Source organism: Rhinoraja longicauda, chromosome 1 (assembly GCF_053455715.1).
Source record: "Rhinoraja longicauda isolate Sanriku21f chromosome 1, sRhiLon1.1, whole genome shotgun sequence".
Classification (NCBI taxonomy): domain Eukaryota; kingdom Metazoa; phylum Chordata; class Chondrichthyes; order Rajiformes; family Arhynchobatidae; genus Rhinoraja; species Rhinoraja longicauda.
The window spans coordinates 125,903,268-125,964,215 of record NC_135953.1 but is presented as its reverse complement, the minus strand read 5'-3'; the positions used below and the strand labels follow the sequence as shown (position 1 = coordinate 125,964,215).

The window sequence follows — 60,948 nt, the reverse complement described above, 5'->3', positions numbered from 1 at the left end:
AGTGTTAATGTGCGGGGATCACTGGTCGGGGTAGACTCAGTGGGCCGAAGGGCCTGTTTCCACAACAGCCGCATCTCTAAGCCAAACTAGACATAAGATACAGTAAATTTTCAATATAATTTTATTACAAAGTCTTAAATTCAATATGAAACACTTTGAAAAAAACTAAGATGTTATATAAATGTAAACTTAACCAATAAAGAATAACCTACATACACTTCATGTGTATTTATTCCACTGTACAAATTAGCAAAGGTACTCGGACCTAGAACTGTCACTTTTAAAGGTCATTTGTGAATCAATGCTGGATCTCGAGCACAGTAATAGTCTTCGCGATTCAGTATCACGATGAGTCCACAGTTTATTTGCTCTCCAGTGTGGCTCTGGCTTAAAGGACACTCTTTCAAATTGTATGTAGGAATCTTTAATGAGCTCTTGTTCTGCCGGTTCTTTCTTTTTGCAATGGGCTTTAATGGCCACAGAACACAGTGCAAAAATGACACCTATTCCAGAAACACAGCCTACACCAATAACAATAATGATCAGTAGTGATCGGTGGCTACCTGTGCTGATTTCTCCTTCTGTTGAGAAAATTATACATTGTTCTTTTTCAGGTTGGGTTGCCTTTGGACACACGCATACTGTGTACTTTGTGCTGTGTGTCAGTCCTCCAATGGAGATTTTGCTTGTGCTAGGTTCTACATTAATTTTCCTCACATGTTTGTCACCATATTTTGAGTAGAGTACATTCAAGGCTGGACTGCTTAAATAATCTGAAGCTTTCCAGGTGACAAGGACTTTCTGATCCGTCTCACTGATTACTCGCAGATTTTTAATGATAACATTCTGTTCGGTTGTTACCGTGGTATTCACAAATACACTTTCTTTCTTGTTTTCACTGACTTGCTGGGTTACCTTGTTTGAATTTCCCTCCACTTGCTCCTTAGTCAGCTTCTTTTCATCCGCCATAGCCTTGGCTTGGTCCACGGGTGGGATCTTTCTATTATCCCCAGCGGTCGTGGGGGTGGATGATGGAGCTTCAGTCGTCAAGGTTCCCATCTTTCTCTCCACATTCACTTGAATTGAATTATTTTTCCCCAAAGTAAGTTTGTTTATAAGGTTCCTCCTTTGAGGGAGAGCTGTGGTGACGGTTCCTACAACAGTAAGAGTGATCGATGCTTCCGAAGCTCCTGCCAGGTTTTTAGCTTTACATCTGTATTCACCGGCATCCTTATAGGAAATGCCCATCAAACTTATTATCGACCATCGCGTCCCATCTGCTGGCGATTCTTGTATGACTGAAGGGAAGAATATTTTAAACATAGTGTAAAAAATTATTAATGCAATAAAATATTACCCAGTGGATACATTTTTTAATTGGGATTTTCCAAGCAAGGACTTTAGTAGTTCTACATTTAAATGCTACCAAACCAAAGTAAACTCTAAACCAAACTAAATTAAACTAAGTGAAATGTACCCTTAATAATAAACAAATTCTTCGATTTGACTTCTGCCAAATCATGTTATTTCATTTAAGATAGGCATTGTTGTCTACTGCCGGACCCTGACGTGAGAGGACGCTGGCGTTGTTTATTCGCCGCTTTTCTGTTAGGATAGTTTGTCTGTTTGTTTTTATGTTGATTGTTTTTGTAAAGCGCTTTGAGCACCCGATAAGGCGCTATATAAAATAAATGTTTATTATTATTATTATATATAAAATACTGGAGTAACTCAGCGGGTAAGGCAGCATCTCGGGAGAAAAAGGATGGGTGACGTTTTGGATCTGGACCCTTCTAGGATGATGGTCTGATAAAGGGTCTCAACCTGAAAGTCACCCATACATTTTCTCCAGAGATGCTGCCTGACCATTAAGTTAATCCAGCATTTTGTGTCTATCTTCAATATAAGCTAGCAACTGCAGTTCCTTTCTACAACATATTCTTTCACTTACTAAATTTGCAATTTAAAAACAATTCTAAGTCAGTGGCAATACAATAAGGAAAGAATAAAATAATTTTAAGCAATTTGGTTAATAAATTTATTATCACAATTATATGATTGCAAAGGCATATGCAGCATTCAAGGTCATGTACTTCAAGGTTTTGAGAGTCATTTAATTCAATAGCAATAATAACTTTGACCTTGCAGACCAAATCTAGCTCCTTTCACAATTTTAAACATCTATAGCATAGTTCTTCACAGGAGCTGCTCCTCTGGCTAAATGCAACCTAATCCTGTACATTAAACTTAGCCGCAGAGATGTTGATCAGAGGTGAAAGCTTTAACAATTAAAAGTCACTCCACCCTGAAAACAGAAACACCTGGTCTATTGGTAACCATCAGTGAGTATGGTTAGTGTTTCTCAGAGGGAAATGTGCTAGGCATTTATCTTTCTCCTAAACCCTGCTAGTCAACATCTCTTTCTGGAATCCAGCATATATTGGGTGGCACGGTGGCGCAGCGTTAGAGTTGCTGCCTTTACAGCGTTTGCAGTGACAGAGACCCGGGTTCAATCCCAACTGTGGATGCTGTCTGTATGGAGTTTATGTTTTCCCCTTGACCGCGTGGGTTTTTCTCCGAGATGTTCGGTTTCCTCCCACAGTCCAAAGACATACAGGTTTGTAGGTTAATTGGCTTGGTATAAATGTAAATTGTCCCTCGTGTGTGTAGGGTTGTGTTAATGTGCGGGGATCGCTGTTCGGGGTGGACAGTTTTTATTATAAACACTTTGTGTGTTGTTATTGTTGATAACTGAACTCTTACTGTTGTAATTAGACATTAATGTAAAGCCTTATAATGATAAGCAACATGAAAAGTGTATTTTAATCATATATTTGTTGCAGACTATTACCCATCCCTGTTTTATATGGTGGGATAATTTCACTTTCAGTCTTGCACACTCCTTTTGTGGAGATTTAGATTCTGATTGTGAAAAACACCATAACTCAGAGGGTGGTGAGTGCGTGGAAGCTATCAGAGGAAGTATTTGAGAGAGATATAATAACAACATTTAAAAGACATTTGGAAAGGTACATGGATAGGAAAGGTTTGGAGGGATGTGGGTCAAATGCAAACAAATCGGACTAGCAAGAAGTTGCAGTTCATTGTGGACGCAGCCCAGACCATCACACAAACCAACCTCCCTTTTATTGACTCCGCTAAACTGAACTAGATGGGCGTTTTGGCTAGCATGGACGAGATGAGCCAAAGGGCCTGTGATTCACTGATCTTCTATGAAGTTTTCAATCACATAATCAATGTGTTTTACAGTTTAAAAACTGCTGAAAATTTCTTGCTAATAAATAATTGTGCAGCTTTGAGCCTGAGGGCAGCAATCCTCCATGAATGGTGGCGGAGAAATTAAATACAAAGTGGGTGCAAATTGATCCCAGGATGTAATGAGCTAACATGAGTAAAATTAATTTACAACCATCTGATTTTCTTTCCATTGGCTAGAAAAGATGGTGCAGCAGCAGATTTGTTGCCTTACAACACTTGCAGCGCCGGAGACCTGGGTTGGATCCCGACTACGGGTGCTGTCTGTACGGAATTTGTACGTTTTGCCCGTGACCATGTGGGTTTTCTCCGAGATCTTCAGTTTCCTCCCATACTCCAAAGACGTACAGGTTTGTAGGTAAATTGGCCTTGTATCATCCCTAGTGTGGAAGATACTGTTAATGAGCGGGGATCGTTCATTGATGGATTCAGTGGGCCAAAGGGTCTGTTTCTGCGCTGTATTTCTAAACTAAACTAAATCATCATCAGCATGATCTAATTCAGGTAAAATTTTATGTGCAATCTGCATATGTATCACTATTAACAAATCAAATCTAATGGATCCATTGTTAATAGATATTAATTGATCAAATGTTAATGGATCAAATTTCTGGTCGAAGGTGCTTATTGCAACAATTTTTTACTTTAATATGTCTAATATGTCCACCATCAAACATCAAAAGGGTAGCCAGATGAGTTTTTTAAAACTGAATTTAAACAACAATGATCAAAATAATTGACCCTGCTTCACTGTCTATTTTGGGGGTTGCTATTGTTTCATTTACCAATTGTCTTCTGTAAACCATGGGAAATCAGAAGAATCAGCACCCATAACCTTAAAGTAAATATACCCCTTTAAATTCACAACAATCTCCCTGATTATCTTTAGTATAACGTATTCCCAATTGAAACAATGCCTTGCATCATCCAGAACCTAAGATCACAAGAACACTCAAAAGTAAAGCCAGAAATATGTTATTTGACTCCATCGTGGTCCCTTATGCCTGTTCCACTGCTCAATAACACCATGGCTACTCCTTTACCTCAGCAACACTGTCCTGCACTAATCCCACATCTGGTGATTCCCTTAGGCAAAAAATTATCAATGTCTTAGATAGAGAATTCCAAAGACTCAAACCTGGGAGTAATTTATCTTCATCTTGGTACTGAATAGCCGATCCTTACTTTGAGATAATAAACCATGGTTCTAGAATCCCAGGCCAAAGCAAATATCAACTCTGTTTCTACCATGTCAAGCTCTGTGAGAATTCAGTGCGTTTCAATGAAATCACCTCTCATTGTTATAAATTCTGGACAGTCTAGGCATAGTCTCTTTATACTCTCTAATGACCACCATCTCAAGAATCAATCCAGTGAATATTAGCTGCACACCTCAAACCTAAATCCTTAGGTAGGGTCACCAGAGCTGTGCACAATACTCCAAGTGCAGTCGTACCAGGGATCTAGATAATTGGTAAAAGTCATCCATGCACTTCTACTCAAACACTTTGTGCAACAAAAGCAATATTTATTTCCTAATTGTTTGCTTTGCCCGCATGTTAACTTCCATGTCCGCGGTCTCTTTGAATACAAACAACTTTCGGTCCCTATAGAAAATGGATGGTTGATGTTTGGGTTGAGACCCTGCATCAGGATTATCCTGCTCTATTACTTTGAATCTTTCAACATTTTAAAAAATAATCTGATTTTCTATTTTCTTCCACCATATTGGATGACTTCATATTTTACCTGTTCTATTCCATCTATCTTGTCCTTGCCTATCCACCTAATCAGTCTCTATCATCCCCAAAGTCTGTATCCGCCTCACAGTGCACATTGCCTGTTACTTCTATAAGCTTTGGAATTCCCATCAAAACATATCTTTCCATTGCTTTATATTCATGAGAATCTCTTAGAATTCATCCCTTATGTGAAAGCAAAGTGCTGGATCTGTGGCTGGAATAGATAAGCAATGTTTTGGGTCAAGACACTTCTACAGACCTCGATCCACAGGTGCTAGCTGACCTACTGAGTTGTGTTCTGCTCAAGATACCAGCAGCAACAGTTTCTTGTACCTTCCTCCTATGCGGTTTAATGTCAGGTTGCCATGGAGAGCTTCGTGATTTTTACCATTTGGCAAGCTTTATATAACTATAACGACAGTAGATTGATAACCACCAGGAAAGGGAGTAGAAAGAGAATGTTAGATTCCCCTCGACGACAGATATGCCAGTTTAGACTGTTGAAGGGGAGGGAGAGGGGGAGGGGGAGGGGGAGGGGGAGGGGGAGGGGGAGGGGGAGGGGGAGGGGGAGGGGGAGGGGGAGGGGGAGGGGGGAGGGGGAGGGGGGAGGGGGGAGGGGGGAGGGGGGAGGGGGAGGGGGAGGGGGAGGGGGAGGGGGGAGGGGGAGGGGAAGGGGGAGGGGGAGGACCGGTCGGGGAGAGCCAGCAGCGGTTAGGTTGGCGACATTGACCCTGGCTCTGAGGCACAGCGGGGAAGAGTGGTCAGGCAGACCAATAGTGATAGGAGACCTGTTAGTTAGTGGGACAGACAGGAGATTCTGTGGCAGCAAACAAGACTCCAGGATGGTGTGTTGCTTCCCTGGTGCCACGGTCCAGAATGTCTCTGAGCGGCTGCAGAACACTCTCAATGGAGAGGGTGAGCAGCCAGAAATCATTGTGCTCGTTGGAAGGAAAAGGATTGAGGTCCTGTGCGGTGAATATAGGGAGTTAGCCAGAAGATTAAAAAAAGTCCCTGAGGGTAGTAATCTCTGGATTACTCCTTTTCCCAGAGAGATTGTGTGGAGAGATTACTGAAGGTTGCCAGATCAACAGGGTTGTCTTAATGGGTGACTTTTACTTCTCCAATATTGGCAGGGACTTGCTCAATGCCCAAGGCTTAGGCGGGTCAGTATTTGTGGGGTGTATCCAAGAGGGTTTCTTGAAACAGTATGTGTTACAGTGTACTATGTTTCCATATTCTGTTGTGCTCTGTAAGTAAGAATTTCATTGTTCTATCTGGGACATATGACAATAAAATACGCTTGACTCTTGACTCTCTCTCTCTCTTGGATTGTTCAACCTGAGAAGGGGACCTAATGAACCCTGAGATGGGAAATGTACCTGGTCAGGTGACTTTTGTGAAAGCAGAAGAGCATTTTGGGGATAGTGATGACAGTTCCATACGTTTTAAGATTGTTTTGAATAGGGAGAAGGCTGGACCTTGCAGGAAGGTACTAACTGGAGCAAGGCAAACAACAACATCATTAAGCAGAATCTCAGGAGGATACACCGGGAGTACTTGTTATTGGACAGGTCCACAGCTGACATGTGGGAGTCATTCAAAGGCCAGTTGACCGAAGCTCCAGTAAGGAGGGTGGATAAGGAGGGCAGAGCAAGGGAAACTTGGATGACCAAAGAGGTTTTAAATTTGGTCAACAGGAGAAAGGAAGCGCATGCAAGGTTTAAGAGCATGGAAATAGGCAGGGTCTTTGTGGAATATAAAGAGAGGAGGAATTAACTCAAGCAGGTGATTAGAAGGGCCACCAGGGGCCACAAAATGGCTTTGGAGAGTTGGATTAGAGAAATTCCCAAACCTTTTAATAACTGCATTAAACAAGAGGGTAACCAGGGAAAAGGTAGGACCGCTCAAGGATAAAGGAGGGATTTTGTGCGTGGGATGAGTCTGGGAATGTAGGTGAGGTACAATGAGTACTTTGCATCTGTTTTTACCAAGGAGAAGAACATGGAGAACAGTTAGATCAGTATGGAGAATACTATAGTGGAATACTATGGTGAGAATAGTGGGCGGCACGGTGGCACAGTGGTAGAATTGCTGCCTTACAGCGCTTGTAGCACCGGAGACCTGGGTTCGATCCCGAATGCAGGTGCTGTCTGTACGGAGTTTGTACGTTCCCCCCATGACCGCATGGGTTTTCTCTGATATCTTTGGTTTCCTCCCACACTCCAAAGATTTACAAGTTTCATATCATATCATATATATACAGCCGGAAACAGGCCTTTTCGGCCCTCCAAGTCCGTGCCGCCCAGTGATCCCCGTACATTAACACTATCCTACACCCACTAGGGACAATTTTTACATTTACCCAGCCAATTAACCTACATACCCGTACGTCTTTGGAGTGTGGGAGGAAACCGAAGATCTCGGAGAAAACCCACGCAGGTGACGGGGAGAACATACAAACTCCTTACAGTGCAGCACCCGTAGTCAGGATCGAACCTGAGTCTCTGGCGCTGCATTCGCTGTAAAGCAGCAACTCTACCGCTGCGCTACCGTGCAGTTTGTCGGTTAATTGGCTTGGTGTATGTGTAAATTGTCCCTAGTGTGTGTAGGATAGCGTTAATGTGCGGGGATTGCTGATCGGTGCGAACTCAGTGGGCCAAAGGGCCTGTTTCTGCGCTGTATCTCTAAACTAAACTAAACTGAACTAATATGCAAGGGAAGTTTGAGATTAACAAAGGAGGTGGTGTTGAGGCTCTTGAAGAACATTAAGGTGAATAAATCGCCAGGACCTAATGGGATCTATCCCAGGTTACTAAGAGAGGCAAGAGATGGGATTGCAGGAACCTTGACAAAGATCTTTGTGTCTTCTCTTGCCACAGGTGAGGTTCCAGAGGACTGGAGAGTAATGTTGTTACTTTGCTTTACTTTTTAGGAAAGATAACGAGAATCCAGGGAATTTTTGGCAGGTGAGCCTCAGTGTTAGTAAAGCTTTGGGGATGATTCTTCAGGATAGGATTTACTTCCATTTGGAAGAGAATCGGTTGATTAGAGACAGTCAGCATGGCTTTATAACATGGCAGGTCATGTCTTACTAACGATTGAGTTTTCAGAGGAAGCGATGAAGATGATCGATGAGGATAGGGTGATGGATGTTTTCTACATGGACTTTAGTCAAGCATTTAATAAAGTCCCCCATGGTAGGTTGATCCAGAAGATTAAGATGCCCGGGATTAACATATGGATTCAGAACTAGCTTAGTGATAGAAGACAAAACCTTGTGGTGGAAGGATAATTTTCAGGTTGGAGGTCTGTGACCAGTGAAGTTCCACATAGTTCATTGTTGGGATCTCTGCCATTTGTGATATATATTTGTGATAAATTATAAGAAGCACAGATCGAATAGACAGAACACTTTAGAAACATAGAAAATAGGTGCAGGAGTAGGCCATTTGGCCTTTCGAGCCTGCACCGCCATTCAATATGATTATGGCTGATCATCCAGCTCAGTAACCTGTACCTGCCTTCTCTCCATACCCCCTGATCCCTTTAGCAAAAAGGGCCACATCTAACTCCCTCTTAAATATAGCCAATGAACTGGCCTCAACTACCTTCTGTGGCAGAGAATTCCACAGACTCACCACTCTCTGTGTGAAGAAATTTTTTCTCATCTCGGTCCTAAAAGACTTCCCCCTTATTCTTAAGCTGTGACCCCTGGTTCTGGACTCCCCCAACATCGGGAACAATCTTCCCGCATCTAGCCTCTCCAACCCCTTAAGAATTTTATATGTTTCTATAAGATCCCCCCTCAGTCTTCTAAATTCCAGCGAGTACAAGCCTAGTCTATCCAGTCTTTCTTCATATGAAAGTCCCGCCATCCCAGGGATCAATCTAGTGAACCTTCTCTGTACGTCTAGTGAACCTTCTCTGTACTTTGTCCCTGTGTGGAAATGTCAATATATATATATATATATATATATATATATATATATATATATATATATACATAAATGACTTGGACATAAATGTAGACGGGTTGGTTAGTAAGTTTTCAAATGATGCCAAGACTGGTGGAGTTAAGAACTGCGAGGAAGGCTGTCAAAGTACACAACATGATATTGATCAGCAGCAGAAAGGGCGAAGATATGGCAGATGGAGTTTAATCCGAGCAAGTGTGAGGTGTTTACACTTTGGGAGGTCAAGCGCAAGGGGAGAATGTACAATTAAAAAGTGCAGGACACTTAACAGCAATTGGTGCACAGAGGGATATTGCGGTCCAAGTCCACAACTCTCTGAAAGTGGCAACGTGAGTAGATAGAGTGGTAAAGACGGCCCACGGTATGCATGCCTTCATAGGTCGGGAACATTGAGTATAAGAATCTGGAAGCCCGATGCGGATTTGTAGGACTTTAGTTAGGCCACATTTGGAGTATTGCGTGCAGTTCTGGTCGTCCCACTATAGGAAGGATGTGGTCGCTTTGGAAAGGCTGCAGAAGAGGTTTACCAGAATAATACCTGGGATTGGGAAGCTACAGGGAGAGAGGTTGGATGGATTTGGATTGTTTTCCCTGGAATGCAGAGGTTCCAGGGAGCCATGAGAGTAGTTTGTTAAATTATAAGAAGCACAGATAGAATAGACAGAACACTTTGTCCCAGTGTGGAAATGTCAAAGATTGGAGGAAAGAGCTTGAAGGTAAAAGGGGTGAAGTTTAAAGGAAATATGCAGTGCAACTTTTTTTTACACAGATGGTGGTGAGTGCCGGGAATGTGCTGTTTGGGTTGGTGGTGAAGGCAGATACAATAGTGGCATTTAAGAAACTTTTGGATAGGCAGGGAATAGATTTGCAGGGAATAGAGGGATCGGGAGTATGTGCAAGCAAACTTGGCATCATGTTTGGCACAGACATTGTGGGCCAAAAGGCCTGTTCTTGTGCTGCGTTGTTCTATATTCTATAAGCTGAATGTATTACCTGTATTGTTGACTGGTAGGCCGTCCACTCTGAACCAGATCAGTGCCGGGGTGGGGTATCCAGTTGAATCGCAGCGGAGTAAGACATTGCTTCCAAGTGGTGAAGTCAGTTTGGTCGCTGAAGTCATGACCGATGGTTTGAGGCACCGGTCGAGCTCAACCCTCAGCAATAAAACACCTGCAACATCATCAGGCCCATTGCACGTCATCAATGGGTCCATGAGAATGACTGATGGTTCCTCCCACTTTGAAAGTTCAATTAACTTTGATATCCTGCAGTCACAGAACCATGGATTGTCTTGGAAACCTAAAAGAAAAGAATGAGTTTTAGGCCATTATTCTTTTTAAGAAGTAAGCCCGAGTGGACCCGTTGGGTCCAAGCCTCTCCTGAATGCCATTCTGCCTCCTTCCTAGAAACATAGAAAATAGGTGCAGGAGGATGCCATTTGGCCCTTCAAGCTAGCACCCCCATTTATTGTGATCATGGCTGATCATTCACAATCAGTAACCTGTCCCGCCTCTTCCTCAGTGGCCATCGCCCCCGTCACTCGCCGCCTCCCCTCCTTCCGGTCCCGCCTCTTCTGCTCTTCTCACTCCCCACCTCATTGGCCGCCACCCCCGTCACTCGGGCGGGTCCCGCCCCCGGCGGCCATCTTGGGCACGGCAAATGGAAAGGTATTTATGAAAGTTTAAAACGTCATTTTTAAAGTTTAAAAACTAATTAACCTTTAAAATATAACAACCATTTGAACTGCAGGCCAATGGTGAGTAAGGTAGGTCTAAAATTGTTGCACTATTGTGTACCGTTTTGGCTGTATTTTGGGAACAAATCTATCCACAAACCCACAAATATACAAAATGAGAGTTTTAGTAATATATAGATGAACATGTGGGTTTGCTCTAATGTGAATAAAATCCTCCTCTTGTTACACCTTTCCAAAAAACTTCACTCAAAGCCAAACCTATAACACTGTAAATATCCTTTAATAAGCATGAACGATGTTTTATCATTGCAGATTATTTTATCCTACCCAAGTAATGTGTGTTTTGTTTTCCTGTTGCCAAGACATACTTAAATTATTGGATGGCCTTCAAAAAGCTGTAGCTGAGATGTGTAGAGGACATCCAAAACTGAGGAAAAGTGATATTTACTTTCATTGTTTTCAATGTTTTGCAGAGTCAGTGTATCAGGGCTGGCTTGTTGTTGTGGGTGGAAAATACCTTTGTTATTGTCTTTTCCATGGCCAACAATGGACCACTGTGGGCTCCACCATTCCTTGATCATCGGTGCTGGCTATGATTTGTTCTTTTCATATCTTTCATTCATTTGTTCTTTGCATCTTTTCATACCTCTAGTTTCCCTCTCCCCTGACCCAGTCTGAGGAAGAGTCTCGACCCGAAGCGTCACCTATTCCTTTTCTCCAGAGATGCTGCCTGACCTGCTGAGTTACTCCAGCATTTTGTGTCTGTCTTTGAACTACATAAATTCTACATAAACATTCCAAAAACAAATTAACCAAGCTGTTAAATCAGCTCTGTTGAGGATTTTACTTTAGGAACTGTCCTCAACGCTCTGCATATCATTTTTCCAGGCAAGAGACATGAATGCTAGTTTAACCCCAAACTGCAAAAGGCAACATGACCTGGGACAGTATATAAAGGAGGCGAGCGTTTTAATCCAATTGCTCACACTCATCTCATACATACATACACACACGTGTTGATGTGTTGGCACATATACACATGCACATGTACACGCATAGCTAATCAATAATTCAGTTTTTAATAAGAAAAGTACTCAGAAACAAACTATCTCAATAGGCAAGTAACTGCTTGTGTTAATTAGAAGCATTTGTTTTAACTTTGCAGCTAGACAGGCAAGTATTCCATTTAAGACCCAATCATATTGTTGAATATGTGGGTGTGCTATAGATTACCAGAAGAGAGCATCTAGCAGATGGTCAATGGATCAACATGCATTTTTGAAAAGGAACCCTCCTGCTTTTTAATTAATTAAAATTTTAATTAAAATGGAAGGGAAAACAGAGCATAGCTGCATCCTTTAACCAGTACAATGGCCCATCATTTTTGTTCAATCTCTTACAATCTAGATGGCTATTTCAGTGAAGGAATGTGTTAGGGGCTACATCCTTCAAGTTCAACATAAGAATGTTACATTTTTAAATGAACTGTAGTTACATTGAACTCTTTGAAGAAGATCGAGAGTTCTTGAATTTCCTCACTCAACCAAAACATCAAAAAAAACAAATCAGCCTTTGTGGTAGAACTTTGTAAAAAATGCCTTCTGCAGATTTAAGTATACAATGTATGGGACATTTATTCACAAAGTGCTGGAGTAACTCAGCAGGTCGGGCAGCATCTCGGGAGAGAAGGAATGGGTGTCGTTTCGGGTCGAGACCCTTCTTCAGACTCAGGCAATCTATGGGACATACTGTTCTCTTTTCGGAAGCTCAAATGATTGTGTAGGAAAGAACTGCAGATGCTGGTTTAAATCGAAGATAGGCACAAAATGCTAGAGTAACTCAGCGGGACAGGCAGCATCTCTGGAGAGACGGAATGGGTGGTGTTTCGGGTCGAGACCCTTCTTCAGGCTCAAATGATTGTGTTTGTTAAACCCATTAATGTTCGCAGAGCCTGTTTTGGTGAGAGTATGTGCACAGCATACTGGCACATCCAAACCGTTAAAAATTAGATTTACAAATTTTAATATTTTGTCAGTGTATAGTCACATATGTTATTTAAGTGATATGTTTAATTTTTAATTAAATTGATTTTATACTTTTATTTAAGGGGGGGTATATTCATGGGGGAAAAAAGTGTGATTAATGTAGTTCCATTTTTAATTGGTCTTCAAAAAAACCTCACTAAATATAGGTATTATTATTTTACATTTAATTGTCACTTTTTCCAATCCACCCATAATTGGGTGGAACAATACCGCAGCTGATAGAGCTGCTGCCTCACAGCGCCAGCGTCCCAGGTTCAATCCAGACCTTGGGTGCTGTCTGTGTGGAGTTTGCACGTTTTCCCTCTGACCATGTGGATTTGCTTTGGGAGCTCTAGTTTCCTCCCACATCCCAAAAAATGTGCGGGTTTGTAGGTTGATTGACCTCTGTAAATTGCACTTAGTGTGCAGGGAGTGGACGCGAAAGTGGGATAACATAGAACTAGTGTGAACAGGTAATTGATGGCCATCGCGGACACGGTGGACTGAAGGGCCTGTTTCCATGCTACGTCTCTAAACTAAACTAAACTAAACTCCATCAGATGCATCCTTTGCTGAACTAAGCCCTATTTATCCATTACCCTGGTTCACATTAATTTTTCTGGATTTTGCAGCATTTTGATTTTGAAAACTTTGTGGCCTTTTACAAAACCTTCTACGGTCTTGTGTAAAATAACTATGGGCATTGTGGAGTTAAAGAGCAAAAGCTTGCCACTGTCAGTGGCTTTATGAACAATTTTCTACTGTTTCTGATCGAAATATTTCAAAGCTATTTAAATAGTTCTATGTAATCACAAAACAAATTTAATTCGTTCCATTTAAAAAAAAATACAAATATTAACTAATAAAATAAAATGAACTGAATTTTTATTTGCCTTTTTGAAAGCAGAAACTGTTGGTCATAGCAGCATCTGTGGAAAGATACCAGGGGATAACGTATCAGGTCAAAGACCATTCATCCTGAAATGTTATATCTATTTCTACAGATGCTGCCCGAACTGCAGAATGTTACCAACATTTTCTGGTTTTATTTCAGATTTCCAGTATCTGCATTTCATTAGGATTTTCCCTCAGCTTATCCCACAAGATTGCTCTACTCTATTCCAGTGTCCGTACATCCTCACCCCTGGCCTTACAGCTAAGAACTTGATGGGGACAGTAACTGAACCTATCCCTTGGCATATTATTGCTTCATCAGTGGATATCTTTAAGGCCGAGATAGATTCCTAAATTGTACAGGTGTTAGAGGTTGTGGGGAGAAGGCAGGAGAATGGGGTTAGGAGTGAGAGCTAGATCAGCCATGATTGAATGACGGAGTGGACTTGATGGGCCGAATGGCCTAATTCTACTCCTATTCCTTATGACCGTAAGACCTAATTCAACAGTAGTGCAGCAGACAGACCGTCGACTATTGTACCATCGACTAGAACATACCTAGGATCACTCTCCGAGCTGGATTTTGGTGTGTTGAGAAAGCTGGCCAGAGGTCCAACAAGTCGGACGGCAGAGTAGTCAGTTTGTTGCTGGATATATCGATGTTGGTTACATTTCTGAGGTACGGGGCTGCACTGGCGGGGATAGTGGACAGCCTGTTATTGTGCAGGTCAAGGATCCGGAGATTTGGCATTTCCTTCAGTGATTCCCAGGGAAAGGATGACAGCAGATTTCCATCCAGGCGCAGTTCATGGAGTTCATTTAAGTTGTAAAAGCTTTGAGGATCTATGGTGTTGATGGCATTATATGTTAACCAAAGATATCTTAAATCCACAAGGTAATAAAATGCTTCACGAGGCAGACGGCGGATAACAGTCTTCTCAACTCGAAGTTTAACAGTGTCCACTGGTACATTGACAGGGATCTCAGACATGTCTGGGTCATTGCATAATACGGACCTGTAAAAACAAAGTGATTGAAATATGTATTTTTCTAGACATCTTTCATGTTATTTCACTTTAACCCTGATAAACTAATAAATAACAAGAATTTAATATGGTTCTGTTGTATTTATTAACTTCTGTTTCTACTACAGATTAAGCACTCATTGCCTATCTTTTGCTCCATCTTCTTTAGTGATACTTTACTTTTATTTTGTATTTTTTAATTAAAAACACATGCATTTTTGTTTTACTCTTGTATAATATTTTAATGCCATTATTTCTTTATAGTGCATTTTATTCCACTTAGAAACTACGAGTTAATATATTCATGTTTGGTCAATAAAATAGCTTCATAGTCTCTGTAAGAGACCAGCATTAACTATCATATTTTTCTTCCTCTTTAAATATCTACAGAAGCTCTTGTAGTCGTTTGTTGTGTATTTTCAATTAGCCACTCTTGTTTTCTTCCATTTCCATCTCACAGTTCATAATTTTAAAGTTTAGTTTGTTGAGATTTCAGATTCTGGTTCCAAATTGAATAATGTAAATGCGTTTGTAATCAATCTTCAAATTTACCATCTCATAATTTTATGAAATCAACATCGAGCTTTGGGCAGACTTCTGTATTTCTGAAAGGATCCTGAAAGGATCACAAATAAAATGGCACGTAGAATCATAAAATATTACTGCACATCAAGGTCATTTAACCATCTTGTCCACTCCAGTGAAGAAAGTACCATTTTATGTTAATCCCATTTCACTTTCTCAACCTGGAATATTGCAGGGTGCAGCTCATCAAATACCTGTCCAATTCATAAAGTGATGATAGTTACTGCCTTGATCACTATTTCAGGACGTTCTGGACCTTGCAACACTTTTCCTAATGTGTGGGAAGGAACTGCAGGTGCTGGGTTACACTGAAGATAAACGCAAAATACTGGAGTAACTCAGCAGGACAGGCAGCATCTCTGCATAGAAGGAATGGGTTGCGTTTCGGGTCGAGACCCTTCTTCAGACTTTCCTGAACTCCTTTGGCCGAAATGTCAGTCCTCTAATTATCAAAATTCAGAGAGAAACAAATTTCTACTTTTCATAAATAAAACTGAAAAATGCTCAGCAGGTCAGACAGCATCCTCAGCAAGAGAAACAGCTAACATTTCTCACCAAGATTCAAATCATGAAACATTGACTCAGTTTCACTACCCGTAGATGCTGCATGAACTGCTGAGCACTTCCAGCATTTTATGATTTTACTTCCGATTTCTGATGTTTTCAAGAGAGATTTAAATGTAGCTCTTAGGGCTAACGGAATCAAGGGAGATGGGGAGAAAGCAGGAAAGGGGTACTGATTTTGGATGTTCAGCCATGATCATATTGAATGGCGGTGCTGGCTCGAAGCACCAAATGGCCAACTCCTGCAGCTATTTTTTATGGTTCTGAATGGTCTTTCTATGAGCTAGGGTACTGTACAATTCACTTCTATCCCACTGTGGGCATTGGACTCTGTCTATGCAACTGGTGTGCTACAATGCTGAGAATCACATTCTGTACTCTGTACCCACCCCTTCATTCTATCAATTGTACTTGAGTTTGCGTTGATTTGATTTATCTATAACATTATCTGAATGATTGGTCAGCATGCAAAATAAAGCTTGTAACCATTCCTCAGTACATCGACAATAATAAACTTAAACCATCTGCAGTGTTTTGTTTCTTTGCCATATAACATTTATCTTCACTGTTTCATACATCTCAATTAACTTTTCAGTCTTCCTTCTCACACAGAAATTAGGAATCTGACAAATTTCACCTCACAATTAAAGTTCTCCAGCCTTGGAACTTTCTTTAAATCTTCTCTGCATCTTTCGTAGTGCTTCCGATAGTAGAATTATAGACAAATCACTGACAGCGGCCTAACTTAATGTTTTATTGAGTTCCACAATGACACACACACTCCACCCCATCACTTCCGTATTCTTGTGGGCTATCATGCAAAAGATGTTTTTATTTAACCCTTGCAGTAATCAGACACCCATCGTCTCTTAAGAACACAGACTACTGGTTTCACCATAGATTGCCATTTAAATTGATAAGCTATCATTTCTAGTCATACTTGTGTAATACTACTCTATTAAACAATGATACATATAGCCTTTTCGGGTCTCAAGAAGGGTCTCGACCCGAAACATTACCCATTCCTTCTCTCCAGAGATGCTGTCTGTCCCGCTAAGTTACTCCAGCTTTTTGTGTCTATCTTCAGTTTAAACCAGCATCTGCAGTTCTATGTTGTACATATAGCCTTTAGTATTTTTAGCTTCCAGAAACAAAAGTAAAGTTAAAGTTATTAACAAGACTTTTATTTTTTTAAATCACGCACTTTGTTATAGTATGTCTGGAACTCTCCTGCCCCTAATCCCTTTCTCCAGTTGACATAATTGCTTTTCTAACACAATTTTGTAATGACACAAGGTTTCGTTGAAAAGCAACAACAAAATTACAGCAGAACTATATGTAATTGCACCAACTAGTGTGGCCAATGCCATTCAATTCTAATGGGCAAGCTGACTGATAAAAAGCCTCTTCAGTATTATGCTCAACCTTGTAAGACTTTTGTATTTCCCATTTAATCATCTGGTTATGTTCTCTGTGCGACTTTGCCACACAATAAAAATTTGAAACATGTTCTCAATAGTTCTTAGAATCAGGAACATTCAGCTGGTTTATTGGGATTGTGTTAACCATTGGTAATGTTTGCAATCAAGCACATGTTAGAAATTATTGCATATTCACTGACACTTTACAAGTTAAGGAGGATGAGATATAATCTCACAACATTGTACAGCATCAAGGAAATATATTCCATCCCAACACTGGAAATTATTTTTAAGCGGATTTTGACAAATGATTACAGGTTAGTTAAAAAATTGTGGATTCAAATTTGTCGATCTGCTTCACATATCGCCAGCGAGCCGTGGGACTATTTCCATCCCCCTCTTTAACGTTAATTGACTTACCTAGTCCCGGTGCCATCACTGCCACCGTGGAAGATGCAGGTACATTGGGAAGGGCAGAACGAAGATACTTCTTGACAAACAGTCGCCAACAGGAGGAAGATAGGAATCAAATACATGATTCAAAGTCGACAAAACTAGGTGCGAAATAAAGCTTTTAGTCCTGATTTTGATACATCTTCGGTTTCAATAGGTGGAGGAATCAGGCCGGTAACAGAGGATTACAGGAGATTAGCTGAGACTTGTAGGTCATGCAACCTTCAGATATCTCTGGGAAGAGCTTAGTTTTCAGCTGAACATACTTAAGGGAGATGTAGTTCCATTGCACAGCGATAAATAATCTACGCATGGCGCTGTTTTGTAATTACTTATGTTACTTTTATTTGTTACTGTACCTTCAGTTATCAGTTTTAAAAATCCCACCGAGTCCATACCGACCGTCGAGCACCTATTCACACTAGTTCCACGTAGACACAAAGTACTGCAGATGCTGGTTTACCAAAAAGGACACAAAGTATTGATGCATGCCTGAACATTATGTGGTTAAATTATGCAATGTTATAAAAATCAAGTTCTAAAAAGTGCAAGTCAATAACACAACTAAAATGCAAACTGCTGCTGTAATTCAACAGGTCAGGCAGCATCTGTGCAGGGAATGGATAGACAATATTTTGGGACAAGACTCTTCTTCAGACTGTTCAGGGTCCAGACCCAATACGTCGCCTATCCATTCCCTCCACGCATGGTGCCTGACCCGCTGAGCACTTTATGTTTTGCTCAAGATCTCAGCATCTGCAGTTCCTTATGTGTCCAATAACATGGCCAGTCCATTAATCCGCTTCATACCCATACCAAGCCATCTTCTTACTGGATTTCACCTTTTCTAAAATCCATGGCTGATCTATCTCTCCTCCTAAACCCATTCTCCTGCCTTCTCCCCATAATCTCTGACACACATAACCCTGTAACTATACAGTGAGATATTCCATTTCTAAACTTGCTATCAACACATTTTACTCCAAATGAACTGAACAGTATAGTTAAGAGAAGATGGTAGCCTCCTGATTTCAGTGGCCTCTTTGCCAATGTAAATGTATCAGTGCCATAGGCAGGCATACCCTTCATTTAGATGCTCGCCAATAGGTTCCCTATCTTATACAAAGTTTTAGATCAAAAGAATTTTGACCCAGAAGCAGGATTGACCTAATTTGCCATGTTTCTCCTTACAATTCAATATTACCACTGTTTGCGCAATGTAGATTTAAGTTCAACTTAGGTACAATAAGTAGAGCAAAGGGGAAGAATATAGTTCTCAGCATTATCATGCATCAAATCCATAGACAAAATCCAATGTCCACATGGGGGTAGTGGTAAATAGGGTGAACAGGATAGTACCCCAGTTTAAGCAAGGACTGTTCATAAGCCTGATCATGGAGGAGAAGAAGCTGTTCCTGAGTCTGGTGGTGTGTGCTTTCAAGCTTCTGTACCTTCTACCTGATGGGAGCAGAGAGAAGGAATGATTGAGGTGGGACAAATCTTTGATTAATGTTGGTTCTTTTTCTGAGGTAGTGTGAAGTGTAGGTAAAGTCAATGGTGGGGGAGTCTGGTCTGTATGAAGGACTGGGCTACATCTACAACTCTACAATTTCTAGCAGTCTTGGGCAGAGCTCTTCCCAAACCAGCTGTGATTCAACTCAACTGTATCCTTTCTATGGAGAAAAGGAACAGGTGATGTTTCGGGTCAAGACCCTTCATCAGACTGAGAGTGAGGGGAGAGGGAAACGAGATGTGGAAAGGTACAAAAAACGTATTAGGTGTGAAAAGAACAGATCAGAACAGCACAGAGGGGGAGCAGCGAGAGAGGGTGTTGCAAAACTCTCATCGGAGAGAAGAGGAGAACCTCCTTCAAAGGTCTGAAGTAGCAGCTTGAGAATCATGCAAATTACTTTCATCAACGAATTACAGGGAACTGTACTTTGTTTTTTCCCACAGCACATGAAGCCTAGGCATTTGAACCTGGAAGTTTTTTTGCTTGTTATTCAACATTTTTTTAATGCGCATGTTCCTTGTGTAATCAGGAACTAGCTACTAGCTACTTGCAAACTAATTGGAAGTGAGCTACAAAAGGGAAGGAACGACAGCACATCAATTTAATCAATTAAGCAAATTACTTAATCTTGGATCCTTTATGTAGTTTGTGCAGACAGTTATTTAATTACAAGTAAAAGCCTCCCCAACAACCTTAAATAGCTTTCTGAAGAGATTTAATTTATTTGAACTGACAAACATCAGAATTTCCAGACACTTATTAGGTTAGAAGTGAACTCTAATTTTGGGGAGGAACCAGGCAGATTTGACACAAATTATACAGCAGTTTGGTGATTTGCAACTCTCAGTATATTACTCCCTAACCACTAATTGCTGGGTGTTTATTCTTAAACACCAATAATGACACCTTTCTTAAAGTTGCCATTATATTACTTTCAAATTATGGGTCGATAAATTGAACAAGGCTGAACACATGGCTATAAGGGGGTTATTTTTTAAATGTAAATGGGTCATGGTCAGCTCCTTTACAAGCTAACACCCAGAAAAAATAGAGGTATTTTTAAGTTATGTGCAGTCTAACTGGAAAAAGCAGCAAATTGATGGTGCATTTTAACAAATCCCCTTCCTAGTTTCAGTGTGACCCTGCTCTGCCCTCTGCTGGTAAAACAGTGAATTTTATTTGATATTCATTGCATGAATTCAACCACTTCCACCTTTTGAAAAAGAGACTTGCAATGACATTGTGTCCTTCCTGTTCGGCATGTCCCAAGGCAATTTATATCTAATGGAGTATTTATGCATGGCAGCCAATTTAGACACCGTCGATATTCACAATTTACACGTTCTAGAATCTTAACTGAGAAATAATACTGGGTAGGACAACTAATCACTCTTTTCAAAATAGTGCCAAAAGGTTCCCCTGTTTTAACATCTCATAGATACTTCAATGCATCTACCAATGCAACCCTGAAAAGTTACTCCATAATACTGAGTTGAGCTGAGGTGTCTGGAGTAATATTAGGGTTAGGGTCAAGAACCCAACACCTTTTTATTCTGCAATGAAAGTGTCCCAAATTATCCATGGCTAAACATAATTAAGGGGAGACATGCAAGTTACCCAACATCCAGGAAGAAGTTCTCATCCCCACCCAACTACACCAATCCTTCCTGAGAACAATAGTGATCAGGTTTGCCAATGGCTGGCTGCCAGCACAGACAAACATAGCAAATTCACTCTTCTCTGTTAAACCCAAACATAAATAAATCAACAAAAATATATAAATACTCTTCAGTTTAGGCAGTATCTTTGGAGAGGGGAAACAGACAGAGTTAACATTTTAGGTTGTGCCGGAACTGTAGATGCTAGTTTACGCTGAAGATAAACACAAAATGCTGGAGTAACTCAACGGGTCAGGCAGCATCTCTGGAGAAAAGGAACAGGTGATGTTTCGGCTCAAGACCCTTCTTCAGACACTTTTTAGGTTAATGATCTTTTATTATAACCTGCTCAGTATTTCCAAGAGTGATTGTTTTCTTCCAGTTCTCCATCATCTGGAGTATTTTTCTTTTGTAGAGTCAACCAGTGACATTATAAAAGTATGCTCAGATGCACATGTTTCAGATTCCAGAAAGTCTACAATCTGTGTACATTATTCATGATGTGAAAGGTGTAGGAAAGTATTAATGATTCTATGTCTGAAAGTAAAAACAATAATACAGCACACAAGGTGGATGTAATGTGCATTGATGAGACCTTTCAAAGTGAATGGGTAATTCCACCCTGGATCATTTACTGTAACATCAATGTTGTTTTCTTGGGTCAAATTAATGCACTGATAAAGATCACAATTGATATTACTTCAAATTTCCTGAAATATAATACCTCAAACATTCACATCTACGAATGATGTGAAGTCTGAATTTAATGTTGCTTTTTTTTAATGACAATCTTCTACCTGCATTATACTCAATATGTAAATATTCTATTCAGACTCAGCAATGAGAAACTACATTTTAGACAGCATTCACTTAAGATGAACATATTGAAATGTTGACTATACAAATGATCTGGTTATCAAGTTAAATGTGTGAAGCTATTTCGTAGTCTACCACGCATTTAAACTATATCATTCTTAAACATGCAGGTATCAGGGTTGGTAGAGTTTGCATCTGCATACAGGTAGAATGTTTATAATCATATTTTTTTATGAATTTTCACGTGGGAGCGCAGTACAATATTTCATACTTTGCTCTACATACTAAATTTACAGCACACTCTTCTGAAATTTGGTTCCATTCACTTGAGGATGAAATTCTGCTCGTTTAAGAAGCAGTTAGACAAGTACATGGATAGGACAGGTTTGGAGGGATATGGACCAAATGCGGGCAAGGTGGAACTAGTGGGGACATGTTGGCCGGTGTGGGGAAGTTGGGCTTGTTTCCACGTTGTATCACCTTATGACTCAGAACAGCTAAATATCCTTAGAAAACTAAAATAGAAAATGGAAAAGTAAGGTGTCACATGGGAATTGAATGGCAAAGTCTGTGATTTTTGTTCCAGGCCCCTCTAAATCTGGCAAGGAATTCATGAAGGACCCTACAGTTGGACATTGGAATCCAGCAATCCTGGGCATTGTCCGGGATTTTAATTCACATTTGAGTGATCCAGAGTACAGCACAGTGAGAAACAGCACAGTGGCGCAGCAGTAGAGCTGCTGCCTCACAGCGCCAGAGTCCCGGGTTCGATTCTGACTACGGGAGCTGTCTGGGCGGAGTTTGTACGTTCTCCCCATGACTGTGTGGGTACTCCAGTTTCCTCCCACATACCAAAGACGTGCAGGTTTGAAGGTTAATTGGCTTCTGTAAATTCTCCCTAGTGTGTGGGACTAGTGCACGTGTGATTGAAGGGCAACGTGGAATCAGTGGACCAAAGGGCCTGTTTCCACGTTGTATCTCTAAGCTAAGCAATGCAAGGCTTCCAGCATGAATGCAGTGGAACAGAAAGCAAACTACTGGAGGAACTCAGTGGATCTGGAAACCCAAGAAGTTGAAGATTGAAAATGGAAAATGCATTCTTAAAATTCTGTGCGCAGCGGTAGAGTTGTTATCATACAGCACTTGCAGTGCCGGAGACTCGGGTTCGATCCTGACTACGGATGCTGTCTGTACAGTTTGTACATTCTCCCCATGACAGGGTGAGTTTACTCAAAGATCTTCGGTTTCCTCCCACACTCCAAAGACATACAGGTTTATCGGTAAATTGGATTGGTATAAATGTAAATTATCCCTAGTGTGTGTAGGGCAGCGTTAATGTGCGGGGATCGCTGGTCAGTGCGGACTTGGTGGGCCGAAGAGCCTGTTTCCATGCTGTATCTCTAAACTAAACTAAATTAAACGTACTGTATGCTGTCATCAACAAAACATTTGTACTTCAAACATGTCAGAGTAAAGTAATAGGAGGAAAGGTTGTGGGATGCAAAATAAATATTACATAGGAAATAGAGAAAGGAAGGTAGACACTATACCAAAATTTAAAATACATTTGGATAGGTACATGGACAGGAAAGGTTTAGAGGGATATGGGCCAAACTTGGGCAGGTGGGACTAGTGTAGATGGGGCATCTTGGTCGACATGGGCAAGTTGGGCCGGAGGGCCTCTTTCCGTGCTGTATGACTCTATGACTGCAAGTAACCCAAATTGTAAGCAGAAAGCTGCAATTATATTTCTATGCAAAATGGCGAGAGATAACAAATTTTAAACTATGGTGTTTCGCTTTTCAGCTGTGGCCATGTATTGCTGCACAAAGTTCGTCAAATTATTCTCACGGAGGGTATAATGATTTCGGCAGCAGACAGTCATTTTATTTTGTGGTACACTCTCTTACAAGATTACTCATACAAACAAGACAAATACTTAACAACACCAGGCGGATCCCGAATCCAAGAAGGCAGGGGTTCTTGTCTGTTGTCGTCTCCTTGGTGCCGGTCGCAATCCAGCCCTCAGGTGAAATCCCAGACCAGTGGGCTTTGCAGTTGTTTCCTTTATATTTGGTTTCCAGACTTCTGCCCTTGGTCCATGCATCGAGCACAGCCTAAGTGACTTGGAGCATGGTCACCTTGTACGTTATCTTGTTTTATTCTTCTGCCGAACGGTACTGCATCTCCTTTGCTTCTAATTTCTCAAATTTAGCTGATGTACCGAGAACAGACATTGTGACTGCAGAGTCAGGCACATTTTGCAAACTTTTAACCCTTTCTTTACAGACCATTGCATTACAACAAGGATGCTAACAAATAAATCCAATGGAAATAATCGAGAGAGAGATCTATAATGCAGCGAGGCTTGTGGGAAGTGGGTTGTGCAGCAAGATTTTCTACAAAATCGTCTCCCTCTTGTAAACTGGACGTAGAAATGGAGGGCACGAAACAAAGATTTGTAAAATTACATCCAGTAATGTTCAAGATCCAGTTTAGAATTAAAAAGATCTAAAGTAATTTTAACATCAGTGGAAGACAAAATCAAAGTCTAACGGATGAGAAGGTGAATGGTAAAACTATTTATCACAGAGTACAATGGTGCAGATCTTTGAAGCAGATGCAAGTGTAATGTGTTTTATTCTGCTAGAGGAGTCCGGGAGGTGGTCATTGGTAGAGTGTGGCTGATGGTTAGATCCTGTTGAGTCTGACAGCGTATCATTGCAATGATGGCTCTTCGAAACCTGAAAAGCAGAAATACACATCAGCATGTTTCGGATAAGCGCTGTGCACGAGTGCGTCTCTCCACAAGAAAATACCCTCTTACTTCTTATTTGCAACGACATAAATGCAGGGATTGTAGAAAGTGGACGATTTGGCAAAAAGTGGAGCAATAATTGCCATGGCAGGTGTGATGAGTTTTGGGTCCCCAAAAGACGCCCATAAGCAGATAATAGAGTAAGGCGACCAAGCCACGAGAAACATCACAATCATCACCACAGACATCTGGAAGATGAGATAATAAAGTTATACATGTTTCATTTAAATCTTAACATTCCCATTTTTCTGCTTCCCTCTTGTCGGTTTTTATGCATGTTAGCGCCCTAGATAATATGGTGTACTGCATTAAAACTCTAACAATTTATCTTTTTTTTTGTATTTATTTATTTTTGTCTTTAGCTATGATTATTTTACATCATTTGTATGTTTATGTTAATGTTTATTTATTTACTTATTTTCCTTGCATAACTTAAGTTGTATACCCTCTGAATGGTATTGTGGGTGGGGGGGGGGGGGGGTGATCTATCAGTTCAAATGTGTTCATGCATTGAATTGTCAAAGCTGTATTAACAAAAATTCAGAAATAAACTTTGTTCAAAAAATATATATATATATATTTATTTTTTGCCACTGTGAAATCCCAGAACATTAACTTTCTCTATAAAAAGTAGAAAAGTGGGCAAACTAAGTTGCACCTGTACACAAGGAGAGCTGGGACTGTACTGGGGTACCAAAAGCCTGAAGTACAAGAAGGTATGGCCAGAGAAGAGGATTGAAGAGGGAAAACAGTGAAGGAGAATGGAGAGGCTGATCACTCTAAAAATCACAAAGAACACATGGCTGAAATTGTGCAGGGTTGTGAGCAAAACAAGAAGTGCTGGAGTAACTCGGTGGGACAGGCAACATTTAGGGATGGAATAGACATTTCTGGTCGGGACCCTTCTTCAGATCAGAGTCTGAAGGAGGATCGCAAACCAAAACATCATCTGTCCATTTCCTCCACAGATGCTATCTGACCTACTGAGTTCCTCCAGCAGTGTTTTGCTCCAGATCAGTATCATCAGTTTCTTGTGTCTACATGCTGAGTTTTCTATATTGTTTCAGTTTAATTTATTGCCATGTGTGGTACAGTGAAAAGCATCGTTTTAAATTATATCATTTATTTTTATGTGGATGGAAAGCAGACTGGAAGGGCTTAAGCACGCTGATAGGAGAAAGATGAAGGTGGAATTAAAGATATGATTATCGGAGAACTGAAGGTGACAGAGAATACTGTAACTGAACAAAAACCTCCATTGCTTTTCCTCTAGGATGGTGCAAATATATGTTATGCAGGAATAAGGATTCTTACCTTTGTTACATCCAGTTGATCAGACCAATCCAAGGTTACATTTTCCATACCACTGTGTTGTGCGACTCTTTTCATTGTTTTTGACACATTGTAGTAACAGAAGAACATGATCGATAGTGGCACCACAAAATTAACTGCAATCACAGTCATGGTATAGGAAACAAATAGCCTAAGAATAAAGCCAGGCAATCAATAAAATCAAATTACAATGTTCAGCTGCTGTTCCAATGATCTCCTAAGTAATCTATTTGGCCTTACTTTTCCCTCAATTTGCACATTATATAATGCAAATTCTATATTGGCAGATTGGTTTGGATCCAATCCAATTCCAAATTGCAAAATGGAGGAGAAACTCAGGCCAGGAATCAGCATGAAATATCAAGTCAAAAACATTTGCACCCTGCCCTCCACATACATTTTCCTTGCCCAAGATAAAGAACGGAAAATGTAACATAAATTCTACGTTGATTGGAAGTCAGGATGCAGCCCTGTGGGACTTTGGTTAGACTGCATTTGGAGTATTTACACGCAGTTCAGGTCGCCTCCATCACAGGAAGGATGTGGAGAGCAGGCAGAGGAGGATTACCAGAATGATGCCTGGATTGGGGAGTATTAGCTATAGGGAGAGTTGGACAGGCTTGGATTACGTTTGCAGTAACGACAGAAGGTTTCTGGGAGACCTGATAGAAGTATATAAAATTATGAGAGGCATAGATGGGGTAGACAGTCAGAACCTTTTCCCCCAGAATGGAAATATCAAGTACTAGAGGGTATAGATTTTCAAATGAGGGGGCAAAGTTTAAAGAAAATGTATGGGGCAAGTTGTTTTTTTTAAATACAGAAAGTGGTGAATGCCTGGATCACGCTGCCGGGGGCAATGGTGGAGCATTTATGATAGTGGTATTTAAGAGGCTTATGGAAGGGCACATAGATTATGCAGGGAATGGAGGGCTATGAATTATGTGCAAGCAGATAAGATAGACCCTTCCTCTTGACCCGTTCGTTCTCTCCAGAGATGCTGCCAGTCCCACTGAGTTACTCCAACATTTTGTGTCTATTTGTATGTTGCTATGTGCTTATAAAGAAGTATAGAGAAAGATTGCATGCTCTAGAGAACAAAAGGGCATTAAATTGAACTCCAAAATTCAATTTGTTGAACTAGACACCTTAAAAATCTCTTTAAAAGACATTTGGACAGGTACATGAATAGGAAACTAATATGAATTAGATAAATCTGGGCCAAACGCAGGAAGATGGGATGAGTGTAGATGGGGCATCTTAGTTGGCATAGGCTTTGGGCCAACAGACTTCCATCCATTTTGTGTGACTATGACTCCAAGAGCATAAATTCAGCCTGCAGGTGGCAGCTGCTTTGAATTTTTTTATCTTAACTGGATCTGATTTAAAACCACCCGAGCTCCCGGTTGGAAGTCATCCAATCTCATAATCGTGAGCAATTTTGGACTCCATATCTGAGGATGTGCTGGCTCTGGAGAGGGTCCAGAGGAGGTTTACAAGGATCATCCCAGGATAAAGTGGGTTAACATATGAAGAGCATTTGACGGCACTGGGCCTCTCTACTCGCTGGAGTTTAGGATGAGTGGGGACCTCATTGGAACTTACCGAATAGTGAAAGGCCTGGATAGAGTGGATGTGGAGAGGATGTTTTCACTAGTGGGAGAGTCTAGGACTCAGAATTAAAAGTCATACCTTTAGGAAGGAGATGAGGATTTGTTTCTCTCGTCAGAAGGTGGCGAACCCGTGGAATTCATTGCCACAAACGTTCTGTGGCGGCCAAGTCAATGGATATTTTTAAGGCAGAGTTAGATTCTTGTCAGGGCTTAAGGAAGAGGAATGGGGTTAAGAGGGAAAGGTAGATCAGCCATGATTGAATGGCTGAGTGGACTCGATGGGCCGAATGATCTAATTCTGCTCATATCACTTATGAACCTATGAACGAGCAACTGTGAGAGACAAATATCCAGTATGTTTACATGAAAATCTTTTTGTATTTCAATGGCAGTCTAAACATCCTATTATGGATAGTTCTTAAACCTTGTGTAATACATGCCTCCAATGTCATGGTCACTTTTCCTAATCCTGGAATGAACCAAAATTAACACAAAAATAAAAATCAGTGCAGTCCCCTTTTGGATCTTAAATACAGATTTGTTTACGAGAGGATAATGGTATGAAAGACTCTACCCTTTATGGTTCTCAAGTAAAATATGTTGCGGGAATTGTGTTTAGTTTGAAAAAGATGGGCAGCACATAAAATATCCACTCAACATCCCAATTCAGTATGAAGATGACCACTGTGGGTAGTAGATCGATCCACAGTGCTGAAGCAAGAATGATTGTTTCAAGTTACTGGGGCAAGGCAGGAAAGGCTGGGTCCATTTTGGACTGTGAAGCTGGAAAGTGCTTCATTTTGACTATGAGGAGAAAACAATTGGCCAGTGTTCAGCAAGGATCACAATTATGGTCACAATTGGTTGACTGGAAGAGAATCAGGCTTTACCATAAATCTGCAAAAAGTAAGCACTGTTTTAACCCCTGTTATGCCTCTGAGAAGTGGAATGGTGATGCGGGGGTGGAGTACTGGAAATAATCATCATGAGGTGAGAAGGAAATTCGTAAAGAAATCATGTTAAATGTAAAAATAATTAATTGAAAATGTTCCTCTTTGGCAATATTTCACATACAACTTTTAATTTGTGTTTATTTTCAGTTTCAGAAATAGAGAACATATTTTTGAGGGAAAAATGTAAAGCAGGTGCATAGAAAACATACGAGTCATTGTTTCTCCAATTAATGGTACAAGTGGCTCCTGTTGGATCAGGTCCATAGCTTGCCCAACCCATTATTGGCATGAGGGCCCAGAATAGGCCATTTGTCCAGGCAACTGTGATCAGAGCTGTGTAGGTAGCACCAGTCATCTTCCTTCCTGTTGGAAATATTAATCGATTTATGGACCACAATAGATTCACACAGCGATGGAACATTCAATGTACCAACACAATGCACACTGCATTGTGCAGCAGGACAGGCAGCATCTCTGGAGAGAAGGAATGGGTGGCGTTTCAGGCCGAGACCCTTCTTCAGACTGATGAAGGGTGGCACGGTAGCGCAGCGGTAGAGTTGCTGCTTTACAGCGAATGCAGCGCCGGAGACTCAGGTTCGATCCTGACTACGGGTGCTGCACTGTAAGGAGTTTGTACGTTCTCCCCGTGACCTGCGTGGGTTTTCTCCGAGATCTTCGGTTTCCTCCCACACTCCAAAGACGTACAGGTATGTAGGTTAATTGGCTGGGTAAATGTAAAAATTGTCCCTAGTGGGTGTAGGATAGTGTTAATATACGGGGATCGCTGGGCGGCACGGACTTGGAGGGCCGAAAGGGCCTGTTTCCGGCTGTATGTATATGATGATGATGATGACCCGAAACGTCACCCATTCCTTCTCTCCAGTGATGCTGCCTGTCCTGCTGAGTTACTCCAGAATTTTGTGTCTACTCAGGTATGCAGGTTAATTGACTTGGTATATGTGTAAATTGTCCTAGTGTGTGCAGGATAGTGTTAATGTGCGGGGATCGCTGGTCAGTGCAGACTCGGTGAGCCGAAGGGCTTGTTTCCGCGCTATATCTCTAAACTAAACAAAACTACATTGGAAGTTTCTCATCTCAGCTGAGCCCTTCTGGGGAAGACAACTAAAGGCAAACAGGATCATCTCCACAGCAAGTGAAAGAAAAATGAGATGATTATTCATTCTGGGCCACTCTATCAAAGCACAGACTCTGCATTGATAGAGGCATGGGGTTGATTGCACATCCACATTGTAGCTCAAAAGCTTTTTGGGGGGTTTTGTGTTGGTTGGGGTTGTGTAATTTGCTTATTTTATTGCTCTTATTGTTGGACTGTGGGTGACGAAATTTCGTCCAAAAAACTTGTTTTTTGGATGACAAATAAATTGAATCTTGAATCTTGATCTTGAATCTTGAAGGTACTGGTGTTTGAGCCAAAGCTGCATGCGGAGAGAAGGAATTGGTAAAAATGGATGGAGAAACAGACAACTTCCAAGACTCTAATTAGTCTGGATGGTACCTCCTATATTCAAATGTGGTCCCTGATCATTCAGATTTTGATCAACATAAACTTCACACTTTAGCATTTTGCCTTCCATAACTGTTACAGGGAAAGTCAATATTTTTTTTCAAATTCAGAAATTCAGGGCAATATAACTGTCTTTGTTATTTTAGAATCAACTTCTAAGTATTGGTTTTACCTAGGTCGGGCTTACTAATGGTCAGGTACCGATCAATAGCAACCACTGTAAGCAATCCAATGCTTGCCATCCCAAAAAAGATATTTAGAGCCGCGTATGCCTGAAAGAAAGCAAACATAATTGAAACACAAAAAGAAATGGCTTTTAGGCTGTGAGCCATGTTGTCCTTTAGCTGCCTCCTCTCTGGCCGTTTTGCTAGTGAATGATGGAAGTTAAATTAATGCACCGCTTTTCAAAAAGCAAGGAGGCCTGTCAAAGTTACTTCAGTGAAATCTTTTGTGATGAGGGATAATATTATCTCATGGTAACATTCCCCCAAACCACATTTTGGTTGCCTTGATGGGATTTGTGTGGAAGGATGTCAACAGAAATAAAATTATTATCCAGTGAATTCACAATATATTTATCAATCTTCAATCACCCTAGTGCCCAAAGGTAAAATATACAACAAATGCCTATTTGAGGTGTGCAAAACCAAGGATCACAGACTCAAAATAGCACAAACATCAGAATTTTTCAGGCATTCAGCACAAACATCAGATTTTTTTTTAAATCTGAAGCTAATGAATACTTGGAATTCTCTGTTCAAGAAGGCAGTGAACTAAAATAAATGAAAATCAGCTCTCATCTTATTGAATAGGGGAGCAGGCATGAGGTAAGGTGGGATTAATGGGCTACTTCTGTTTGTATTTTTGATATAGAAAATAAAAGCATCATATCCATGAACAACTTATATGAATAAATTCATATCCATGAACAACTTTCAACCAGTGAGAAGGAGCAAATGGTCCCATGGCCATTTTATGCTGACAAAATCCAAGCCTTTGCTCTTGTAGTACCCTGAGGATATGGTGATTTAACTTTATCCTGAATGGTACTTAAGCATTCAGATTGTGATAGCAGATATGGCATATTTTATGTCATTTCAATTCTAATTAGGGTCTGAAGAAGAGTCTCGATCCGAAACGTCACCCAGAGATCTTCTCTCCAGAGATGCTGCCTGTCCCGCTGAGTTACTCCAGCATTGTGTCTATCTTCAGTAAAAATAATAAATTATATCGTCAGACTAGTGAATGATTAGGATGGAAACATGTATGGGGAACATATAAGTAGTGATGCAACTTCACATATAGGATTGCCATGCACTGGAGTCGGGATTTCTTGTCCATTATCACTATCCATTTTGAGTAATTATTAAAACATCCCACAGTGAATCTTAATGTGCTGCAAAAATTATCAACCCTAATTCTCTTAAGTCGAACTCCTTAATTAAAGGATATAAATTTCAGCTGAATCCATACCTCATTCTGCCTGGGCTTCATGGGCTCTTCTGCATCAGTTCCCCATTGTGATCAATTATCTGATCTGTAAAACATGTATCTGCTTCCTCTTGTAAAATACCCTCAACCACCTGGCCTCACAACACTGTGATGGAGAGGAATCCAGAGAGTCACAAGTCTCTGCAAGTTCCGACAAGTTCTAGATTCTCCCACTAGTGGAATTGTCTCAACATCTACCCCGTCATACCCTTTATGATTTTTGTATGTTTCAATATAAATCACTTGTTATTCCTAAATATTGCAAAGAATTTATTTGGCCACCTGAGAAAGGACCACCTGATCCCCAGGATTAGCCCTAAGAATCTCTTCTGGACTGCCTTCAATGCCAGTGCATCATTTCTTAATTAAGGAAGGCAAAACTGTCCACAGTACTTTAAGTGCAGCTTCAGCAGTAACCTGCACAACTATAACAATACTTCCCTACTTTGGCCTCTTGCAATAAAGGCCAAAATGGCATTTGCCTCCCTAACCATTAGTTGCACCCCATTGGCAATGTTTTGTGATTTGTGCACAGAGGCACCTTTTGTACTGTGCTCATCTGGAGGCTTTCTCCATTTAGATAACAACTTGTTTCTAATTTTCTCTTGCAGAATGCATTATTGCATACTTTTCGGTATTAAACTCCATTTGTTAAGTTTTTGCCCACTCTTCCTATCACTATTCAGCTGCAGAGTTCCAATATCCTCATTGCAACATGCCTTCGATTTTTCTACCGTCAGCAAACTTGGCACCCTTACACCTCCAGGTCATTAATATAAATAGTAAATAATTAATAATGTAATCATTAATTTGATTCTCGGGGGCACTCCACTAGATATGACAATCAGAGAAACCCCCACAACTACTGCTAGATCAAATGAAATGTGCATTTCATTCTTGCTAACTCAAACAAGGTAATTTAAGCTGTTAAACACATTATTTTCACAATTTCACAAGTAAATGACTTTCATTTTGTTTAAAAAAATATTTTGGCATGTGCTTCAATCAGCAAGTATTATAAACTAAGGATTATAAATTATAGCATCTATTACAGCAAGTTTATTTTTAAAAATGTTCTTCCCATACATCACACTGCCATAAGCAAAAGTAAATATTTACAAAAACATAAAAATTTGAACCTATCAGTATTACATTGGACAGAAAACGTTTCAATGAACTGAGATGCCTTATTTTGGATTAGGTCACTTTAGTGATAACATTTACATTTTTCTAATTCACTGTTCTAAAAACAAATTCTCTGCCAGAGGGCAGTGGAGGCCAAATCACTGGATGAATTTAAGAGAGAGTTAGATACAGCTCTGGGGGCTAGTGGAATCAAGGGATATGGGGAGAAGTTGGGCACAGGTTACTGATTGTGGATAATCAGCCATGATCACAATGAATGGCGGTGCTGGCTCGAATGGCCAAATGGCCTCCTCCTGCACCTATTTTGTATGCTTCTATGTTTTTAAATCATACAAAAATCAGAGGAAATGTGAATTGAGTTGCAAAAGCAATTCAACAGCAGTTAAGAAATGATTACAATGAGGGAAAATTAATACATTCTAAAATTACTGCATGAAAGTTTCTATCTCCACCAGGTATTAACAACAGAATGTCTGCAAACTGACCTGACATCCCGAATAACCAAATTTCCAACTACCGTGCAGGTCTGAAGCTGCTGACATCGGGTAGCCAATGGCACTCACCCCAATGTCAGTAAAAGCCAGGTTCACAATGATTGCATTGGTTGCTGTGCGGAACTCCTTGAACTTAACAAACATAATTAATACTATTATGTTGCTGAGCAGACTTAATATTCCTGCAATGAAGCACAGCGACACATATCTTATTAATAGTTCCATTGTGATCAAATTAAAGATTCTTTATTTTGAAAGATCTGCACTGTTGTTCCTTGCTAACACCATCAAGGTTTCACTCAGTATAATTTTTTAATTAAATTTAAGGCAAAGAAGGAAGCCATTTGGCCCATCATATCCAGGTGCTAAAAAAAAATTTAAAAATCTAATTCCACCTCCCAGTATTAGGATCTGTAATTTTACAGGTCAGAGCCCATCAAGTATTCATCCAAATATTGTTTAAATACGAGGAGTCATGCCTTTATTCGTCTAAGGGTCCCAACACGAATCGTCATCTATCCATGTCCTCCAGAGATGCTGCATGGAGTTATTCCAGCACTCTGTCTCTCCTTTAAAACCACCCTTTCATTGAGTTACACACCCATACCATTACCTGGATGAAAAATATCTTTCATAATCTTCCTTCACATTCTCAATTAGAAACATGAATACAGGCAAACAATTTTGATATTTTGACATAAATTTCAACTGACTAGCGCATTTACGTTCATGAATATTACATAAATCTGTGTTGTGACACCGAGCTGCTTTAATTTTAGATTGACTAATATTCCTACTGATCTGAAGACAAACAATTATTATTTTCTAACTTTTAGCGCGTAACATATTTTAACCCACTCTTGTTCTATCATTAATTTAAATTTTTAAAAATACAACCAAATACCTGCTGTTATCAAGTATGCTGCAACAATGTTATGCTCCCATTGCACAAATGCAGATTTGGGCTCCAATTCAGTGGAATTTGTAGATGAACTGATATTATTCCTGGGGATATTTTCCAGAGCATCTTCCATTACTGCTGTTAGGAATCCCTTCGTATTCTAATAGTCGGGAAAATTCAGTTTGGATCTATTCACTGGCAAATTTGGAGGCAAAGACTCGTTTCTCACACAAAAATGGCTTGCCGTCACTATGATCACTGAAAGGTTAAATGGATCAACCAGTGAAAGGTTTTAAAATCTGGAACACAAACTCCTTAGTTACTTGAACAAAGAGCACCACAAATTTGGTACTTTACTGTGCACTCAAAATCCAGAAAATCCTGCTAATACTTTTCAGGATCAAAAAACCCTGTTCAACTAAGAGTTTGTTTAGAAAGAGACTCGGAGAGGGGCGGGCAAAGTAAGGGTCTCTTGATAGTTGGATGGAATGTTGGTTTGCTTGTGTTATATAAGATTAGGCTGCTTATATGCCTATTAGCTTTCATTTAACAAATTCAGTTTTTACTTAAATTGTTTCTGCCAAAGATGCTCTGCTAGCTTAGATGCTAAAGATAATGATAAAGCATCTAGCTGCCAAAGCACTTACCAAATTGTCCCTCAAACATAATGCCCAAACCGTAATGAGAATTTCACACAAAGACGTAGAAAAATAATGGAGACTTGGAACTCATCCAGGAGAGCCAAGAATTATAAGAGCCTAGGCGATCATGGGTAAAACATTGGGAAACACAAGAAGCAGTATCAAGAGATAAAGTCGCTACTGGTTCTTATTGTTTTTAAACAAAGAATTTCATCGACTGCCTGAATTTTAAAATGTGCTTAACCATTTCAATGCTAGGTTTTCAAAAGGTCTATTGATCAAATTTCTGCACAGATTCAGACGCTATTAAAAACTATCTGGGCACAGCTCCAGTCAATTATAAAAATAAATTTCCTCTTAGGTCATTTGATCCAATTCTAGGATTGAGGGAAATGTTAAACTTGGGACTGATTGCCATGCAACATTTCAATAACGTTTCCATTTGGGTAGGTGAACAATTATTTCGAAGAGATTCCAGAGTATCGGTGATCCTCCCACCTCCCCTAGAATGAAACATTTTAAAATTCACGGCTGGCAGGATTACAGTAAAGGAGACCACTCAGGCCATTGAGTCAGTGCTATCATCACATTCTCCTGTCTTTCATATATCCTATTCTCCTCAGATTCCCATCAACTAACTCCAAAATTCTGTCCGTAACCAACATACCAAAGGGCAAGTTACTTTGGCCAAATAACCTACCAACCTGCATATCTTTGGGATGGGAGGAAACCAGGGCTTCCGGGGAAACTCCACATGGTTACAGGACTGCACTGGATGTCAGGATTGAACCAAGATGCTGGAGCTGAGGCAGCCTCTCCACTTAATGGACCCTTTACTTCATGCAAATATTACGCAATGATTACTTCCATGCTAAAACTACTTGCACGTGATCCCAGTCAATTGGCTCCAAGGTAAAACTTCACACAAAAGTCTTTGTAACAAACATTTATTTTAAACCCAATTTCACTGAACAATCATCTCACAATGCTCTGTTTTGTAAATTAAGTATTGTTATATCAGTAGAACACAGTAAATTTAATTCAATACAAATGACTACTTTTGTCCTTGTATATAAATAAGTTCAGAAAATATTGAATTAAAATAAAAATTACATATAAACTGGACCCTCAAATATATCCAAATTAATTGATACAGGCGTGATTGCAATACAAAAATCTATATTAGATTTTAAATATACTTCAATTTGGTATAGCCGATAACAGCAAAGGCATGAACTTGTAGAAGATATAAAGAATACATTTGGCGGCTGCTGGCCAAGTCTTAAATATTCATGTTCATCTTCCTCCTCCACCTTAAATAGGGAGAATAAAAGGATGCATGTTACAAGTTCAGTAGGCCAACAACTGGTAAACAATGGAGAACTACAGATATATCTTTGGACAGTTTAGGCTTGGCTGAAAGCCTGATGAAATTTAGCTAAAACTAGACCGTGGACCTGTTGAGCCCAAACCTCTCCTGTATTGGTGCAGCACCCTCTCCCCCCCCCCCCTCCCCTTCTCCTCCCCCCTCCCCTTCTCCTCCCCCCCTCCCCCCTCCCCTTCTCCTCCCCCCCTCCCCCCTCCCCTTCTCCTCCCCCCCTCCCCTTCTCCTCCCCCCTCCCCTTCTCCTCCTCCCTCCCCTCCCCCACTTCCCCATCCCCACTCCCTCCCCACCACTCCACCCCCTCCCTCCCTCCACCCGCCCCCCCCCCCTCCCTAGGAGATAGATTTAAACTTTAAAATGTGAATAACTTAAAAAATATAACACCGATTTCAATGAAATTTCTTCCATTAGCACCAAAGGGACGACGGTGAGTAAGGTGGGTCTAAAATTGTTGCGCTATCATGTACCATTTTGGCTGTAGTTCAGGAACAAACAAACAAACGAGTTTTAGTATATAGATAGATGGTTTTCTGGTCCAGGCGACCCAATGGAGCTGGGCACAAGCATAAATATTAAGCGGTCTGTATACTAATGGAGCTCAGATTGCTTTGAAATGACAAACTGGGCAAGTTTTTAAAAAATCAACGCAACAGATGGGATTCTCAGAAAGCTCAATGAGGCAACTAATACCTTGGAATTCAAGAACAAATGGAATCGGATGCAGGGGGGCGTGGGTGAAAATGCTGTGGGGTCACAGTAACATGCTGGGTGCATGTTTGTTCCCATTGTACATAAACAAGTTGGACTAGAGCACGGGGCACAATGCTAAAGTGGGAATCCATATACAACTACACATACTCAGAAATCAAAATCACTCTTTAGAAACTAAGTCACTTTCAGACAAAATATGACACCAAAGTACAAAGAAGATATTCAGACAGATGCATGATCAAATTATAGGTTTTAAGGTGCATATTAAAAAAAAGCAAAGATGCAGAGGGAAAATATTCCAAAGCTTAAGAGCTTGTAAATTGAAACACGGCTGCCATCAATGAAAGAATTAACATCGGAAACGTTGAGAGGCCAGAATTGGAAATCGGTGCCAAGGTCAGAGGACTGCAGTGCTCAAGAAGCCACAAGAATACACAAAGAGAAAGACAAATAAACACCAATTTGCACATGGGTGAGAATTTTTAAATCAATGTATGGCCAAGTTACCAAGACCTATGAGTCCTGTGTGACAGATGGTTGAGACAGAGAGACCTTTGGACAAAGAATCAAGAGTTAGCAGCCAATGGATTGTGGCTGGTTAGTTTGGTAATATTAAAGAAACAAAACTAGAATATACAGATCCACCACTGATTTTCTCACAACTGTTGGTCCGGCACCTCCTTTAATCTGGACAAAATTAAGAGTGCACTTGAACAACCCCTCCACCCAGAAAATGTGGTGCCTAGGCCAGGCGGCTGATCTCGACCTCAATGGGACTTCCGCGACGATCTGCTGGTCGAATCGGCCCCCTATGGCCGGGGCTCTGGAACTTTGGCCCGGCCGGGGCCGGCAGATCAGTTCCTGTAGGCGGATTCACTGCCAACCTTGCAGACTGGTACCTTTGGCGGCCTGGGGGACTGTTCCAATACTGTTCGACTACTCTTCGAGGCCGTGGCCTCTGTTTGTCCAGCAAAACAGATAATCCGGAAAGGCACTGGAACCAAGGGTGCTGGAAAACCGATAATGGACCTGTACTGGAAGTACTCAGCAGGTCCAACACCAGCACTGGGGAGAGATGCAATGTTTTGAGTCAAGAATTCTTCTTTAGTACGGGAATGGAGCAAAGGCAAGCATGTTTTAAGTTGCAGAGATAGGTCGGGGTGAAAAACACAGACCCAATATCTGTAGATATAAGGAATTGCAGATTCTGGTTTACAAAAGAGACACAAAGTGCTGGAATAACTGAGTAGGTCAGGTAGCATCTCTGGGCCACAAGGATAGGTAACGTTTCGGGTCAGGCCCTTCTTCAGACAATATCTGTGATAGGGACACACTAAAGCTGTCATGGTAATAATTATTTTAAAAAATTGAAAGGTTAAACAAACTGAAAGAGACAGCCTCATCAGTGAAAAAGAGCATCGCAAGTTATTCATTCTAACTAGCCTCTTAGGGTCTGATATGTACAGATAACAATGAGATGATGTTCCTCGAACTTATGTTGGGCATCACTGGAGCACTATAGAACAGAAATGGGACAGAGAATTAAAATCAGATCCCCGGAAGCTCGATGCTAGCAGTGCAGGCTGAAAGAAAGGGTTCTGCAGTCATCCTGGCTGGGCTTGGAGAGAAGATGATAAAGCGAAGCACTGTATGCAACACCCCAAATTGGAAGCAGCACACATGAATTACTGCTTCACCTGGAAGGATGATTTGGATTCCTGGAATGTCGGAAAGGACAAGGTGAAAAGGCATATTTTGTATCACCCACTATCTCCTGGGAAAATATCATGAGATGAGAACTAATTGAAGGAGATGAAAGAATGGACCAAGAAGGCAGAAAAGAAAGTCCTTTTGGATGCTGAAATGGAAGGAGGAAGAAAGAAGGCTTGATAGTGAAATGGTATTGGAAATAATAGAAATTAAGGAGGCTGATCTGTTGAATGGAGAGGCTGGTAGATTGGAAACCATGGAGAATGGAACCCTGCCCTTGTTCTGACTAGGAGTGGGTTGGACGGGAGGTGCGAAAAATAAGAAACGTGGTTGAAAGAAGGAAGATAAATTGAAGGCAATACGAGCAGACTGAAAACCTGGTAAAGTAGATGCAAGGAGGGAGGTGTAGTCAAGGTCTGCTGCCCAGAGATTCCAGGTAACCTGCGCCCTAGACCACAGAGTCTTAAAAGTGCTGACTTGTGGCCCATCACCAAGGTCCAGAGCCTCTCCCAGCACAGGGGGCCAGTCACGCTGACTGAATGGCTTTGATGGCCAGCAGTGCCCCATCCCCAGGCTCACCAGCTGCCAATTGAATCGAATGTCCTTAAAATTGCAAACGTTCAAAATTGCTCGAGTCCTGTTTAAGTTAAAATACTTTGCACTCAAAAGATATTGAACAAAATTGAATTCTCCTGGTAAAAGCGTTTTCCCATTAATTTTAGAGAACCCATTTTCCTCACAGCGAGTTAAGTAGATGGAGATTTGCCAGGCAATTTCCCAGTTTCAGAGTTTGGAAATTTGTCCTCCACCTTTGGAATCCATCCTGCATATTTCGGCCGAGCTCAGGCACCCCCGCGGTCAGCTGATGAAAGGCTGGCCAATAGCCCAAAACAGTCAACCACTGGGTATATCTGAAAGTAAATCCATGCAAACCCCCAGAATATTGGCCACAAAAAATGCAATAGACCCAGTTCAGTTTCAGATAGTTGTCTGGAAGGGTGAAATGATCAGCGAGGGAGCAAAGCTCATCTTCAATAACAAAGATAACAAATAAGCTTCCCAAACAGGTAACACTGGTTACTGCAGTTGGAGAGACAGAAAGCAAACTCAAAGCTTAAAACTCACGGTGACAAGAGAATAAAAAAACAGAAATATTTACATAATAGAATAGTGAAGACCATGAGTAAACAAACCCATCTGGACCTACAAAGACCCGTAGAATTTGGAATTTTAAAAATGGGAATGAGCACAGCAGGAAATGAGGGGTGATCTTATAGAGGTGTATAAAATCATGCGAGGAGTAGATCGGGTAGATGCACAGAATCCCTTGCCCAGAGTAGGGGAATCGAGGACCAGAGGACATAGGTTCAAGGTGACGGGGAAAAGATTTAATAGGAATCTGAGGGGTAACTTTTTCACACAAAGGGTGGTGGGTGTATGGAACAAGCTGCCAGAGGTAGTTGAGGCAAGGACTATCCCAACGTTTGAGAAACAGTTAGACAGGTACAGGGATAGGACAGGTTTGGAAGGATATGGACCAAGAGCAGGCAGGCTTTTAGATTTTAGATTTAGAGATACAGTGCAGAAACAGGCCCTTCGTCCCACCGGGTCCGTGCCGCCCAGCGACCCCCGCACATTAACACTATCCTACACCCACTAGGGACAATTTTTACATTTGCCCAGCCAATTCACGTACAAACCTGGAGTGTGGGAGGAAACCGAAGATCTCGGAGGAAACCCACGCAGGTCTCGGGGAGAACGTACAGACTCCGTATAGACAGCACCCGTAGTCAGGATCGAACCCGGGTCTCCGGCTCTGCATTCGCTGTAAGGCAGCAACTCTACCACTGTGCCACCGTGTCGCCCGATATGGACCAAGAGCAGGCAGGTGGGACTAGTATAGCTGGGGCATGTTAACCGGTGTGGGCAAGTTGAGCCGAAGAGCCTGTTTCCACACTGTATCACTCTATGACTAAATGTGAACTAAGAAATAAAGTATTAACTCCCCTGGTTGGATCACTATGTAGTGATCCAAATGTCTCATGATTAAGGATAAATATGCCACAGAGAACATTCAAACATGGACCAAGCTAAACTATGAAAGGGAAAACCAAGGAACATGATATAAAAGGGTATTTCCATAGAAAGGTCACGGGATATGTGGAATGTTTCCAAATTCAATCCCTATTTTCTTCAGTTTGTAAGTCAATGATAAGAAATCACCAATTTAAATTGATCACCAGCAGTGAATTAAAAAAATCTTCTTGTGTAGATGTCCATTGTAATACTGAATCCAAAGGAAGTGATTTAATTTCAGATCATTGCTTCTTTAAAGGGAAAATTGAGTAAATATGTGAACCAAAGGAAGAAGTAGTGAAGACACGAGAGTAGGCGGCAACAGTTTCAGAATGCTGAGAAGTAATACTTCATTGCAGTGGTTGCCAAATGACCTCTTCACAAGTTGCAAACGCATGGATTTTCTAAGAAAGGTTTACACTCACTCACTCATTTATTTAAAGCCTGCATTTTAAATTTAACATCCAAAGAGCAAGGAAAACGACTGGAGACTCATGAAATATAACACAAGCTTTTTGTTATTTACCTCTAAAGCTGCGACCTCTCCCCCCTCTGCCTCCTCCGAAACCTCCTCTGCCACCTCTGAAACCACCTGGATAAAAATCAAAAATATAATCATTAGTTTATTGCACTAGAAAACCTTTACCCACAGCCACTCATTCGTAAAATGGAAAAGACTACTGCATCAATACAATATAAGCTTTTAAAATTACTCCCAATCAGGTTATTTTAATAGTTATACATTTTTGTTTTCAACCCTCTCCATCACCTCCATTTAACACCACCACCACTCTTCCCAGCCCTTCCAATTTTCTTCAGGTTCAATAACCATACAAACCACCAAGATATTGGCACTGTTCCAGTTCTAGCCTCTTACTTTTCCATTATTGTTGATCAATTAGAGGATCTGACTTCTGCTTCCTAGGCAATGTCATGAAATTCCGTTCCCAACTCTCTTCACCTCCCTGTCTCTTCGTTCTCTTTTATGACATTCTTTAAAACCTACCTCCATGGCAAACCAACCCTCTCTTCTGTGACTGATCAGATTTTTTGTTGTTTAGTTTTGGAGATACAGCATGGAAACAGGCCCTTTGGCCCACTGCTGCCCATCGATCACCTGTTCACACTGGTCCTGTTATCCCACTTGTCTCATCCAGTCCCTACACATTCGGAACAATTTACAGAGGCCAATTTTCCTATAAACCCGCACGTCTTTGGAATGTGAGGGGGGGGGGGGGGGAGGGAACTGACCGAGGAAATACACATGGTGAAGGTGCAAACTCCACACAGACCGCACTCGAGGTCAACATCAAACATGGGTCTATGGTGCTGAGGCAACAGCTCTACTAGCTGGGCCACCCAACACAATGGTAAATAATGATGTGCTGCAAGGACAATTTATATGAAGGCAATACCATCATTGACCTTCAGCACCTGTAGTCTTTACCATCAGGAAAGTAGCTCTACCAGCTGTGACCCTGTACCTTTGATAACACTGCAGTGGAGTGTATACATAAAAATAGGAACTTGAATAGATATTCTGTTGGTCTTGTTCAATTAATGTAACATTTCCTACCCATTCTCCCACCACGTCCACCTCGACCTCTGGTTCCACGGCCTCCCCTCATCCCACTTTTTACACCCGGTGGTAGAGGCAAAAACCGCTGAAGCGGGAGTAGTTTTGCTGGATCAACGTAAAACTGAGGGGAAAAGGGAAAATTACAGAAGTAAATCCAAGTACACTTGAGGCAGTTAGTTTCATGCAAGAAGTTACATTCACTGTGCACCAAGAGAAAAGCAGATCAATGATTTTTTTAATTACACTATTGTGAATGACTGCAGCAATATTTATAAATTGAGTTTGTAGGTCAACAAATCATTTTTTGAAAGAATGGTTTTATTTTGAAGACATCTCCATCAAATGGTCTACTGTTTGACCCAGGATCATAAGGCCATAAAGAATACGAGTAGAATTAGGCCATTCGGCCCATCAAGTCCACTTCACCATTCAATCATAGAAAAAAGGTGCAAGAGGCCATTTGGCCCTTCAAGCCAGCACCGCTGGCTAATCATGGCTGATCTATCTCTCCCTCCTAACCCCCTTCTCCCCATAACCTCTAACACCTGTACCAATCAAAAATCTATTTATCTCTGCCTTAAAAATATTCACTGCCTTGACCTCAACAGCCTTCTGTGGCAAAGAATTCTACAGATTCACCACCCTCTGACTAAAGAAATTTCTCCTCATCTCTTTCCTACAAGAATGTCCTTTAATTCTGAGGTTATGACCTCTAGTTCTATACTCTACCACTAATGGAAACAACCTCTCCACATCCACTCTATTCAAGCCTTTCACTATTCTGTATGTTTCAATTAGGTCCCCCCTCATTCTTCTAAACTCCACTGAGCACAGGCCCCGTGCCGACAAACACTCATCATATGTTAACCTACTCATTCCCGGGATATTGCATTCATCTCAGGGAGGTTCATTTATCATTGATGTGCATCCGCCACATCACGTCGCGTGGTTTGTTTGGATCCTGTCCTTTGAAGCTGGCAAAATTCAGGGAAACTTGTCATTTAAGTCTTCAATGAGTTCCTCATTTTGGACAATGTTTTTGAAATAGCCTTTATCCCATTTGTTGTCACTGGTAAATTTGACAAGACAATGGCAATGTGACCGGAAAGATTTTCTTGAAAGGACACAAAGAGTGACTCTGATAGCTGGAGACACAAAGTGCTGGAGTAGATGTAGAGAACATGGAACGGTGATGTTCCAACGGAAGACTGAAGATAAGGGCCGCGACAGGCTCAGATTACGAACAGGACAGGCTCAGACTACGAACAAATTGCACAAACTCGCTATGCTGCAGGTCGATTCAATTTTGTGCAACAATAAAGAGTTAATGATCTTGTTGTTCAAGGGCTTTAAAGGAACATGATAAAAGTATTACAAAAAAAATTAAAGCTGATTTAATTCAATCCAAAACCACAATCTTAAATCTAAACAACGCAACCTACAAAAAAAGTTGGGTCTGGTGTACAATTAAATTATATAAGGAGATATGGCTGCGGAGAAAGAGTGAGGAACTTCAAATTTATATCCCATTTAAAGCTCCAACCCCAAAAAGGAAAATGAACCAATTATGAATTACAAGGACTGGTAAATCTGGACAAAAGCAAAATATATAAAATGTTGTAAAAACGAGGAGAAACCCTTTGGATTGGAAAAACCCAACTCAGCAACGAAGAACTAAAAACACTGGTACGGTCAGGGAGAGTAGAATACATGTAATCCTAGATGACGGCAATTGCTTGTCGAACTGCAAAAGGGAAAAGCTTTGCAGAAGCTAATGTGGATTATTTAAAGGCCGAGGGAAATTATACTGGGGAACAGCAAAGAAACTAAACAAAGATATTGTCCATGCCTTCGCAAATCTTACCTGGAAATAGTAAATAACAGATCTCCTGAAAAAGAGGTGGTCAAAGAAAGAAAAAGTACTTGAAAAAAATAAATGGGACTAATAATTGATAAATTAAAATCCAAAGATTTTAGAACTGTATACTCATATCGGAAGGTAACAAATATACCACCTGGAAGAGGAAGGAAAGACTGGTCTGACAGTTAGTAGATGGGAAAATTAGACAATATAGGACAGATATATTAACAAAGCACTTAGAATAGAATTATAAGAGGGAAATCACATCCAATATTTTAAAAGAATTTTAGAGGTTGAAACTAGCAGAATAGATTAGGAATCAAGGAATGTGGTACATTTGAACTTTGAGAGCCTTTGGAAGAGATAACACAAAAACAAAAATTAAACAATTTAGAAAACATGGGATTGCAGAGGCAGAGTGTCACACAGGGTTGAAATAGGGCCTTTAGCCCAAGACCAAATAGACCAGAAGCAACTTTTTTTAGTTCTTAGTGAGAAGTATGAGTGCATCAGTCAGTAAATCCACGAATATTGATAAGAGTACCCAAGTATCATGCGCTTGCAAGAAAAGTTTTATTCGTAATGGAAATATGGTAGTAATCTAAATGGAAGAAAACTTTTGGCAAGAACTGAAGAAATGGATTTTACAAAAATAAAAAATGGAAAGGGGATTTTTTTCTGTAAATAATTTGTCATAAATATTTTCAATTAATCTTTAGAATAAAACCTACCTTCTGTGGTTGCCTGAAGGAACTAGCGTTCATGTTGTCTGATAACTTAACTGAAAAGTACTAATAATTTCAATTAAGGAAAAATCAGGTAGCATTTTTTTCAACAATTTTAAGAAAATTATAATCATACCATGGAGATATAATTTTAGTTTTTTGTTTTTTATTTAGAGATGTAGTGTAGCAAAAAGCCCTTAGGTCCACCGAGCCCACGCTGAATCATCCGTTTGCACTATTTCTATATTATGCTACTTTATCTTCAATTCCCAACACATTAGGGGCAATTTTACAGAGGTCAATTAACATACAAGCATGGTTTTTGGGATGTGGGAGGCACCCAGGGTAAATCCATGTGGTCACAGGGAGAATGTGCTCAGACAGGTGTACCCAAGGTCAGGATCAAACCCTGGTCTCTGGCACTGTGAGGCAGCAGCTCTACCAGCTGCACCACTGTGCCACAGCAATTTAAAAATCAATGAAGACATAAATGTGAACAAAAAATTAGCGATTATACCCAATCCTAGTTAGTGGGTTACCAAGTACTTTGTTGTTTTCATACAACTAACACACCTGAAAGCAACACAAGATGTCAAAGAAACACTAGCTGACACGATGCCTTCATATGTAGCTCAAGAATCATCTACTGGTTTAGGTACTTCCCAACACTAACTCACAAAAGGATACAAAATTTCGAAGCTGTCCAAATATTTCATCAACTTTTCCAATTTGTTCTTTGTTTTCCAGGTAAACGGGCGCATTAAAATAAGGGACTTTATTTTCTTCCGAGGTGCACTTGCAAACAATGTCATCTTCGCATGAATGCATGAAATCTCCCAATTCTAACATAAATATAGCAAAGAGTTAAAGAACCATTACATTTAAATGTTCATAAGAATACATAAAAAATTATAAATAAATAGCTATATTATAAAAAAATTAAGTTGCACATCAAAAATAATATATCATTAAATATATGTGGAAACTTCCACCTTTTCGATAAATTTTCGATTTGAATCCAAATTCATGGGATGAAGGTGTGCTGGATCACTGCACCATCAAGTACTCCTAACTCTATCTGAATATTTAAAAGCTCATTGAAAAGTATATTTAAACAATGTAAATCCAAATTAGATTTAACACTTCAGAAATACATTAGGCATTCATGCGATTAAAAGGCTTGGAGTCAAATTAAATACAATACGATACGATAGAACTTTATTTATCCCAGGAGGGAAATTAATTTGCCAAGTTATAAAAAACACAAAACACGAAGCACTGCATTAACATGAGAGAATGAATACAAAATATTTTCATTTCACCAGTGTTTGGACCATCAACAAGATTTTTGCAGCATTTATTATTTTACATGTGTTACTTCATGTCTTTGCTATTATTACAGAAAGCCATGAATAAAAGAAACCAGAATCCTCATGGAATCACAATAAGAACATTTACTCTTAAACCGGTTTATCAGAGAGGAAGCGTAAAATCCAAGCATTCTATTTCTCCCTGCAGTGCAGCATTTATATCACATTTGCAGAAAAGATCAAACAATAGTGAAGATCTTCAGCCAATCCGCCTTCTTCCCTGGAAATATTTTCATTAAAATATGGACTAATTAAACAGCTGCTCAGGCATTTGAAATATTTATCTGGATTACAATAACCTCTTGATTTAGGACAATGCAACTTTTGCCAAGAATGTTGATCATAAGGTCAAATGTGATAGGAGCAGAATTAAGTCATTCGGCCCATCAAGTCAACTCCGCCATTCAATCATGACTGATCTCTCTCTCCCTCTAAACCCCATTCTGCTGCCTCCTCCCCATAATCTCTGACACCCCTCCGAATCAATGTTCTTGTCATTGAGCCATTGTTATTCTTGTCATTGTCATTAATCAATGTCCACGTAATGTCCATACGTACCTACTACCCTTTCAGGAGGCCCCTGATCATATCCTCTATTGAAGCCTCCTCGGCCTCCGCCGCGGAATCCTCCACGCCCTCTTCCTCCGCCAAAGCCGCCTCCTCTTCCCCCACCGTAGTTGCCACCGCCTCTTCCCCCACCGTAACCGCCTCCACTTCCGCCTCCATAACCACCTCTTCCGCCTCCGCCGCCCCTACCTCCACGAAAAGACATTTCAATTCAAAATTCTGAAAAAGATTACATTTAGTCAGTAAAGGTGCATTAGTTCTCATCCCTGAAACGCAGTAATAAAGCATGCAGTCTGGATTTGTTACTCACCATCACTGAAATATAGTAAGAAAGATTGCGCGTTGTCAATAGATTTAGTTTGTTGATCATTAGATTTAGTTTCACAAAATGCTGGAGTAACTCAGCAGGTCAGGCAGCATCTCAGGAGAGAAGGAATGGGTGACGTTTCGGGTCGAGACCCTTCATCAGTCTGAAGAAGGGTCTCGACCCGAAACGTCACCCATTTCTTCTCTCCTGAGATGCTGCCTGACCTGCTGAGTTACTCCAGCATTTTGTGAATAAATACCTTCAATTTGTACCGGCATCTGCACTTATTTTCTTACATTAGATTTAGTTTGTTGATCAAGAAGAAAGCAAATACATGAGAAATTCATCCTTTCCAAATAGTTATTGAGTTGGACAGCATGGAAACTGACCCTTTGGCCCAACTTATCCATATCAACCACAACGTCTGTCCGAACAAGTACAAAGAACAGTACAGCAGAAGGACAGGCCCTTTACCCCAATGTTTGTGCCGAACATGACACCAAGATAAATTAATCTTATCTACCTGCATATGATGCATATCCCTCAATTCAAGGCATAACCAGGTGCCTCTCGAAAAGCCTCTTAATGTCACTATCGTATCTGCCTCCACCCCCATCCCTGGCAGCGCATCCAAACACCCACCACCCTCTGTATAAAAAAAGAAAATTCCCCTGCATATCTGCTTTAAACTTTGCCCCTTCACCTAAAAGCAACACCCTCTAGCCTTTCAGATTTCCATCTTGGGAAAATAGGTTCTGACAGTCCACGCTATCTATGCCTCTCATAATTTTATACACATCCATCAGGTCTCCCCTCAACCTGTGAGGCTCCATGGGAAATAATCCAAATCTGGCCAACCTTTCCTAATAATTACTATCCCCCCCCCCCCCCCCAATCCATGCAGCATTGTAGCAAACCACTTCTCAAAAGCCTGCACATATTTTCTGCAATTGGGCAACCAGAACTGCAGCCAATACTCCAAATGCAGCTTTACCAATGTCCTATAGAGCTGCATCCTGAATTCCTTATTCTTATACTCAATGCCCCAATGAATGAAGGCAACCATACCACATGCCTTCTTTACTATTCTATCTACTTGCGTTACCATCTTCAGGGAGTTATGGACTCGGACCCAAAGATCCTTCTATACATCAATGCTGCAGCTAGTGCCATTTGCAAGCATATGGCACATATCCCTCTAAGCCCTCTCAATCCATGTACGGCCAAATATCTTTAAACATTGTGATTGTACCTGCATCTACAGCTTCCTCTGGCAGCTCGTTCCATTCTCTGTGTGAAAAATGTGGTCCTCCAGCCCTTTTTATATCTTTCCCCTCTTATCTGGCATCTATGCCAAGTTTTAGATGTCCCTGCCCTGGGAAAAAGACCAACCATTCACCCTCATAATTTTATATACCTCCACAAGGTCACCCTCTCAGCCTACTACTCTCCAGGACAAAGGTCCCAAGCCCTTCGAGCATCTCCATATAACTCAAGGCCTTCAGTTCCAGAAAATCTTCAGGAATGTCCCGGTAATATTATCATGAAATATATAGTAGAATCATTATCCATCGGGGAATTCTCTCTTTTTGAACAACCAGTGAAATGCAATTTATATATTAACAATGCAAAGGTGCTGGGGGTTTGTAATCATCTAAAAGAGTCAAGAATAACACTGGCATGGAGTATCAAATGGCAACTTATTTAGGATTACAGCCAGATTTCTTGAAGCATGGTTGAAACTAGTTCTGATAAATGGATGCAACTTTACAGCCAACTCATTTCACTTTAATCTAAAGACATCAAATGTGACCAGTCTATGAATCTACAGCAAAGACTGAAAAGTTGACCTCAACCACTTTCCCACTGCCTCATAGCAGTGGGGACCGTCTTGAATCAAACTTCTAGTCAAGCACCAAAAACATAAGAGTGCAAGGAAATAGTAGACCTGTTCTCTGAAGCCTGCTCCACCATCAACAGCAGTCACTCGAAGTGAGTATGACTGTCCTCTCCATATGGTCGGACGCTTGTGAATAACTTTGTTTAACGTGGGGAGACTGGTGCACAGACAGCTACCATACGGTCCGTGACAGATCTGGATCAGAATCCAGTGGCATGGAATCCAAGGCGACCGGGGCCCGTTTTCTGCTGCAGCCTTCATTCACCTTCCCAGCCGTTGCGACGCTCCACAAAAGTCAGCCATTATCCTCCGCCCATTCTACCGTTACGGTCTTGGTTGGATTGCTCTTTGTCAGAGACCTCCCCTTCGACCTTACCGCCATGGGTGACCCTGCCAGGAGCATAGCTCCAGATGGCATCGCTCTCAGGATCTCAGAACCACACAAGCTTCTCCACCACGACAAGGTGACAATCCACGGAGAAGATCCGTGGATTGCTGATCCACTGCTCCACCAAGCTGTAGAATACTGGCTAACTGCCTCAAGGCTTTTCTTTTCACTTTTCTCCTGTCACTCATAGCTCTCAACTGTTTAATACATTTAGAAAATTATAAAGGTCTACAATGCATGCGGAAAGGATGTTTTCAGTATGGGAGAGTCTAAAACCATAGTGCACAGCCTCAGAATAAAAGGATGTACCTTCAGAACAGAGATGAGGAGAAATTACTTTAGCCAGACGGTGGCGAATCTGTGGAATTCATTGCCACAGACAGCTGTGAAGACAAAGACATTGGGCATTTTCAAAATGGAGATTGATAGGTTCTTGATTAGTTCAGTTTAGTTTATTATCGTCACATGTACCTAGGTACACTGAAAAGTTTTTTGCTGCATGCTATCTAGTCAGCTGAAAGACTATACATGATTACAATCAAGCCGTCCTGTGTAGATACAGAATAAAGGGTATAACATTCAATGCAAATTAAAGTCCAGTAAAGACTGATTAAAGATAGTTCGAAGGTCTCCAATGAGATAAATGGGAGGTCAGGACCACTTTCTAGTTGGTGTGGGCAGATGTGCAGCTGGAATTGGAAGCACGTTAAGAATATAGGCAGGTTTTGCAGCCGAAGCCAGGGACTGGAAGATGACCCTTGGGCACAGCTCAAGTCAGGGTCCAAAGTGCTTGAATGTTTCACCATTTTGACAAGATGAAACTCCCCAGGGGTCAATTAATAAATGATATTACTGTGTGTGACATGAAATAAAATGGAAATAAAAGTGCCAGGGCAACAAGGTGCAACATCTAAAAGACTGGAAAATGTGGACTCTATAAACTGTATGCTTTCCACTTACATTCAATCTCCCAAAGTACATCTCACACTTGTTCGAATTAAACTCCATCTGCCACTTCCCCACACATTTCTGTAACTTTGATCCCTGGTATACTTCGACAGCTTTCCTCACTGTCCGCAACTGCAAAACCTTTGGTGCCGTCTGCGAACTTACTAACCAACCCACCTATATTTACATCCGAAACGTAAAGTGCAGGAGGAACTCAGCAGGTCAGGCAGCATCTGTGGAGGGGATGGAAAGGCAATGTTATGGATCAGGACCCTTCTTCAGGCTGATGAGTCCAATCAGTCTGAAGAAGGACTTCATCACAGTCACCTATCCATGTTCTGCAGAGATGTTGCCTGACCGGCCACATTAGTCCACCACTTTTGTGTATTTTTCAGTCTGAAGGGGTCTGACCCAAATCTTCTTTATCAGTGGGACCAATTCAGTCTACACTGAGAAACGATAGATTGATTTTGTGGCCACCATGAGCACCCAATTCATCTAACTTACGCATCACCTCCCCACCACATGGCGATTACTTGAGGCCAGGGCGAACAACCCATGTCCTGAAGATATGTACAAAAAGCCGGAGTAACTCAGTAGGTCAGTCAGTATCTCTGGAGAAAAGAAATCATTGATGTTTTGGGTTGAGACCCTTCTTCAGACTCAAAAAGTCACCCATTCCTACTCTCCAGAGATACTGCCTGTCCCGCTGAGTTACTCCAGCATTTTGTGTCTATTCTTGGTTTAAACCAGCATCTGCAGTTCCTTGGTATCACAAATTGCTGGAGTAACTCAGCAGGTCAGACAGCATCCAGGAGAGAGGGAATAGGTGACGTTTCGGGTCGAGACCCGTCTTCAGATTGAAGAAGGGTCTCGACCCGAAACGTCACCCATTCCCTCTCTCCTGGATGCTGCCTGGCCTGCTGAGTTACCAGCATTTCGTGATACCTTCGGTTTGTACCAGCATCTGCAGTTATTTTCCTACACAATCTGCAGTTCCTTCCTACACACCAAATATCCCCCCTATCCCAGCAGAAGTTCATTTGCACCTCCTTCAACCTCATCTACTGTATCCACTGTTCCAGGTGTGGACTCTTATATATCGGCGAGACCAAGCGCAGGCTCGGCGATCGTTTCGCTGATCATCTCTGCACAGCCCGCCTACCTGATCTCCCGGTTGCTAAACCTTTTAACTCCCCATACCATTCCCATACTGACCTTTCTGTCCTGGGCCTCCTCCATTGTCAGAGTGAGGCCCAGTGCAAATTAGAGGAACAGCACCTCATATTTCATTTGGGCAGCTGACACCCCAGCATTTTGTGTCTATCCACTCTATCTATGCGTTTCACTTTTCTGTAAGATTCAATGAGGTTCCCTCCTCAACTCCAGCGTGTACAGGCCCAGTGCTGTCAAGCGCTCATCCACTCATCCCTGGGATCATTCTTGTAAACCTCCTCTGGACTCTCCCCAGATCCAGCACATCCTTCCTCACATACACCACCTAAATTTGCTCACAGTCCTCCAAATGCGGCCTGACCAGCGCCTTATCTCAGCATTACATCTCTGTTGTTTGTATTCCAGTCCACTCGATATAAATGCTAACATTGAATTTGCCTGCCATTTCACTCGGAGAGTTGTGAATCTGTGGAATTCTCTGCCACGCAGGCAGTGGAGGCCAATTCACTGGATGTATTCAAGAGAGATATATAGACAATAGACAATAGGTGCAGGAGTAGGCCATTCAGCCCTTCGAGCCAGCACCGCCATTCAATGCGATCATGGCTGATCACTCTCAACCAGTATCCCGTTCCTGCCTTCTCCCCATACCCCCTCACTCCGCTATCCTTAAGAGCTCTATCCAGCTCTCTCTTGAAAGCATCCAACGAACTGGCCTCCACTGCCTTCTGAGGCAGAGAATTCCACACCTTCACCACTCTCTGACTGAAAAAGTTCTTCCTCATCTCCGTTCTAAATGGCCTACCCCTTATTCTTAAACTGTGGCCCCTGGTTCTGGACTCCCCCAACATTGGGAACATGTTTCCTGCCTCTAATGTGTCCAATCCCCTAATTATCTTATATGTTTCAACAAGATCCCCCCTCATCCTTCTAAATGCTAGAGTAACTCAGCAGGTCAGGCAGCATCTCGGGAGAGAAGGAATGGGTGACTTTTCGGGTCGAGACCCTTCTTCAGACTGATGTCAGGGGGGCGGGACAAAGGAAGGATATAGGTGGAGGCAGGAAGATAGAGGGAGATCTGGGAAGGAGGAGGGGATGGGAGGGACAGAGGAACTATCTAAAGTTGGAGAAGTCGATGTTCATACCACTGGGCTGCAAACTGCCCAGGCAAAATATGAGGTGCTGTTCAAGAGAGAGTTGGATATAGCTATTGGGGCTAACGGAATCAAGGGACATGGGGAGAAATCAGGATTTCAGGTTACTGACCTAACGGAATCAAGGGACATGGGGAGAAATCAGGATTTCAGGTTACTGATTTTGGATGATCACCTACCCCTGCACCTATTGTCTATGTCACTACTGCCACTTCCTGGTCCTGGGCCAGGAACGTTGCCCGGAGTACCAGCAGTCCCCGCAGTACCGGGACTGCAGAACTGCAGCCATGCCACACACAATCCCTAACCCGGGGAATAGACACAACATGCTACACACACACAATCCTATCCCGGGGGATTGGACACAACATGCTGCAGCCACACACACACACAATCCTATCCCGGGGAATATATACAACATGCTGCAGCCACACACACACAATCCTATCCCGGGCAATAGGCACATGTTGCAGCCACACACACACAATCCTATCCCGGGGGATTGGACACAACATGCTGCAGTAACTCAGCGGGACGGGCAGCGTCTCTGCAGAGAATGGGGCGGGTGACGTGTGGGGTCGAGCCTGGCCGTGGAACGTTGCCCGGAGCACGCGGTCCGCCGCCGCCGCCGCGCGGTCGCTGCAACCAGAATTAAAAAGCAAAAGGGAGGGGGGGGGGGGGATCTCTACTCACTCTTCAGCTGGACAGATATTATCGATAAATCGGTTTAGTTTGCAAGATTAAGATGCCATTTCAAGTCTCCCAAATACAAATATCCCCCGGCCTTTTTTCCCCCCACTCACCGTTGATGATTTTTGTTTTACGACCTGCCGTATCACGGACTTTCTTCCACGTGGTGCAGCTACAGCGATGCTGGCCGGTGCAGATGCAGATGGTCCGCGCCCTCTAGTGGGCAGTGCCGGCAATACTCGGCGGCCCCCTTCACAATCCCAGCTCACTCCCTCCACTTCTCTATCTGTTTGTTCAGCTGTAGAAACATATACAATAGGTGCAGGAGTAGGCCATTCGGCCCTTCGAGCCTGCACCGCCATTCAATATGATCATGGCTGATCATCCAGCTCAGTATCCCGTACCTGCCTTCTCTCCATACCCCCTGATCCCTTTAGCCACAAGGGCCACATCTAACTCCCTCTTAAATATAGCCAATGAACTGGCCTCAACTACCTTCTGTGGCAGAGAATTCCACAGATTCACCACTCTCTGTGTGAAAAAAAACGTTCTCATCTCGGTACTAAAAGACTTCCCCCTTATCCTTAAACTGTGACCCCTTGTTCTGGACTTCCCCAACATCGGGAACAATCTTCCCGCATCTAGCCTGTCCAACCCCTTAAGAATTTTGTAAGTTTCTATAAGATCTCCCCTCAATCTTCTAAATTCCAGCTAGTACAAGCCGAGTCTATCCAGTCTTTCTTCATATGAAAGTCCTGCCATCCCAGGAATCAATCTGGTGAACCTTCTCTGTACTCCCTCTATGGCAAGAATGTCTTTCCTGTGAGTGAGGTCGCAGGCTGGTGTTATGGCGAATGCTTTAACGCTGCTCGTGCTCCGGGCAAATTCTGCGTTCGCAGCGCTGCAAGCCCGGGGACAGACACAAAATGCTGGAGTAACTCAGCGGGACAGGCGACATCTCTGGAGAGAAGGAATGCATGACCAGACTTGGGAGGCAAGGGAAAGGGAGACAGAGATAAGGAAGTGTACGGTGTGAAAACGTGTTTGGCGACATGTTTTCAATTTGTAACCTACACGCATGCGTGAACTTTATTAAGTCGTTCAATCTCTCGAAGCATACATTACATGCATTTGATATATCATAACATCCCCCCTTTTTCCAAAAGAGAAAACCTGTCAGATGTACAATGTATGCTTGCTTAGCATATATCTGTCCAGTGAGAAAAAAACCCCACTTTTTTTTAAGTAAAAGTACCTTTCCTTTTCCATGACTGTTTCATTTAGTCATTTAAACAAACACAGCTGTAGCATTCATGACTGTCTTTCTCACAAAAATAACATTTGCCAGACTTTTTTTCCTTGGTGTTGGCTTGCATGAAAACAAAATACAACTCTGTGTACCACTTGTACGATATTTATAAAAACATCCATCATCAAATACAACAATTGATAATGACAAAATCAATATGTCACAAAGTTTCTGAGATACTTTGGTGGTCTCACTGTGCAAACTGAATGAGTTTTCGTTGTTTTGTTCATGTCAATGTCATTATTTTTGTCAGCTTGCTTTGCAGCTGTTTTCTCTTCAGTAGGCGCTGGCTGTTGTTTAAGCGCCTGTGTCGCGTTAGTTGTGGTCGGTGTTGTAGACGCGCTCGGGTCATTGATGGTCTGGCCGTGCTTTGCGTGTTGGCGTGCGACTAGCTCGTCTGGTGGATTTTCGCGGGTCTTGCGGACATGTACGCAATTGCGACGGTAGCTGCCAGAAGGGGTCTGAACCACGTATGAACGCTCATCAAGCTGGCGGGAAACGATGGCTTTCTCCCAACTCTTCTTTCCCTGTAAGAGGGGTTGCATTCGCACTGTGTCCCCTACGTGAAGTGAGGAAAGGTCTTTAGCTGACTTGTTGTAATTGTCAGCTTACTGCTGAACGCGCTGCTTCATGCATTCATGATCGTGTACTACTCTGGGTTCGAGTAGACTTCCTGTCATAGGCAGCAGTGTACGCGTGCAACGGTTCATGACCTTGTGCTCAGCCCTTGCGTAGGTGTATTACGATGATCCAACATCGCTAGGTAGGGGTCGGATCGCAATTTGGTGCTCTTCGTCATGATTCGCTTCGCTGTTTTGACGGCTGATTCTGCTGTCCAGTTCACTTTGCTGTTACCGAGACTGCTGCACATGTGCTCAAAATCTCATTCTCTCGCGAACTGGTGAAATGCAATCGATGTGAACTGCGGTCCGTTATCGCTCACGACTTGTGTCGGGCTGCCGTATCTCATAAAATGAGCTTTCAACTTGCGGATTACGGCTGGACTGCTCATGTCTCTCAGCCGATCTACTTCGAAGAAGTTGCTATGGTACGGTGACAAGATAATCTTTCCCGTCCCATGAGAAGAGATCTGTGCTGACTTTTTCCCATGGCCTAGTCGGCTCATGACTCATAAGCGACTCTTTTTGCTGGCTGGCTTCATAGGTGTGGCACACATCACATGTGGCGATATACTGCTTGATGTCGCTATTCATGCCGGGCCAGAATAGGCATTCGCAGCTCGTCGTAGGCAGCCTTCGATGCCCAGATGTGACGAGTGTATCTTTTCTTTCAGGTCTCTGCGTAAACTTAGCAGCATGATCACACACTCGCCCTTGAAAATCAAACCATCTTGTACTGCGAGCTCATCCCTATAGCTGTAATAAGGCGTGAACTACTCTGGTAGCGAATCGCGTTCACTAGGCCAACCAGTGATGATGACACGTTTCTGCAGCTGTAGTGTGTCTTTCGCTTTTTCTTTGCGAATTTGCTCGAGACGCTCATCGCGAATTGGCAAGTGCGATACCATGTTGACCTCCTCGAATGCTTGCCCTCTGCTCGGGATACCACTAACTGCACGCAACAATGTATCTACAAGATACATGAGCTTCCCCAGACAGCAGCTGATGTCGAAATCATAGCTCTGTAGGCAGAGAATTCCTTGGAGATGCTTCGGCGCTTTCACTAGCGACTTCTTCGCTATCATTTCAAGCAGCTTGTGATCGCTGATCACGCTGGTGAAACAACCAAATGTGTATTGATGAAAACACTCCATTGCGAATACCACAGCGAGCATCTCCTTCTCGATCGAAGCATATCGCGATTCAGTGTCGGTTATTGCTCTGCCTGCATACGCGATGGGACATCCCTTTTGGAGCAAGGCTGCCCCCAGCCCTTTGTTGCTCGCGTCACACTGAATCGTCAGCTCCTCCTTGGGATTGTAGTGCGCTAAGGTCAGTGCTTCACACACCATCTGAATGATCTTGGACATCGCATTGCCCTGCTCAGCAGATCACTCCCATGCCATGTCTGGCCTCGCCAGCTGTCTGAAGGGCTCTAAGGGTGTCAGACAGGCTGGGTAGAAAGCGGCTCAGGTTGTTGATGAATCCAACTAGCCTCTGCATACCTTTGTACATCTGAGGGTGCTGGCATGTTGACGAGAACTGCAACCTTTTCGGGGTCAGGTTGCAGTCCTGTGCTAGTGATCATGGCCAATGGGGTCTGTGGCCGTATACGGCTCACGGGAGGCGGACAGGTAGCGTGCTGTGGAGTGCGACCGGTTGCTAGCTGCGTAGGCTGCTGGTTGCCCGTCCCCTTGTCCCTAGCACCCATCCCAGCGTGCTGCTGAACGGTCGTCTGCACTTTCCCTGGCGTAGTCATGTCGTTTTGGGGCTGGAATTACTCTTTCTTTGCCTTGAATCGGCGTCTGACAATCTTGAACCTATTATTACTCTGGGAGCCTCAGATCCATGCTCACCCATTGTGGATGAAGAGCCTTTGAGATGGTACTGGGAAGTGCACGGCTATGCTTCAGGAGTGCATGGCACCCTGTGTTCTTCATCAGCCACTTCTTGCCCCATTTGTGGAATAGACTGCAGTTTTCCTCAATGACCACCTCAGAATCCACAAAGCCAGAATCGAACGAGTCATCCTTGAACCCAAAGGAATGGCTCAAAAAGAAGAAATATGGCAGTGTTTTTGCACTGTTTGTGCTAGTCTTTCATGTGCTTCAGATATGAGGTTCTCACTGCCTTCCTGAATGCTGCCTCCCTGCTTTGAGCAGTCTCGCTCAGGAAGTCCCAAGTAATAGGGCAGTTTCAAATTTTCAAGAAGACTTTAAAATGGTTCCTCCATCACCTTGGAATTTTCTTATTAAGATGGACCTCAGGACAGGTGATTGTTTTGGGGGGTCTGGTGTTGAACATGTGGATGATATGGCCTGTTTGAAGATGATCAAAGTTCTCACGTTGGGACTCCTTGATTTGGGAGAAGACCCTGAATAATGTTGATCTACCCTGCCAATGTATTTGAAGCATTTTTCAGAGATAACATTTGTGCCTGCAGAGGTGCCTGCTGCAGATGACCCTGTCTCTGAAGCATACAGAAGGTAGAGAGATTCATGTGTGTAGTGTAGTGTTGGAGATCTGAACACCCCATTCCTCTGTCAGCTGCGGTCCAAGAGGATGGGTTGGAGGCTGACGTGGATGTTTGCCATCCCTGAGAGATGGCACCCAAGACAAGAAAAAAGATCCACGTTTTCCGCAATCTTACAACAGATCTTATTAATTGGGGGAACAGGGTTGTGTGCCAGGGGAACCTTTGGTTTTCTTGTTTATATTTTCACATTTCATAATGATGCACAAGGAGGCCATTTGGCCCATCAGGTTTATGACATCTCTCAGAGCAGTACCATCCTATTTATTTCTCTGCATTCTATTCTTTCAGACGTCCTCCTCAGCCATCCCTCGTTTCTCTCACCAGCTTCGTACACTTTGAAAGATTTACTAGGGGATAATGAAACTATCTCTCCACATGCCTTTGGGATAATGGAGGAAATCAGATCATGGTGGCATCTGATTGTAGCCACATCATGTTATTGCCGTTAGTGTGAACTTTTACCAATAAGGTTCCCGATCTGAAACGTCGCCTGTTCATTCCCTGCACAGATACGGCCTGATCTGCTGAGTATCTGCAGTTCCTTGCTTCTCCTCTGAACTTTCGCCCTCTTGCTAATCAACAATCTAGCTCTAACATTCTTGAAAATATTCGGAGTCAGCTTCTACAGCCCTTTGAGGAAGAAAGTGCCAAAGATTCATGATCCTCCGAGAGAAAATAATTCAGTATAATCTCTATCATAAATGAGCAACTACTCACTGAAGTTTAAACTGATTCAACGCCCCAATGGGACTACCTCTGATGACATGAATTACCTCTCTGCATAATTTGTTCCACATCTGTTGGGATTTAACTCCAGTGGAAAGCTGTCATCACATTTGAGAGTCTTTACCAAATTACTGAAACATTCACAAATGGTGCAAGTTTCTGATTTTCCTGTAACTCAGCTAGCCTTGGTCCAGCTGGACAAGAGTGAAGGATCAGAGAATCTGAAGTAAGCTCATAAATTGGATCAGCTGCAAGCATGCAGTTCCCAGAGCAGGATGCTGTTAAATTTCCCACCACTTTCTGACTCCATCCGTTTGGATATTCCGGGGGAGTGTGTGGGGGAGAGGAAAAAAACAAGATGACAGGGTTGCTCTAGTTTGCATTGGGCCTCACATTACCAGTGGATGACGCCAAGAACCAGCACAAGGTAGTGGAATTAAAATGGCAAACATCCGGGAGATCCAGAAGTTTGGAAATCGGGAGAGCATGCATCGGTTTTCATTGGTTGAATGACGGTGGGGAAAGTTAGCAACTTCAAATTCCTGGGAGTTAACATCTTGGATGACCTGTCATAGGACATTGCCATCATGAAGGAAGTATACCAGGATGTCAACTTTCTTAGATTCAACATGTCACAGATGCAGAGTGATACAGTGTGGAAACAGGCCCTTTGGCCCAACTTGCCCACACCGGCCAACATGTCCCAGCTACACTAGTCCCACCTGCCAGCATTTGGTCCATATCCCTCCAAACCTCTCCTATCCATGTACCTGCTAACTGCTTCTTAAATGTTGGGATAGTCCCTGCCCCAACTACCTCCTCTGGCAGCTTGTTCCAAACACCCACCACCCTCTGTGTGAAAAAGTTCCCCGTCAGATTCCTATTAAATCTTTTCTCCTTCACCTTAAACCTATGTCCTCTGGTCCTCGGTTCACCTAGACTCTGTGCATCTAACCGATCTATTCCTCTCATGATCTTATACACCTCTATAAGATCACCCCTTACCCTCCTGCACCAAGGAATAGAGACCCCGCCTACTCAACCTCTGCCTATAGCTCAGACCCTCTAATCCTGGCAACATCCTAGTAAATCATCTCTGTACCCTTTCCAACTTGACAACATCTTTCCTATAACACGGTGCCCAGAACTGAACACAATGTACAGTAGAAGGTGTCTTGACTGGTTGCATCATGGCCTGGTTTGCTCATTCCAACACACAGGAATGCAAGAGCCGTAGAAAGTGGTGGACCCAGCCCGGTCCATCATGGACACAGGTCTCCCCGTCATAAAATGCATTTACATGAGGTGTTGCCTCAAGAAGGTGGCACCATCATCAAAGATCCCCAACATCCGAATAATCTTTTTTTTAATATTTTTTTTTATAGATACAGCGCGGAAACAGGCCCTTCAGCCCACTGAGTCCACGCCGCCCAGTGATCCCCGCACATTAACACTATCCTGCACACACTAGGGACAATTTGTACATATTACCCAGTCAATTAACCTACATACCTGTACGTCTTTTGGAGTGTGGGAGGAAACCGAAGATCTCGGAGAAAAACAACGCAGGTCACGGGGAGAACGTACAAACTCCGAACAGACGGCGCCCGTAGTCAGGATCGAACCTGAATCTCCGGCGCTGCATTCGCTGTAAGGCAGCAACTCTACTGCTGCGCCACCGTGCCGCCCTTAAGTCCAAGGGTGTTCAGATCAAACAATTCTGCCCTATACATTAAATGCATACAACCTTAGTTAAGCCATGAGGAACACCAGGAGAGAATACTGGACCATGCTAAAATCCCACGATAACCACATGGAGACTCATCGATCATGCTGAGGCTTCTATACTGTAATAGACTACAAAGTGAAGTCTGGCAGCATCGTCAACACCAATGTCTCTCCCTGACGAGCGGAATACATTCTATGCTCATTTTGACGAGAAGGTCAGTGGAATGACGTCACCTGCCCTGACAGCCTCGGTGCACCTGTATTCATGGGTCACAGTCTGTGATGTCTGTGACTGTGTGGGTCACCGTCACAGACGTCAGATCGGCCTTCTTGACAATGAACCCATAGAAAGCAATAGGCCTCGATGGAGTCCCTAACTATATCCTCAAAACCGGCATAGAGCAGCATCATAGAGGAGTACTCATGGATAGCTTTAACCTCCCTACTCCATTCTGATGTTCCCACCTGTTTTAAGAGCACCACTATCACCCCAGTGTCTTAACGAACAATGCTGACATTTATTTCAGGACTGCTTGTATACAAAAACAGGGATGTAATGCTGAGTCTCTAAAAGGCGCTGGTCAGGCGGCATTTGGATTGTGAGCAATTTTGGGCACCATATCTGAGGAGGGATGTGCTGGCTCTGGAGAGGGTCCAGAGGAGGTTTTCAAGAATGACCCCAGGAATGAGTAGATTAACATATGATGAGCATTTGACGGCACTGGGCCTATATTCACTGGAGTTTAGAAGAATGAATGGGGGGCCTCATTGAAACAGAATAGTGAAAGGCTTGGATAGAGTGGATGTGGAGAGGTTGTTTCTACTAGTGGGAGAGTGTGGGACTAGAGGCCATAGCCTCATCATTCATAGAATTAAAGGATGTTCTTTTAGGAAGGAGATGAGGAGGAATTTATTTAGTCAGAGGGCG

General features: G+C 42.1%; 3 protein-coding genes across 7 annotated transcripts; all 3 read right to left on the bottom strand.

The window, feature by feature from the left end:
* Positions 1–246: 246 nt before the first annotated feature.
* Positions 247–17,737, bottom strand: LOC144593239 (leucine-rich repeat, immunoglobulin-like domain and transmembrane domain-containing protein 3). Its single transcript, XM_078398760.1, has 4 exons — positions 17,622–17,737; positions 14,165–14,622; positions 9,986–10,291; positions 247–1,298 (listed from the first exon to the last, which is right to left on the bottom strand). Exons 1-4 carry the CDS (start codon positions 17,735–17,737, stop codon positions 247–249), a joined length of 1,932 nt encoding a protein of 643 aa, XP_078254886.1.
* A 5,755-nt stretch (positions 17,738–23,492) lies between these two features.
* On the bottom strand, positions 23,493–34,342 carry rrh (retinal pigment epithelium-derived rhodopsin homolog). 2 transcript variants are annotated; one of them, XM_078406218.1, is made up of 7 exons: positions 33,918–34,339; positions 33,005–33,195; positions 30,055–30,154; positions 28,567–28,720; positions 25,774–25,942; positions 24,469–24,647; positions 23,493–24,385 (listed from the first exon to the last, which is right to left on the bottom strand). In XM_078406218.1, the coding sequence occupies exons 1-7, from the start codon at positions 34,045–34,047 to the stop codon at positions 24,280–24,282; spliced, it is 1,029 nt and encodes a 342-aa protein (XP_078262344.1). In that variant the 5' UTR covers positions 34,048–34,339; the 3' UTR covers positions 23,493–24,279. The 2 variants fall into 2 exon arrangements, with proteins under 2 accessions (XP_078262344.1, XP_078262354.1); XM_078406228.1 differs by lacking the exon at positions 28,567–28,720 and having other exon boundaries at positions 25,774–25,907; positions 33,918–34,342.
* Positions 34,343–35,510: 1,168 nt separating this feature from the next.
* Positions 35,511–53,299, bottom strand: gar1 (GAR1 homolog, ribonucleoprotein). 4 transcript variants are annotated; one of them, XM_078406251.1, is made up of 8 exons: positions 53,215–53,299; positions 49,443–49,516; positions 46,530–46,757; positions 45,289–45,443; positions 44,608–44,667; positions 42,013–42,136; positions 40,963–41,028; positions 35,511–35,868 (listed from the first exon to the last, which is right to left on the bottom strand). In XM_078406251.1, exons 3-8 carry the CDS (start codon positions 46,741–46,743, stop codon positions 35,852–35,854), a joined length of 636 nt encoding a protein of 211 aa, XP_078262377.1. In that variant the 5' UTR covers positions 46,744–46,757; positions 49,443–49,516; positions 53,215–53,299; the 3' UTR covers positions 35,511–35,851. The 4 variants fall into 4 exon arrangements, with proteins under 4 accessions (XP_078262377.1, XP_078262366.1, XP_078262386.1 ...); XM_078406240.1 differs by having other exon boundaries at positions 53,105–53,235; XM_078406260.1 differs by lacking the exon at positions 49,443–49,516 and having other exon boundaries at positions 53,105–53,220.
* Between the last annotated feature and the right edge of the window lie 7,649 nt (positions 53,300–60,948).

Bases quoted from the DNA above. Each gene is read 5' to 3' on its own strand.
- LOC144593239 (XM_078398760.1), bottom strand. From the start codon at position 17,737: ATGTATTTGATTCCTATCTTCCTCCTGTTGGCGACTGTTTGTCAAGAA. The intron at 14,623-17,621 runs GTAAGTCAATTA...TTGTTTTTACAG, and splicing joins AGTGATGGCACCGGGACTAG to GTCCGTATTATGCAATGACC. The intron at 1,299-9,985 runs GTAATACATTCA...TCTTCCCTTCAG, and splicing joins CCTACCAGTCAACAATACAG to TCATACAAGAATCGCCAGCA.
- rrh (XM_078406218.1), bottom strand. From the start codon at position 34,047: ATGGAAGATGCTCTGGAAAATATCCCCAGGAATAATATCAGTTCATCT. The intron at 33,196-33,917 runs GTATTTGGTTGT...GCTTCATTGCAG, and splicing joins AGCATACTTGATAACAGCAG to GAATATTAAGTCTGCTCAGC. The intron at 24,648-25,773 runs GTAAGAATCCTT...CTCATCTTCCAG, and splicing joins ATCAACTGGATGTAACAAAG to ATGTCTGTGGTGATGATTGT.
- gar1 (XM_078406251.1), bottom strand. From the start codon at position 46,743: ATGTCTTTTCGTGGAGGTAGGGGCGGCGGAGGCGGAAGAGGTGGTTAT. The intron at 44,668-45,288 runs GTATCCTTTTGT...TGAAATTATTAG, and splicing joins TTGGACAGCTTCGAAATTTT to TACTTTTCAGTTAAGTTATC. The intron at 42,137-44,607 runs GTAGGTTTTATT...TTTTCCCCTCAG, and splicing joins CCTTCAGGCAACCACAGAAG to TTTTACGTTGATCCAGCAAA.